The sequence below is a fragment of the Mustela nigripes genome, chromosome 3 (assembly GCF_022355385.1).
Source record: "Mustela nigripes isolate SB6536 chromosome 3, MUSNIG.SB6536, whole genome shotgun sequence".
In the NCBI taxonomy this organism is placed as follows: domain Eukaryota; kingdom Metazoa; phylum Chordata; class Mammalia; order Carnivora; family Mustelidae; genus Mustela; species Mustela nigripes.
In genome coordinates this window covers 156,790,803-156,862,891 of record NC_081559.1, presented here as the reverse complement: position 1 = coordinate 156,862,891, position 72,089 = coordinate 156,790,803, and the positions used below count along the sequence as shown (strand labels likewise).

General features: G+C 42.8%; 1 protein-coding gene, 1 non-coding gene and 1 pseudogene across 2 annotated transcripts; 2 read left to right on the top strand and 1 right to left on the bottom strand.

The window, feature by feature from the left end:
- Window positions 1–21,302: 21,302 nt before the first annotated feature.
- On the top strand, window positions 21,303–21,384 carry TRNAS-AGA (transfer RNA serine (anticodon AGA)). Its single transcript has one exon. It is a non-coding gene; the product is annotated as a tRNA-Ser (tRNA).
- Window positions 21,385–21,498: 114 nt separating this feature from the next.
- Window positions 21,499–42,910, top strand: CFAP418 (cilia and flagella associated protein 418). Its single transcript, XM_059394898.1, has 6 exons — window positions 21,499–22,016; window positions 24,902–24,989; window positions 28,090–28,154; window positions 28,700–28,765; window positions 37,180–37,275; window positions 40,567–42,910. The coding sequence occupies exons 1-6, from the start codon at window positions 21,862–21,864 to the stop codon at window positions 40,718–40,720; spliced, it is 624 nt and encodes a 207-aa protein (XP_059250881.1). The 5' UTR covers window positions 21,499–21,861; the 3' UTR covers window positions 40,721–42,910.
- A 955-nt stretch (window positions 42,911–43,865) lies between these two features.
- Window positions 43,866–45,300, bottom strand: LOC132014179 (RNA-binding protein 25-like; annotated as a pseudogene).
- Between the last annotated feature and the right edge of the window lie 26,789 nt (window positions 45,301–72,089).

Sequence of the window (72,089 nt, the reverse complement as noted above, 5' to 3'; positions counted from 1 at the left end):
TATTTTTATAAATTTCGTAAATTCTGGCAGTCCATTAGAGACAAGAATCTATTAAAATAGCATGCAGTAAAAGGTGTATGATTGAATCAGACCCAAAATCAGGGCCAACCAAGGTGCTGGGACAGAATTATATAGGGTTGAGGGAGGACCTCTTATTAAGAGCATTAGTAGTAAGAATCAAGATAGAAAGAGTTAATGCATTTCAGAAATGTTTACTGGGTGCCTCCCATGGTAAAGAATTATTCACACACAAAAATAAGTGCATGGAAAACTGGTAAAATCTGAAAAAGATCTGTGGATTGTACCACTGTCAACTCCCTGGTTGATACTATACTTTAGTTAGGTAAGACATTACTACTGGGGAGAACTGGGTGAAGGACATCTCTGTACTATTTTTACAAGTTCCTAGGAATCTATAATTATTTCAAAATAAAAAGTTTTTTGAAAAGGGGAACCCTCCTACACTGTTGGTGGGAATGCAAGCTGGTGCAGCCACTCTGGAAAACAGCATGGAGGTTCCTCAAAAAGTTGAAAGTAAAGCTACCCTACAACCCAGCAATCGTACTACTGGGTATTTACCCTAAAGATACAAACGTAGTGATCTGAAGGGGCACACACACCTGAATATTTATAGCAGCAATGTCCACAACAGCCAAACTATGGAAAAAAACTAGATGTCCACCAACAGATGAATGGATAAAGAAGATGTGATATATATGTGTGTATGTGTATATATATGTGTGTGTATGTGTATATATACACATACACACACATATATGCAGCCATCAAAAGAAATGCAATCTTGCTTTTTGCGACGATGTGGATGGAACTAGAGAGTATTATGCTGAGCGAAATAAGTCAGAGAAAGACAATTATCATATGATCTCCCTGATATGAGGAATTTGAGAGGCAACATGGGGGGTTTGGGGGGTAGGGAAGGAAAAAATGAAACAAGATGGGATCGGGAGGGAGACAAACCCTAAGAGATTCTTAATTTCACAAAACAAACTGAGGGTTGCTGGGCAGAGGGCAGTATGGAGAGGGTGGTTGGGTTATGGACACTGGGGATGGTATGTGCTATGGGGAGTGCTGTGAAGTGTGTAAACCTGGCGATTCATAGACCTGTACCCCTGGGGCTAATAATACATTATATGTTAATAAAAAAAATTAAAAAATTAAGACAAAAAAGTTTTTTGAAAAGGGATTTGAGAATAGGAGTGTTATTGAGAGTCCGATCCACCCAATATAGAAAATGATCTGATTCTGGGACCACTGTCAAGAGTTCTAAGCATATCCCTAGGAGGAAGGGTGATCCATGCAGCTTCTTCAGAGTCCTAGAAATCAAGTTTCCTCCCTGGCAGCTCCTTTAACTCTTCCCAGGATGCCCACACCAGCGGCACATGTAAGAAGCCATGGCAAACACTGGACTCTGCCTCAGGAAATTCTTCTTCCAGAATGCCTCCGCACAGCCTGCTTGGAGCCTTCTCACACATCACACATGGTTCTCCGTTCTCTTGGCCTCTCACCTTGGCTCCCTCTCTGCTTGCTTCCCAGGGTGGAGCTGGTAACAGTGCCCCAGACTCTTGGTACTGACCTAAGACTTTGTGGATCAAGACCCAGACAACACCCTGTCTGCTCCAAACACTGATGTGTTTCCGAAAAAGGAGACTAAGGCCATGTGACCTGGAGTCCAGAAGGACTTGTTCCCTATCCATCCAATCCAAATCATTTTTTTAAATGTATTTGTTCTGGTTTTATGCTCATCTAGCAATAGTGATCATGACATGGACTTTTTTTTTAAGATTTTATTTATTTATTTGAGAGAGAGACAATGAGAGAGAGCATGAGAGTGGAGAAAGTCAGAGGGAGAAGCAGACTCTCCAAGGAGCAGGGAGCCCGATGTGGGACTCAATCCCAGGACTCTGGGATCATGACCTGAGCTGAAGGCAGTCGCTTAACCAACTGAGCCACCCAGGCGCCCATGACATGGACTTTCAAGTGGGTTTTCTCACTGGAAGGAAGTGACCAAAGAAAATAACCATTTATTATCACAGTTACTACATATCTCTTGTTGCACGTAACTCAATTTCCATTCTAGTTTCAGCAGGACTTAAGTCAGTCCCTCAGCATAGTACCTATAATTCCAGAGCCAGGCTGCTTGAGTTTAGTACTGGCACTGCCCTCACCAGCTTGGAGACCTTGGATATTACCACATACTTGCTATGAGACCTCAGGCAAGAATCTCATTTCTCTGAAGCATTTTTTGTTCCTCCTCTGTTAAGTGGGCATAATAACAGAATTAACCTCATAGGGCTATTGAAAGCATTTAATAGAGGAACATATCTAAAGTACTTAGAGCTGTGCCCACACACAGGAAGGGTTATGTTGCCGTTATTATTACTGTCTGGAAATTAATGAAATAAATGTTGAGGCCTGTAAAGCTAGAAAGCAGACCCTATAATGGTAAGAACTGAGTTACCCCCAAACACTGACACAACAGCAGCTCCACGCTAAGGAATAAGCCAGACTCAGAGAATTCCCTTGCCCCCAAGTCTGCGTGGTGATAAAGAAAAGACACAAGCCAATGCTAAGTTTTGCCTTTCAAGGTCAAAACCACTTGGCAAGAGATTCAAGGCAGAGAAATGGCCTGTTAGTTCAGACAAATCTGTTATTCTGATAAACTGATCCACACAGGGAATAAGAAGAGTTCTAAAGACAATCCATGTAATATTGTCTGAAAATATCCCCTGTAGCAGTGTTTTGAGAAATACTGCTTGAGAAAGAACTAGAGAGTATCAATACTTGCGTTTACATGGGACTAAGGGAAATGAAACTGTTGCAGGCTCTATCCATATGATAACAAACCAACTATACAAGAAAGTTGTACACACTCTCATACATTAAGTCCTTTATATTTCAGGAGAGTAGTGTAATCAGCTCCACTTTACAGATGAGGAAACCAAGGTATGGACAGATTAAGTAACTTTCCTAAGATCCCCAGTGAATAAGAAGGAGAGCTGGGATATTTTACCTAGGCAGTACAGCATCAGTTTATTGACTTGGATACTGTGTTATGGGGCCAAACAAAAGAACCCCCTTAAATAATGCACTATGGGGGGCACCTGGGTGGCTCAGTGGGTTGGGGCCTCTGCCTTCAGCTCAGGTCATGATCCCGGGGTCCTGGGATCGAGCCCCACATCAGGCTCTCTGCTCAGCGGAGAGCCTGCTTCATCCTCTCTCCCTCTCTGCCTCCTCCTCTCTCTCTCTCTCTGCCTGCCTCTCTGCCTACTTGTGATCTCTGTCTGTCAAATAAATAAATAAATAAATTTTTTTTAAAAATGCACTATGGGGTCAAATGAGAAACTAAGGAATCTATCAAGTCCTTTTTGCCTTTGAAGTGCCTCCAACAAGGAGGCCAGCGTTTGCAAAGGAGCAGTCATCTGGACCAGTGGAGCAAATCCAATGACATCTTTAAAAGACTCGGAAGGGGGAAAGTTAGGAAGAAGTTGGTATTGTGAAAAAATACTCACCAAGCATCACTCTCCCTTTCATAAACCTTGGATCACTCTCCCTTTCATAAACTTGGCACAGCCTCAACAGGCCGACCACATCCACAGGATGCCATGCCTGTGAGGCATGGCAAATACTCTAAAGTAGGTTTCCGGCAGGGTAGAAGAAAGGTCAGACATACAAATCAGCAATAATGAAGGGCAACAGCCTGCCTGAAGCCTTGCCAGGCCCTGAGAACTGTGGGTAGCTCCTAGCACCTGTGGGGCCCTCACGCCAGGGCGAGGCAGGCAAGGTCCCCTCTCCAATTTCAGAGAGATTTGGAAGGAGGTAAAGGGTGATGAAGCCTGTTGTGCACAAAAAAGATCTCATCACAGGGAAAAGCTATACCCACCTGAAAGGGAGAAGTATTTAGCATTAGCGAATAACAGAATACTCTGGGAGCAGAGGAACAACGGAGTACAACCCTCAGAGAACAGTCCAAAAACAACCAAAACGGAGTAAGTGCGGTTATTTAGAAAGAGGGAAAAAAATATCTATTTTAAAAAATAGTCCTATACCCAGCTGCATTTTTAAAACGGCTGAAATCTGAAAGTGTATTCGCAAAAGGAATTGACTGGAAAACCAGAGAGGTGTCCTGTGTCTGCTCAGAGTTCTCATTGGATCCTTCTAAGGAAGAGGGAGGCCTAGTCTGTCCTTTGTCCTCAGAAGCAGAGTGTCCCGAGCTGGGAAGGGCAGCACCACCCAAGCCGCACGGAGCCTATCTGGGTTAGAAAAACTTCCGCAGAACCTTTCCAGTGACAGTACATGCTGAACACACCAAAGAGAAAGGTCCCGTTGCTGTGGGATTGGAGAGTATTCTCTCCTCTTCCTTGTCATGAGGCAAACACTGGGGGATGCCACATGAAAATGAGGAAGCAGGGGGGAGGGACGATCCTGCTGGAGCTTGTGTATGCAACATATGGAATAAGTTACTGAAGAAAGTGACTCGAACAGTGTCTAAAAGTTGAGGAAGGGCGCTCATATGCTTCTTTTGGAGACAGAGAAGATTGAGGGCGTGGTGAAAAAATAGCAAAACGGGATTAAGATAAACCGAAAACAGAGGAGAAATATTGGGCCAGATGAGCTTTCACCTTCCCTACAATGATTTATGTACTTATGAATAGCTAGACTGGACTTGATTTCTGGGGGTGGAAGTTGCTGGTGAACCTGCATGAAGCCAACATTTCTATAGGAATTCTAGGCAGATCTACAGTTCTACAGGCTGACTGAACATCAGACTTTCACGGTGATGAGGTTCAGTATTTACATGGGACTAATTACGACTAAGTCTCAGACGTGAGTGCCTCACTCTCAGGAGAAGAAAAGATGGAGGGGCGGAGGGAGGGAGAAGTCAAAAGAGAATGAGAGAAGCCGATTATACAGAAATCTGAGGAAAGAAGGGGCTCCTTTTTTTTTTTTTTTTTTTTTTTTAATGTTCTGGTCAAGTCTTTTTTCTCTGTTCTAAAAAAGAGCAGTTTCTATCTCATTTATGACTTATAGGTATCAGAAGTCAGGAGAGACCCAACTGGATCTAACTGATGGCTTCCATAATAGTTTGGACCAGAGAGGGCTGGGCAGAATAAAGACAGCACACTGGTGAGCTAAACGTCAGTGTATCTAACTATCGAATTGTCCACAGGGCTAAGTGGGAGCCAGGATGGTAAGGAAATAAAATGTAAGATTGAGAAATCTGATGTCAGGTGTTAAGTGCTGGATGGGGAGATTGAGAGAATATAGACTTACCAAGTTTAAGGCCCAAAGAGTCAAAAGTTTTGACCCTGAAAGATTTACTAAGGGTTGAAATCCATGGAAGGATTCATGAAATCAATGTAGTCCATTTTTCTCCAGAATTAAAAATAAATAAATAAAATAGGATAGAACAGACTAGGCTAAGATAGGATAAGATATAAAATAAACTATAATAGACTGTACTAGAGGAGTATTACATTCTGCACTAAGAATAAATATTGTGTATGAAATTTTTAATTCAGGGGTGTTTGTGTGTATGTGTGTGTGCACACATGCGCTGGGTTGTTATATAAAATACACATCTTGGGGCACATCGGTGGCTCGATGGTTAAGCATCACCTTCGGCTCTGGTCATGATCCCAGCATCCTGGGATCAAGCCCTGTGGGCTCCTGGCTCAGCAGAGAGTCTGTTTCTCCCTCTCCCTCTGCCTTTCCCCGCTGTTCATGCTCTCTATCTCTCTGTCTCAAATAAATAAATAAATCCTTAAAAAATTGTTTAATAAAATAAAATAGACATCTTACCATGTGTGTTTACCAAAAAAGTCTGAAGCCTCTAGTAAGTAAAAGCTTCAAAGGAAATGGGGGAGGAGGGAGGAAAAAAATGTAAAATTCATGAAAACTAGATTTTTCTGCATATAAAACAGTTCTAACGCCCTCCTTGAAGAATGGAAGCCCAAACAAACAAAATAAAGTGCCCAAAGTTCTAGGGTTCATGACAATGCAGAAACTGCAATCTTCATGCCTGTACTGTAAGCGCCTAGCATTAAGTTTTTGATTGCCAAGGGATCTATTTCCTAAGACATCCATCTTTTTTAATATATATATTTTTATTAATTTATTTATTTTCAGCATAACAGTATTCATTATTTTTTCACCACACCCAGTGCTCCATGCAATCTGTGCCCTCTATAATACCCACCACCTGCTACCCCGACCTCCCACCCCCCGCCACTTCAAACCCCTCAGATTGTTTTTCAGAGTCCATAGTCTCTCATGATTCACCTCCCCTTCCAATTTACCCCAACTCCCTTCTCCTCTCTAATACCCCTTGTCCTCCATGCTATTTGTTATGCTCCACAAATAAGTGAAACCATATGATAATTGACTCTCTCTGCTTGACTTATTTCACTCAGCATAATCTCTTCCAGTCCCGTCCATGTTGCTACAGAAGTTGGGTATTCATCCTTTCTGATGGAGTCATAATACTCCATAGTGTATACGGACCACATCTTCCTTATCCATTCGTCCGTTGAAGGACATCTTGGTTCTTTCCATAGTTTGGCGACCGTGGCCATTGCTGCTATAAACATTGGGGTACAGATGGCCCTTCTTTTCACTACATCTGTATCTTTGGGGTAAATACTCAGGAGTGCAATTGCAGGCTAAGACATCCATCTTAAATAAAGGTTTTGTCTGCTGTGTGACACAGCTACCAGCAGAACAGCCAGATAAGGAATAAGGCTTCCCTTCCCCCCACTTCCCCACCTTCACTGGCTTCGGAGACCTCTGGGTAACCCAAATAACTGAGCACTTCAGTGACCCTCCTTCTCCCTTCCAACACCCTAATTCCTGCTCTTAGGCTTTAAATCAGCTAATAAAGAGTGAACTTGCAAACCTTAGACATGCTACACTCAGTCCCTAATGAAAGCAGAATTCCAGGTTCATTCTCTCTCTCTCTCTCTCTCTCCCTTTCTCCCTCTCTCCCTCTATCCACCTCACCCCTTTGATTTGACTTCACTGGGTGACCTTTGGGTGTGCCATAATCCCTTCAGGAATCCTGAGAAATGAACACCAGTCTTCAAAAATCCCTTGCCGGTTTTGCTGAAGTGGGTCCCATGATCAGAGTAAAAACTATAAGGACCAATGTAGCCACAACATTGGCCCAGGCTGGGGACATGTCTGCAGGGACCCCCTACAAATAATACCAGCTGGGTCTGCCTAGTGCCACAGGCATTTTTAGCCGAGAGTTATCACAGTATAAGCTGGGACAACACAATAATGCCAGTAAATGCTTGTTTTCCCCTAAACTGTAAGGGAAACGGGTTGAGAGAGGAGGCATAGGCAGAAAGGGAGGCACCACAAGACAAGCTTCTGCTTTGAGGACTGTCTTGGGCCAGTTCTACCACTAAGCTAGACAACAGACTGGTAATGACAAGTCTCTGTTCTGCCACCCACCTAACTTGGGCACTCAAGTTCCATAACCCCCAGTATTCTTCCTCTGTCAATTGGCACCAAATACTTGAACTAAACCCCACTGAGGGCTACCAGCATCCATTCGCTTCTGTTTGTTTCCTAACAGTAGCCAGACTTTATCTCCTTCCTCCATGTGACCCAAGGGTAATGGACTCCACACCCAGCTCCAAGACTGGATCCTGACTCGTCTACGCCAATCCCAGTAATCCCACCTTTCCTCTCCAGTAATTGGCTCAGGCACCCAAGCCAGTCACTGTAGGCCACCCCTGCATTCCCCCACTCTCTTATGCAACGGACACACTGCCTGTGCTGGCTAATCAGGAGAAGAGAATGACTTCTTTCCCATGGTTGTGTAAGAGATTTTTCTTCTCAGGGTGCCTGGGTGGCTCAGTGGGTTAAAGCCCCCGCCTTCAGCTCAGGTCATGATCCTAGGGTCCTGGGATCGATCCCCGCATGGGGCTCTCTGCTCTACGGGGAACCTGCTTCCCCCACTCTCTGCCTGTCTCTCTGCCTACTTGTGATTTCTGTCAAATAAATAAATAAGTATTTTTAAAAAGAGACACTTTTCTTCTTTTCTTCTTTACATGAATAATGAAATGGGCAACTCCAGTTGCTACTGACAGAGTTCTACTACCACGAGGGAAAGTAGCCTTGGCTAGAGCTGAAGCCCTGGACGGAAGAGTAGAAAGAGAGGACTAACCGAATCCTCACCAACCTGATGGGCTAACAACCATGAGAACACCATACCTCTGGATTTACAGTTGAGACAATTATAATTTTCCTTATTGATTAATGCAGTTTTTGAGTCAGGTTTTCAGTTACTCCCTGCTGACTGAACCATAATGCAGTAAGGCAAGAGTGAAGATTAGATATCTATGTAAAAACACGTTATAAACTGCAGAAAATATATACAAATTTTCTCAAAATTGTAAAGTTTCAACTAACCTAGACAGAGGGTTTTTTAGGAAAAGTCTTAACTACTATGAGCCTCACCTCCTTTCTTTTGGGATATATTTGCCCTCTATCCTGACCTCTGAACAGGGATTGTATTCTGTAACAACACCTAGTGCATTATCAACACTTAATAAATGCAAAATAATGTTGTGTTAACTACAAATTGCCAGCAGATGTTCTTAAGGCTTTGGAACCTTCAGGTGAAACTGACTGTACAAAATAGTAGTTGAATTATTACATCATCCATCTCAGTAATGAAGACTGTCTGTCTCAGCACTGAGATTTCAGGTTAGACTGTTGCTGCAGGGTTTAAGGTTTAAGGTTTATTCATGCTCAATATGCGTCCCCAAAGGCAGGTTTTGGGAAGAGCCAACAATCAGCTTCTCTGTACATCACCATCTTGAATTATTTTGTTCAAAGACAAAGCTCAGCATCCAAAACAAGATGTCAAACAAGAAGACGTCAAAAAAAGAAGTTTCAGGCTAAAATGGAAGACAAGTACTCCCAGCAATGCAGACAAGTAACCAGGAGCATTACCCATAAGTGGTTAATAAGAAGACAGAATGGCAACGTTCTTTAGAAGAGCTAGAAGGAATAATCTCAGGATTCCTGCACCCTCAGAAAATACTCCTCCCACCCAGTGAGTTTTAACCCTGTCTGTTGATTCAAATCACCTGTGGAGGGTTTTTTGGGGAGGGGGGTAATTAGTACCATATGTCCCTGAGCCCCACCCCAGCTAATTAAATCAAAATTCCTGGGGGAGTACCAACATCATTAATAACACCACTAATATCACCTAGGAACCCACTAGAATGCAGAATCTCAAGCTCCACTCAAGCCCCCATCCAAGACCCACTGAATCACAATTTGCATCTCAACAAGATCCTCAAGTGATTCTTCTGCCCATTAAAGCTGAGATACAGCAAGTTCAGAAAACAAAGTTTCTTTTTACTCTCCTTATAGTTCCAGTGCTAACAGTGTGGAGTAGTAGGGAAGCCCGACTCCACAGAGTCATTCAGCGACCCAGGCTCTTTCTTTTATGTTGCTCTGTCTTCCCTAGGACATTGCTGACTACTGCCTGGATTACTGTGGGGTCCAAACAGCAGCAGGGGAAGAGAGCACTGACAAAGAACCTTTGATTGCCCTGACGTCTAACACCAGAACTGCTATGCAATATTGCTGCTCTGAAACTTTTTTACAGGACCACATCTAAGTCAAAGGACGCTGAGCAATCTAGTCTACTTATGTGCCTAGGAAGGAGGAGAGGACAAATTTTGGTGAACAAAGATCAGTCTCCATGTTGGACACATAGTAAGTGCCCAATAAATGACAGCCATTACCAGAGCTATTATCATTAACCAGGACATATGTTTTACTAGCTTAGAATACAAGCAGTGTCGAATTTATTTTATTATTCTAGTGAATTGCTTGAGATCCAAAGACCTTAACAGCAGGGAGTCTGAAACTCCTTCCTTAGGGCCTTTCTCATTCCTCCATGGTCCAACATCCTACAGCCTTTTTCAGTTCTAACAGGTCAATCACGCTCCCAAATGCCAGATGAGAGAAATAACTAGAAAGTTCTATTATCTCACCAGTGCCATTGCTTTTGTGGCTACCTCACAGGCATACCAAACACTGGCAAAATTACTGACTTCTACTCAAGACCACTTCTACATATACTAAGGGCTATGGCCAGGGCGCTTCCTTTGCCAAACCATAAGCAAAAATCCCTTAATAATACTAACCCTGGGTCAAGAGGTGTCTACTGGCCTTACATTTTTACAACTAGGGAGGCACTCATGTGACTTTTCCTATTATAATAAAAATCTGCTCCAAGACTGCTGCTGGATGATAAAGAGGCTGGTACCATTTTGAAAATCTCATTTCACCAGCATCTAACATCTCCTCAAAGCAAGTATCATGATTTCTGTTTATTGCTTCAGAAAGGAGAATCTAAAAGACTCCTTAGTCTCAGTGACCACAAAGCCAGCACTCAAAACCTAGTCTTTCTGGCAAATAATAATAATAATGTCTGATGTGCATTAAGCACTTTTTATTCGCCATGTACTTTTACAAAACTTTTAAAAATAAGATACATACAGAAAAGCACACAAATCACAAATACAGAAGTCGGTGAAGTTACACCAGCTGAGCACACCCACATAGCCAGAACCACAACAGGGAACACAACATTTCCAGCACCCCCAGAAACCCTCCTCATGCTACTTGCTACTCATTCTCCCCAACCAGGACAGTCACTATCCTGTTTCCTAGTTTTGCCTAATGCTGTATACTTTTCTATTACATAAATATGCTGCAATTTATTCTATCTATCTCACTTTTGATGGGTATTCAGGTAGCTTCCAGTTTGGGCCCATTATAAATCCTGTGACTGTGAGCATTCTAGTACATGTCTTTTGGTAAATGTATGTACTCATACATATTGGATATATACTTAGAAATACATATCCTTGCTCCACAGGGAGCCTGCTTCTCCATCCCCCAATTCCACTTCCATTAGAAGTGGAATTGCTGGGACTAAGGGTATGCATAGTGTTCCACTAGTGGATGCTGAACAGATATGGTTTAAGTCCTTCACATGGATTAGCTCACTGAATCCTCATAATAGTCTTAACAATGAAATACTATAATTAGCCCCCATTTTTACCGAAAAGGAAGAGAAGTACTTAAGACTAAATAGGTTAAATAACACAGCCAGTAAACTGATGAATTCCATTTAAATAGGGTTTAAATTCAGGAGGTTTAAGCATGGAGCCTCTACCCATAACCACCACCTTGTGTTCTTAATCCAGGATTCATTCTAGAACTATACCCATATGTCATTTTGCTAACTCATTTCTCCCACCATGCATTGTTATAAGAATTAGAGCACACATACACACATGCACACAAGATAGTTCTGGGAATGACAACCATTAACAGTACTGATATCACTGATATAAAACCAGCCATAAGCTAGTCATTTACATGGGCAATTTGTCTATTTACGAAGAGTTCAGATCAACCAAGGATTATTTTTACTTTATTTCTAATGCAATTAAAAATACAAGGTAGGCAAGGCATTCTCAGTTAGATACAGACATTCTATTTTAACTGGGAAACTTGGAGCCTTACTCATCTCAGCTTCCTACAGCAAGTGGCAATTTTACGTAGTTCATCATTCAACATATTATCTGTGCTGCGAGGTCTGAGGGGATGTACACTGGGAAAGGACACATGGGATGAATTAATCCTCGTGGACCTCACTATGAGGGACATTAGAAATAACTATGACTGACTATAATAACAAAAAGTGCCACCAAGTCGTTATGGGACTAGAGATACTGAAGAGAGAAGAAGTCTCATTGACTAGTCAGGGGAGGCTAAAGTGGTGGTTTTGTTTTAGCTGAATAATAAAGGATGGACAAGATTCCCCTAAAAAGAAAGTACAGTCAGGGAAGAAGTAATGGAATGAGCAAATGAACAGATACAGGAGGACAACAAATGCTTTTGGAAAACAGCCAATAATGGGAGTATGTGAGAAGCTGAAGCTTATCCTTGACTGAAGAACCACACTCCTAATATCTACTGATTATGTACTGTGTGCATTCTCCTCTGACACTCACAACGGCCTGATGAGGCAGGCACCATTACTCCCTTTTACAGGTAAGAGTGCAGGGATATAAAAAATTGTTAACTTGCTCAAGGTCACGGCACTGGTAAGTGCCACCGACCAACGTTCAGCTGTGGTCCATCTGAGTCCAAAACCCCCACTACACTCTAATGCCTCGCGCCAGGGGTAATGGGAAATGGATCTGAGGGGGAACGAGGTGCCTGGACTTTGTTTGGCAGGCAATGTGAGGCCATCAGAGATTTAGTAAACTAAGGCCACAATCAGAGCAATGCCCTACGAATAGAATACTTCAAACTGTGGGTTACTACATTAGTAGGTCATGAAGTCTATTTAAATAGGTTTTAACTAGCACTTTTTAAATAAAAGGATAGATCAGATTGGAATAGAAAATATTAGAATACATCTCACATAGATTACAATAGTTTTATAAAACTTGTGTCTCACTTTACATAGTTAATATACAGGTAAGTAAGTAGATAATTAGATAGATAGATGGAGAGAGATCTATGTTTTTATTGTGCAGTCATCTAAAATGTATTTCGTGGGGCACTTGGGTGGCTCAGTTGGTTAAGCATCTACCTTCGGCTCAGGTCATGATCTCAGGGTCATAGAATTGAGTCCAGCATCAGGCTCCTTGCTCCACAGGGAGCCTGCTTCTCCATCTCCCTCTACCTGCTTCTCCCCCTGCTTGTGCGCACTCTCTCTCTCCTTTTCTGTCAAATAAATAAAATATTTTTTAAAAATAAAAATAAAATGTATTTCTTGGGGCATCTAAGTAGCTCAGTAAGTTAAGCGTCCAACTCTTGATTTTGGCTCAGGTCATGATCTCAGGGTAAGTGGGATCAAGCCCCATCTTGGGCTCCATGCTCAGCACCAAGTCTGCTTTTCCCTCTCCCTCTGCTCTTCCCCCCAACCGCTGCTCGCACACACGCTGTTTCGCAAATAAATGTGTAAGATCTTAAATAATTAAATAAAACGTTTCTTACTGTAAATTGGGATAAAAAAAAATGTGAAGCCTTCAGCTCTAGAAGATTGCCAGGAGCACAAGCATACAGATTTCATTGGAGAAAGGGTGTCTGTGGGCAGGGAAACCAGTTAGAGGATATTTTCATGTTTTAGTAATGGAGAAACTAAATTAGGTGGGAGCAGATGGATTCAAAAGAGTTTGGTGCAATACATATATGTTTTCTCTTATTTAATCTACACTGAAACATCATTCTCCTGTTCCCTGTGCCCTCTACAGGGATCCTCCAAGGACCCTTCTCATTTGCCTGTTTCCTATCAGGAGACTTAACTTCCATGTTGAAGCCCTCCCCAGGGCTCAAGCAAAGTCATCACTGATGTGTAGGTTTGTTTTAAAGTAATAAAAGTAACTCCTCTCTGCTTGGTCCAGTAGCCTGTCTGTTACAAAATACATCCTGACTTCAGGGAGAAAACACTAGACAAGCCAGAGAGGTGCAAGACAGTGAAGATGGTCCTTTTTCCTCTTGGGCTCAACATTAGAGGCCATCCTGGCTCTCTCAGTAGCTCTGAAGTCCTGCGGTCTCCACCTTGGGCTCCCACTCGGCCCTCACAACATCCTTGCCAGATAAGCACTATATTAGTGACCCCGTTTTTTTTTTTTAAGATTTTTTTATTTATTTGACAGACAGATCACAAGTTGGCAGAGAGGCAGGCAGAGAGAGAGAGAGAGAGAGAGAGAGGAGGAGGAGGCAGGCTACCTGCCGAGCAGAGAGCCCGATGTGAGGCTCGATCCCAGAACCCTGGGATCATGACCTGAGCCGAAGGCAGAGGCTTTAACCACTGAGCCACCCAGATGCCCTTTAGTGACCCCATTTTTTAACAGGTGAAGAAACTGACAATCAGAGAAGACAAGCAACACCTTCAGGTACCCAGCACCCTCAGCTAGTAAACAAGGGAAATGAGATTGCACTACATCTCTTTAAATTTTTTAGGACTGCCTTTAGTCTATTATACCAGAGAAAGCTAAGGGATGGAACCATATCAGGTATTTACTGGCCACAACTTAACAGATAAGGAGACTGAATAACAGGAAGTTTCAATGTCTCATCTAAGACATAACCCAGTAACAGAGCTAGATCCAAAACCTAAGCTAGCAAAGCCAAGTGACAAATTGCTACTGGTTCAAAGAATTTTAATCTAATTGTACTCAGGGCATAGATCTTGGTCTGGATTTCTGTCAGAGGCCACTGTGTAAATGCACTGCACAACTTCTTCCTTGGAACAGACTTATAATCTTTTCCTAGCTGATTAAACTTGTTAGCATTTTCCTTCACACTCAAATCTCATCTTCTCTGTGAACATAGGATGGTTGCTAGAGAATGTTAAGGCAGTACAGACAGATTTTACATACACAGAGTAGAGAACTGTAATAACTGTACAATAATGCACACTGGCAAGCATCATATGAACTTATATACACTCAAAGATCCTGAACTGAACAGATCCCCCACAGACAAGATTTAAGAATTAAGTTGCTTGGTTGAGTAAATTTGTCAGCCAAGTCCTTATAAGTAATCAGAAGATCAAATTAAAGCAAACTCCTACCCTTGCCTTGGTTGTTGGGGTTTTTTTTTTTAATGGGGAGGAGAAAAGATAACCTTAAGATAAATAATGAAAACATGTAAACTATAGTATGATATGATAAAATGAACATGAGTTCTGCAGTGAGACCCAATTTCAAAACCCAGGCTGTAGGACTTAGAACAACTTTACCCCTCTGTCCCTAGATCTTCAGCTGTGACAATTAAATAAAATAGGTTATATAAAGAGTTCAGGATATGGTAGGTAAGCAATACATTATATTATAGATGTGAGACTACTATACCCAATATGATCACTGCCCTTAAGCACACTGACCCCTCAATGCCTGGCTCACAAGAGGACGGAAACCATTGCAGTGTAGCTCAGGCTAAGAGAACTGACCTGACCTGGGGCTTATTTATATGAAAGGAGTCCACCATGCAAAACTCACAGTATTCAAAGGCAGGCTTGGAGCTGATCCAGCCTGACACTTATACCCAAGGGGTTGGAAGTGGAGGCCTGGAAAGGCAGTAAGAATGTGTGAGCTGTGGAGATATTCATAGTCAAGTGGGTGACAGAATTTGATTCCAGACAGACTAATTCATGTTGAAGCATAACCTTAGCCATAACCAGAAGAAGCAAGGAGCCAGCATGGGCCAAGAATTTGTCAGGGTTCTTGTGGTAAGCTAAGAAATACCCCTAAAAAAGTTGTCCATGTCAAATCCCTGGAATCTATGAATGTTACCTTATTCAGAAAAGAGTCTTTGCAGATGTAACTAAGTTTTAAGGATCTGGAAAAGAGGAGCTCGTCCTGGATTATCTGGGAGGGCCCTAAAGGCAATTTTAAAGTCTTCTTTAAAATTGACACACAAGGGGGCACCTGTGTCACTCAGTCGGTTGAGCATATGACTCTTAATTTCAGCTCAGGTCATAATCTCAGGTTCCTGAGATCGAGCCCCACATCGGGCTCCTCACCAGTGGTGGAGCCTGCTTAAGATTCTCTCTCTCTCTCTCTCTCTCTCTCTCTCTGTCCCTCCCACACTCCCCTCTCTAAAAAGCAAAAACTGACACACAGAGGAGAAGGCCACGTGAAGACAGAGGCAGAGATTGGAGTGATAAGGCCACAAGCCAAGAGATGCCATGGGAAGTGGGAAGAGGCAAGGAATAGATTGTTCCTTGGAAACTTCAGAGGGAGTATGATCCTACCCACAACTTGGTTTCAGCCTCTGGCCTCCGGAACTGAGAGAATAATTTCTGTTGTTTTAAGCCACCGAGTTTGTGGCAATTTGTTGTTGGCAGCCCTAGCAAACTACTGCAGCCCTGGACAAGGGTTTGGGGTTTGGGCAAAGTTTCAGCTTGAGACTAGAAACAGAGTTCAGTCTAAAGGTGGACGGGAAGTCCATCACATGGAGCTTCACGGGGCAGAGAGCGCTGTGGCCATCCAGAGCAGTTCTAGATGGAAGCCTGATGGAGAAGAGTGAGCAAGTTCTGGGCTGGCTCAGAGGCTGCTGGGGCTCATCTTGCAGGTGAAATATTTCAGTACCTACAGCCAAGCAGGCAAACAGAAACTGCTAGAACGACTGGTACCGTTCAGCCGATAAATGATAAATACCTTACAGAACCTGGCCACATGTACTCTGAGTTGGTTTAGGGCGGGGAGGGAGGGAAGCCAGAAAATATGCTCCTCCTACTATAGAAAGAATCTGTCCTCTCATTCACATGCCTGCACTAGGGGTGCAGAGGTGAAGCCAGGCCTTGCCCTCCCAGAGCTCTAGATCTGCTCCGGCCCTCCACTGTAGCCCCCACAGTCTCAGAGTAAGACCTCCCAGAACACTCAACAAGACACATTCTCCTTTAGCCAAGAGCTTCTATGGCTTGAAAAGACCATTTTGTGCCCATATTAGTAAGAAGGGAGAATCAGGGAAAGAAAGAACTCACCATTTCTACACACTTCTAAGTCACAGGTCAGAGAATCAGCCTTACTGTTAGAATACAGTGGGGCTTCCCTGACCCCCAACAATACTGTTATAACAGGATTTTGGCTTAGATGTTCTCAAAAGCCACACTACTCCATCCCTTCTTAGACACTACAGGAGAAACAGATATATATATATATATATATATATATATATATATATATATATATCAGTTATAGTCCCTGTCCTTCAAAGAGCCTGTGTCCTCAGATATAATAAGAGATCTAACATAAACACTAAACTATAAAGGGGTGAGTACATTAGAGTGCCACAGATGATCAGAGATCAAGAACGTGAAGAGATAAGAGTTGTTCTCATTGATATGTCAATGCAGGCATGAAAGTGTTCCAAAATGTGAGAATTTCATATTAAACTTATATCACCAATGCCATGGCCACTAGAAAGGGTCTTATCTAGAATAACCATGATGATGATGAAATAAGACAAAGTAATGGTGGCAATGAAAATCTCTTAATAATCAAAGAATTTCTAAATTGTTTCAATTCTTGCCTTGATTGCTCCTTTTTAAAAATGTAAGAGTTTTATACAAAAATCACTAAAGTCCTTTCCAGCCTCCAAATATTCGCTGTCAGGGAGATAGCTCTGTTGGCTTTATCCTTAGAGATATCCATGAGTTTTCTGTGGATGTGGAGAGATTTTAGACTTTCAGAAACCTACAGGCATCTTTTTTTAAAGCCGTAGATTGGTTGACATGTGGAAACGTGACTGAGAAAAGAGAGCGGACTGGTCTGCTTAAAACACTGGCTCCTCCCTAAAATGCAATATGGCCAGTTGGAGGACAGAAGACTGATGGGCAGGAAACCTAAGCCCAGGCTGAGAGACACTTCTGATCACCTCTGTCAGTTTGGTTCTCCCTTTGCTTTCATTCTAACATCTAGCCATAATTCCTACTCCCCATCCCACAGAGTTCTCCTATCGATCCTTTTTTCTCTTGAATCAGGATTAATTTTCTGAAGGTTGAAAATCATAAAGTAAAAACTAATATGAAACGAGGAGGAGGAAAGAGGGAAGTGTAGAACTGAAAGGCATATTTTAATGCTCAAGCCTCAAAAGAAAGGCTAGCCTACTGTCTCCTTGGAGGGATGACAGGTTTGAGCCATGGTACCATGCCTCCTCAGGCTGAATTTTTGGTTGGTTGCTATATAGATGGTAATAAAATACCCAGTTGGGTGGGGCCAAAAATTGTATTACACTCTTAGAGCACATCTGTGAATACCAGCCTCTTGAACAAATGACCATAGTTTACTAGGCTTCAGTGCTGTCAGAGGCTGCTTCCCAAATCCCAACTTTGAACCTAGCTCTGCCATATGGACACATGGGGTCAATGAAAAATAGTGTCCAAGGGGGCCCCAAGCATGAGAAGCCCTGGCAAAAAGTGACAGGTTTTATCCAGGCTGCTGAAGAGAAATGTACTGAGAATGGAAACACTAAGAAGGTGCACGCCTTCAGAACGTGTCTGTGGATCGAAACACACCCTAACAGATTCTTGAGAGAGCCCCTGGCGGCCATGTTAACCTTGGCATTCTTATCATTAAAAGGCTATGCTCATTTCTGGCACCTGACATCGGACACATTGACAGCAATGGGGTTGATGGAAGAGGAAAGAATCTGTTTTGCAGTAAAAAAGAGATTTTTTTTTTTTTTAAAGCAGTTCTCAGATTTCTCAGGCCATTTGAAATCACGCCAGAGAAATACTTGATTTCAGCATTCTTAAGCTCTCTGCGATGATGCTGCAAGTGGTGTCCCCCACGTGTGATGATGTATTTCGGGGCCAGAGTTTTCTCAAGACGTTCCAAGCCTGCAGGCTCCTGATCCTTTTTCAAATTACGAAGATGATAGTATCCCAGTGAGGGTTGTGATTAGTCTAAACTCTCCACAGCTGTGAGAGATGAGTGCACAAATTCCAATAAAGATTCCACAAGCTCTGGACTGAATTTACCTACACGACATCGAGGTCTAACTGAGGGGCCACATAAAAGGACCGGAGCTGCCTCAGTGCTATTCTGTTTCTTCCACAGCGTCAGCTGCTGGGGAGCTGGCAATTGTTCTGGGAGGATGCCTTCCCTCACACCATCGTCACTGCCCAGCAGTGGATGTTCATTTTAGAAGGTCTGGGATGTGTGGGAGTAAAGCAGAGCTGGGAAAATTAAACCCAAGTACATGGGAATTTAAAGAGGCCTTGCAATTCATTATGTGAATAGCCAGGAGGATTATAAAACACCTTGTAACTGAAGGGGTTGGCCTGGAGCTGTGTGGGACAACAGAACCAGCTGTATCACCACCCCTAACTCATTTAGAATGGGGCTAGCAAGAAGACAGACTCGGAGCTCTCCGCAGTGACTTGGAAAAGCCGGCAGGGCTTTGTTTTCTTATTCTGGACACCTTTTTCCTAAAATACTTTCTTAGACTACTAAGCAACATAATAATACACAGCATGCTCCTTTCAGCATGTTTAATAATTGTCTCATCTGAAAACACTTGGCTATGCTCCTTTATGAAACATCTGACACTAGGCATGCTTTCCAAAACTGTGCAAGACTTAGCAGGACAAGGAATTTACTTCACTGTCTACACATATTAGAAACTATAGAGATAATAAATAAGCTCCCTCACTTTAGAAATAAAAAGACCAAAAGAGTATATAATAGTATTTTTTTAATCTTCTAATGTGATTTGCAGGAATGCAGAATTTTCTAAAGCTATGGATACAGTCATCAAGTATATCCACCACCATTGTTTACAGTCCACTAAAACACACCTGGCATCACTCCTGACATCTAGAGATTTTTAATACTCCACTATCTATCATTTTACAGCTTATCACATAGCCACACACCTATGTGATATGCGACACTTCTCCTTTTAGACACTGAATTTGTTTTCTTTCTCGAAGGCAAACCCGAAAGACTACACCACTCAAGAGGCCCAATGAAGAGTCAAATGAGCTGTAAGCAAAATTCTCAAAGCACCAACCCCTGGATGATCTATCTGTACATGGTATTTTACTAAAATGAAGATGATGGGAATGGAAGAAGGAAACAAGCTCCAATGTTTTCTTATATTCACACAAACAAAACACAACTACAGGCATTTCCACTTTTAGCTTTTCACAGTCCTTCATGCAAATCCTCTACACGCTAATAGATTTTCTGAACTACTAGCCATAACACCTCAGATTTCACCATTTCTAGAGAAAAATCAAATTAAGCCTGTTAAACTGGATGGCAACTATGCATTACGCCCCCTGAAACCCATGTTGCAAGGGCAACGTCAGTATCAAATGGCTTAGTCCTGTCTTTCTGCTGGAGGCCAGTTCCAAGTACAATCACCCAGCAAGTCAACTTGGAGGGAAGAAAATAATAACTTTAAAAAGTTGAGTAGGAAATCAGACAATATTCAAGATCCTTATGGATAAAACACAGCTGCAGGCTACAACACAGTAGCCCTACAAATAAGAGGAGTGTTGCCTTCCTGAGAATAGTCCAAGTTGGTCTGATAGCAACATTAGTGGTTGCTGGTAGATGACTGACAACCAGCTTATATGGAGAAAAAAACATGTTTTCTAGCATTTGCCATGTCCCTGATGTAAATACACACAGGAAGGCTGATTTCAAACTACCCAAGTGACATCCTTGAATGGGAAGTTAAGGAGAGATTCACAGTAACAACCCATTCTACAGTATTTCAGACACAATAGATATAACTAACCTCAACAGTATAAATAATAATAAAATGTGTGGAAATAACTAGACTGCGGTGAATTCTGAATATTACTTTTGTTTTTAATGTCATTAGTTTAATTGTAAGTTTATATAATTTACTTTTAATGAATGGTTGCATTTAACAACTGGCTTCCAAAATGCATAAAAATATAAAGGTGGGCTCTAGTGAGCAAGCACCTTTGGCTCAGGCACAGTACTGCCTGCACTTTGCTCCTCGGGGGCATTAAAGACATTTTGAACACACATCAAACCAAATAAATGAAGCTACTAAATCACTTGGATCAGACTACTTTCAGGATTCTGCAAAAAGAAGTGTCCACCTCTTTGCTACCCCACTTTAAAAATACTCAAAGCTCAGGTTACACTGTTTGTAGTACTTACAGGAATATCATTCATTAAATAACAGCTTGCATTTGTAACACGCTTTACACTTTTCAAAGTAGAGCTTTAGAGCACGATGGGACAGTCTGATCCTGCGTAGTGAATTTAAATTGGTGGGGAATAATAGCATTTTAATGCCTTATCCAAGAAAAGAGAGTCCCGGGAGCTGTTGGTCTAAGAGAGAGGTGGAGGGATGGAATTGAGTGAGAGCCAAGCAAGGAAGCCCAGAGCTGTCCAGACGCCCCTCGGTTCCAGATTCCGTCCTGGAAATGGCACTGTTGCTGAGAAAGCAAGTGGACGGTAGTACCAGACTTTCCTACCTCCCTCCTGTTTTCTGACTCTAACTAGAAAACTGACTAGATCTCAGTTCTTCCTGATAGAAAAGGGTTGGGTCGCACGGGATATGCTCCAAGAGTATCTCAAAAAGCTAAAATTATTAGAGCCGTAACATTCAAATATGATCTTATCTGACCAAACAGCTTTGTAAATGTTTTTCTCCCCATCAAAACATACCTGTTACAGCGTAGACACTTGTATGCAGAGTCTACATAGATCTTACTGCCAAAATTAACATCAGCAGTAGTCGTGGCCGAGTGGTTAAGGCGATGGACTAGAAATCCATTGGGGTCTCCCCGCGCAGGTTCGAATCCTGCCGACTACGGGAAGGTCAGCTTTTGCTGGTACTTGCTTTCGTTTTGGTAAATTCTCCCCAGCTTTTTCCGCAGATTACTTAAGGGATTTATGAACGGTTGGAATAGAACGGGGACCCTAATTGGGCCGTAAAAGGAACGCACGAGGGAACTACGGTGTCGTGTGACTGTGATTACAACCTGGGCCCAGGAGGGGGAGATAGGCCAAAACACGCCAATCTGGAACGGAAAGCAAACCGTCGCGAGGTCATGCAGCAAGGGACAGCTCTGACCCCTGGCCACGGGGATAGCCCAGCGCCACCAGAAGTCGCGGACCCACGGCGTCCTTTCGCTCGAGCGCGTTAGCCCCCGAAGCCTCGCGACGCCTGGGCCGCCTTGGGAAGACGAGCGCATGCGCGGGCTCGGGCGCGCTCGGCGGGTCCCCGCGTTGCCCTGGAAACCACCCGGCGCTGGCGCGACGGGCACCGGGAAAGACGTAACGTTTCAAGATGGCGAAGGATCTGGACGAGCTCTTGGATGAAGTCGAGTCCAAATTTTGCCGACCAGACCCACCGAGACTGGGCATGGTCGAGCGGCCCAGAGGCTGCGGCGGCGGCATTCTCAGCAATGACCGGAACCGAGCCGAGGCGAAAGAGACTCTCAGGTTAACAGGCGGGAGGGGTGAGCTGTCCTGTTAAAGCCTGCTCCACGCCCTGAAGCCACCCTCTGTCCACGATCTGCAGCTGCCGTCCCTGGTCGGGCCCAAATCCTGAGCTCCCCACCCCCGGGACAGCGCACAGCTCAACTCCCTGTCCAGGAGGATTTGGGCATCTCTTACCAAGGCCCAATTCGGCAACCCGGGCAAGCCCCAGGAGGCTAGCCCCGCCCGTGAGAGCCCTCACCCCGTGTCTTTCACCCAGACGGAGTCCGTGGGAACCTCATGGAGGTGGGGAGAGAGAGGGGCAGCTTGGGGGCCCTCCCCTGAGCCCCGAGAGGGCCTCTCCGACCAGCTCTGACAGCCAGAACCGTTCTTATACCCCGCCCGCCCCGGGAGGGGGTCGTTCCCACCGAGAACCTCAGCCTTTCGCCTCTGACCCAATTTCCCAGGCAGTATAATCCTTGGGCGGGTTGTTGGAGAAAACGATTCCGTACAATTCTGTCATCATTAGCCGTTTGTTTGTTTTTTAACTCAGAGAATTGAATGAGATTACATTTATGATAAATGGCTCATTATTGTAAACACTGTATTAATCCAAACCACCTACCTTCTCCCCATGACCCCCAGGTGAGGTCCCAAGGAATCTCAGGCATCCGAATTGAAATTTGAGGAGATTTTTTTTAAAGTATTCTGGCTTTTGATCCAAAGAACTACCTTTCAAATTTGTTAATCTCTTTGATTCCGTATAATCATAAAATAATAGGACTTTCTTTTTCCTCTCATTTTTCTCCTCAGTCCCAAAAGGTCAAAATTGTTTCATCAGAATGAATATTGTCCTTACAAGTGATGACTTGTGAGCCTCTGCAGTAACTCTGTTGGACATGTTTGTGAAATTACACAAAGGCAGATTTGGAAGAGCCCAAGGAAGTCATTCTTGTCATTTTATGCCTGCCTCTTTGGTTTCACTGGGTTTTGTTTGGTCTTGGTGTTCATGTGCATCATTTTCCAGAAGTATTTACCCAACAACATTGGTACCCAGTTTATCAGACTTAACCTCTAATGGCATTTGTTAATAAAAATTAACCTTTGGAATATAAAATATTGAGAAGATTCTAAAGCTCAGAAACAGGAGTTCTAAAAATTAGTTGAGTAGTGGGCAGCATTCTAAAAATCAGCTAAAGAGCCAACTAAAATGACCACTTTGAAAGGGCTAGGGATTTCTTGACAATGATTATGCAAATATCACTCATTAATTTGTATGTTATTGTCTTGCATGCTGGAGGTCCTTAGGTACTCATTCCCAGGACATCCACTGTCCCTATCCCACATCAGTGTTACTTTGCAATTTCTTTTGTTCTTTTTATTCATTCACTGGGGGATGGAGAGAATGAATCAAAGAGCTGTCCAGAGCCTGTTCATGTTAGGAGAACTAGTGTGCAGAGGGCTAGAATGTCTTGAAGCAGGCTGCTCAAAATGGAAAGGGTTGAAAATGTGGATCCTTTTCAAGAACAGGTCCTTTTATGCCTCTCTCCATAGCCTGTTACTGCACTACTGAAATCCATCCATAATGTTTATCGCATCCCACCTCACCTTACTACGTCAGATTTTTCAGTAATACATTTATAAAAGCTGTAGCAAACCAATACTGTTATTCATGTGTTAAAACTTTTCATTTGGTAATGTAGTTGTAAAGGTAAATTATGCAAAGAACAAACAAACAAAAAAATAAAACAGCAGAAAGGGCCCTAAACCTAATACCCAAATACAATCCCTACCTGGTATATAATGTCAAATATAAAAAATTTTATCATGCGCCAAAATTGATATTTAAAAATTAAGAACCGATTTATAGTATGAATTTATTAACAGGTGACTATCTGCCAATTGTATAGTGATGCCACTGTTATCTCTTTCCCTAATAAGAATTAAAATACTGAAGTTGTCTATTAAAATGATAGGTCTGCAAGTAATAAAATAAATGACCGTGCAACATCTGGATGCCAGAAACAACTGCTAATGTAAGAGATCAAAACATAGACAGGTTGTTAAAGTGTTCAAAATAATAAAGAGAAGTATGTAATTAGTTAAAAAAAAAACTGCTGTGAGTTGAACTTCAATAATAGGACTAAAGTGGTTCAGGATGATGCAGATGGGAATATTTACAAATAATATCATAACCTCCTAGATAATATTTATGATAACATTTATTGAGTCCTTTCTATATCTATGTGCTAAGTGCTTTGTATGTGTTATTTCATTTACTCTCCCCGACCCTCTGACGCAAATATTATCCCCCTTTCACTGACCAAACTAAGACTTGGTAAAAGAGTTAACTTGCCCAAGGTCATATTTCCAAGTCTACCAGGATATTGTAGACCTAGATTTAAGCTTCTATATAGAGAGTAATTGAGATATGCTGTCAAGGGAATATTGTTTGTTTGTTTGTTTTTATTGATCATCTGATTATATAACCTTCAGTTCCTGTAGTAAAAAGATACGGTTATTTGACTTATAGTGGAAACCTTAGGTAAAAAATTAGAAAGACTCATTAAAATTATCTTTGTTTATAATTCTCAGGTTCTCCTTGTAACTGTACATACTTTGTGTTCTTTAAATAAGTCCATAATTTAGAAAAGTGCATGCCTAGCTTTCTCTTGAATATAACTATAGTTTTAAATGACTCATTTCAAGTGTGAAATAGTAATGTACATATGTGAATTTTTACCTGATAAACTACATCTTTGTCTCAACATCTTCAACTATGTCCATAGAGGGAAAAAATTAATTAACGTCACATTTTCCCCTTATCAACTCTAATAATAGACTATTTAAGCAAAATTCTCCTGATACTGACTTTATCTGTACTTAAGCTTCAGCTGTTTTGTTTTCAGATCAGCAGAAACATTTGAGAAAGAAGATGATCTTGACAGTCTTATTAATGAAATATTTGAAGAACCCAACTTTGACAAAAAACCCTTTGTAAGTTAAGTATTATAAATGTAATTTATAAAAAGTAATTTATAAAAGTAATTCTTTCATTATTTCAAAACATGTTTAGAAGAGTCTGAAAATGTATAGAATGCACAAATATCTAGTTCTTTGAATTCTGAAAAATACAGTTGTTTTAAGGGAATTATTCCACTTAGAGTTGTAGAAGAAATAAAATATTAGAAACTCTCATGTGTTTGCTGTTCATTTCTCAGCAAGAATGAAAAATTAGAAAAGCTGTTAGAGCAGAAGTCAGATCACAGATGAAGTAGGTTACTTTATTTGCATATTTAAAGAACACTTTTCTTAGAGACCAAAAATAGCTTTTATTATAGGAATGTGCTCAGATGCAGTGCCTTGCTGATATCCCATGAACCAATGAGTAAATCATTAGTATTTTAATGTTTAAATGCTTTTGTATTTACCAACTTTATAAAAAGCCCATAAAACAGTGTAACAGCCAGCTCTGTAGTTACCACCCATAGTGAACATATCAATGTTTTATGATATTTGTGTCTCTGGATTTTTCTTTTAAAAAAATTAAAATTATAGTTAAAGAACTCTCCAGCTCCTACTTTACTGTCTTCCTTCCCAGAGGTACCTGTCTTTTCCATCCATACTTATATATTTTAATTATACTTGTATAATCATAAACTATTTTAACTGATGTATAGTAATCCATTATGTAATTCTGCCACAGTTTATCCACTTCCCTGGTAATAGACATTTGGAATGCACCCAGTTGTGGCTTTTTTATTTTTATTTTATTTTATTTTATTTTATTTTTTTCACAGAGATAGTGAGAGAGGAAACATAAGCACAAGCAGGGGGAGTAGGAGAGGGAGAAGCAGGTCTCCCACCAAGCAGGGCTCCAAGCAGGGAGCCTGATGCCAGGCTCAATCCCAGGACCCCAGGATCATGACCTGAGCTGAAGGCAAACACTTAAGGACTGAGCCTCCCCAGTACCCGCTAGTTATTGTTTTTAAAAACAGTGTTTCATCGGATATTTTCAAGTGTCTTCTTTTACCTACATACAGGAGTTTCTCTAGAATGTGCAAACCTAGAGGAGGAATTGCTTGGTCATTAGGTGTACTCTTCTTCAACTTTTCTACCTATTGCCCAAGTGTTTTCCAGAGTGACTGTCATTTCTTTTCTTCTCATCAGCAGTAGATGAAAATGTGTATACTTTAATTTTTACCAGTGTGGTGGATATAAAATATATTTGTGAGACCTAAGAGGAGACCAAATGGAAGTCTAAATTACAGAGACCACAAAGAACAAAAATCTAAGAATAAATACAATACCAAAGAGGGTTTTTTTCAAAGGGGGAAGATTAAAGCCAGATAGACTGAAAATCACTAGGCAGTGCTGGTGGTAAGGATATGGATATGAGCCACTTTTATTTTTGTCAGCCAGACTAAAAATCAAATGACTGATAGAGAGCTTATGATCTTTACTTCTCTAAATTTAACATTTTCAGTTCATAAGCAGATGGTAGATTAATAAGCTGATGGTCTAGTTGATTAATTTATCAACATAATAACAATAGTGTTAAATACTCTGCAAACAACAATGCATCATAAATGCCAAATAGCAACACTAGTTTAATTCATAGTGGAGAAGATAACATGATCTTGTTATTCATGGATCATCTGAACAATTTGTTATTAAATATTATAGGTTGTGTATCTATATGTGAGGCACTATCTCTTTACTTCAAGACATTTCAGAAGGAACAGGGATATTTTTCTACTTTGGCTTTAAGATACACTAATTTGAAATAAGAGTAACTCCTACAATCATGAAGAGGTGTTTACCTCTATGTGCTTCTTCTGTATGCTCCCTTTTTTTAGTTACCATATCCAGTTCTCCAGACTGCAAGGGAAAAAACAACCTAAATAAACCCCTGGAGGAGAGCAGATCTGTGTCAAACATGGATTCGGTGAGGAAAAGAGGTGTCTGTGAAGAGGGGTGCATGCCCACCTTTTCCAGACCAGACTATGTTCCTGAGAGTACTGCTTCCTCCCCAACCACTCACCCATTCTGTTCGATTTCTGAACTGCTCTCAGACCCACGCAGGAAAGCCCAAGAATTACAACAAATGACACAGTGTGCTAACTTCAAGCCATAAGTGGATGGTACACAAAACATTTTTCTCAAAAAAAAAAAAAAGACACATACATTATTATTTTTTCAGACGTGCACCAGAAGTTCTTCCAGTTCTGTTTAACATCAAATAAGAAAGTTCAGGGAAATTGTAAAGTGAAATATTTTTGCCTCCATTAAATTTACTCACCTACAAGGTAAAATGAAGGCATGTCTCTGCGTAGTTTAAATTGCGTTTTCTCCAACTTCCTTTCCATTAAATTTACTCACCTACAAGGTAAAATGAAGGCATGTCTCTGCGTAGTTTAAATTGCGTTTTCTCCAACTTCCTTTCCTTGGTGGTGGTCCTAGTATGTGGTTGGTTGATGCTGCTTGGTACCGTATACCAGTTAACACTTAATAAATGCTTACTAATGATGATCATGTTATGTAACCATATAGGAACTACTGTATGGTTGTGACTATGTAGTTCTACAATTTCCTTGCATGTCTATTGGTTGATACTGTTTCGTTTGATCAAAATTAATATTCCTAAAGTTACCCAGGAGTTTGGCTAGTTTTATTTTTAGTTCAGGTGGGTACCATTCACAGCCTTTAAAAATGAGTCTGAGGTTTTTTCTCCTTAATTGAATTTTTCCAGGATGAAGTTTTAAATAGCAGATCCTTCATATTATATCACTGAATGTGCTATTACCTGAAGAGTTATAAAGTGACTCTAAATCTTAGCATGCTAATAATGGCAGTATATCAATTTCCTAGACTAAAAATTAGCTGAGTAATTTACAAATTCCTCAGGGAGGTCTACTTCCCTTTTGCCTTTAAAAGGTTTTGATCGTTGTTTTTATTTCAAAAACTTTAAAATGATAAAAAATTTTTATTTAAGTCATTTTAAAAATATTGTTGTTATAAAATAAAAAGTATTAATTTTTATGCTAGAATTCTCTAAATTACCCTTGGCCTTTTATTGTTTTTGTTTTTTAAACAGAAATTAAAATCTAAATCTTCAGGTAACACATCTGTCAGAGCGTCCATTCAAGGCCTTGGTAAAAGGTAAGTTGAGATGCTTTAGTGAATTACACACACTAGTGAGCAAACACTATGAGCAAAGTCTAGTATATTTTGTTACCATTTAAACAACAGTGACATTGAACAACAAAGCACTGGTTGGCTTTCAGAAGAAAGACCAATAGCAATATCTTCAGTGTTCTCATGGTCTGTGACCTCTTGGTGTAAAACAACATGAATGGAAGATTATTGCTATTGTAAATAATTTTCTGCCACATGAAAAAAAAGTAAGTGTGAACAGTTTCTCAGAATTAATGTTCTGTTACATTCTTCAGTGTTTACTTTGTCCCTTATATTATTTGGCAAACACATTTTTCTGTGACTCATTTTAACTCCTTGAGTGTTCCTGAATGTACGGGTTATATCCAATAATGCAGTTATCCTGGAATAAATGCCTCTTCTTTGAAATAATTGGCCTTCTCAGGAAAATCTACAATTTGATTATAAGAATATCGAGTCAATGAGACCAAATTAACTTCTCATATTTTATTTGTTGTAATTTTTTTCTTCCATCTATTAAACACATCTAGTTGCAGCCCAGTGTACCTTGGTGGAACCGCTGCTCCATGTGGAATTGGAACAAATACTTCACAGAGGTAGGATGTCAGATTTTCTTGGGGTGCCTGGGTGGCTCAATCAGTTCAGGGTCCAACTTGATTTTCGGCTCAGGTCATGATCTCGGGGTTGTGAGATCCAAGTCTCATGTCGGGCTCCTCTCTCAGCAGGGAGTCCGCTTGGGAGTCTCTCTCTCTCTCTCTTCCCTCTCTGTCCCTCCCCTTGCTTGTATGTCAGCATGTACAAATACTCTCTCTCTCTCAAATAAATCTTTTTTAAAAAGAAAGGAAATAGATTATCTTTCTTATTAGGATTTTTGCAGTTGATACCCTGTTGTTAAGATGTAGTTCTTGGCATCCGTCTGTCAAAATCAGAGGTGTATTTTATTAGCCAGTCTGAGAACACTGTACTGAAATGTTTGTTATTCTGGGCAATAGCTTTTAAAAGCTGTGATATTGGGTATGCATTGTTCTTTGTGTTGATGCCCATTTCTAAGCCCCACTTGAAGTGCCGGGTCACTCCAGTGCCAGCCTGCTTTCCACAGGATGCCAGGAGAGTGAGCTTCTGCCTTTCCATGTTTGCCGTCTGGGCAGCAGAAGCCAGTGGGTGAGACTGGTGAAGCGGTGTGGCCATGCAGCCACATGATGTGTTATCCTCCGTCTTGACCAAACACACAGCATGAGAAGGCTAGGTTTTCGGTACCAAAGAGCTCTCAAACATAGTCGCTTGGTTTTACATATTTAAAACGCAGAAATCCTCCATTCTTTGTCTCTTCCCCATCCCTTACACCCACTGTATACTCACTACCTTTCAGGGAAGTCTCGTGGTCATGATACCACCTACCCCATACTGCTAGCATATTCCATCATCATCGTCATAATGTGGAGAAACAAATTGGTTTTAAGCATACCTTTCTGTTGTCCTGATACTGTTGATTCTATTTTTGCAGAGGCCTATTCACCCAGATTATTATATTTTGTCTAGTTATTCCTAAAACACTTCTTTTACTTTCTGTTAATTTTTTAAGAAAGAGAAGAATGAGATACATGATTGCATGTTGACCATGTTTTAGGAGGAATAGCAGTTATATTGAATAATAGAAGTGGGATCTAAAAAGACATTGTTGGAGGATTGTAGTGGTGATGGCCTGGACCCTAGGAAGCCTAGAAAGAAAGGCTGTGGGACCAAAGGAAAGTTGAGGAGTCTGGGGAAGCCTGTATCGCATCACGGCTAACAAGCCCACTGGGGTGCTGCCTGCTGTAAGGGCTATAAATAACAATTAATAGCAGGTAAATCATTGTGTGTTGAGGGCTGTCTATACAAAGGATTAGAGACACAAACTAGCCCTTCGAGAGGAATCTAGCCGGGCTGCTGTCAATCCTGACTTACCCGTGTAGAGTCACTGGGACTTGTCTCTGAATTTCCAGACCACACCCCCTCCAATCGCAGGCTCTTTCCAGTCACCTAGGAACTGCACCAGATTCGCTGTTACCTTCCACCTCCTTCTCTTGCTTCACCCACATACAGCAGAAAGGATAATACCCCTAATACTCTTCTGAGCACATCTCCCCTGTTCAGAGGGAAGATGAGAGTTGCCATTTGCCCCACATTAACTCTAGGGTTACTTGCTTTACCAAATTGTGTTCTTTCTCTTCTTGGTCCCTTCACATCCAGTGAGAGCCCAAGTCAGGTAGTCCACTTCCACCAAAATATTTGTTAACCCTCTACTTTCCACTACATTTTTCTGCTTCTGAATATTTTTGCATTTATTCCCTGTCTGGAATGACCCTCCTTTCTAATGTGTGTCCTCACTATCTTATCTGCTTATCTTCAAACTTATTTTGTCATTCTTTTTGAGATTCTATTTTCTTTTCTTTTTATAGTATTCATTGAATGCCCAGCTTGTCCGGCCCTGTGCTAAACACTAGATACAAAAAATAAATAAATAAATAAATAATCAATCAATCATCAATCAATTAAAAAAAAGAAAAGAAAGAAAGAAACCCTCTCCAGGAAAGGAACTGGTAAAAAGCAAATGATAGTACTTAAAGCACAAAGAGAAAGAGCTCTGATGGCAGAATGCCTGAGTTCAGATCTCACTGTGCCACTTATGAGATGTGAAGCCTTGAGAGGAGGGATGTATCTTCTAAAACTGGTTTCTTCACCCGTTAAAAACTGAACACACTCCACGGAACTCCTGTGAGGATTAGATGGAATCCTATGTTATAGTCTGCCTGTGGTGTGAAAGATGCCGAAGATAGTTTAAGTAGTAGTTTGCAGTCATTCGTGTGTCTTTTTCATCTGTTAGTGCTGCCTTCTCATTGTGTTCTAGTTCTGTGCCAGGAATCCTATATTCTTCCGCTACGTTCCCATTTTATCTCAGGAAATATGTATCAGTGTTTACCTACACGGGTCTTCTAATTTTTTTTTTTAAGATTTTATTTATTTATTTGTCAGAGAGAGAGCGAACACAAGCAGAGTGGCAGGCAGAGTCAGAGGGAGAAGCAGGCTCCCTGCGGAGCAAGGAGCCCGATGTGGGACTCGATCCCAGGACCCTGGGATCATGACCTGAGCCGAAGGCAGCTGCTTAACCAACTGAGCCACCCAGGCGTCCCACAGGTCTTCTAATTTTTAAAATGGCCCTAGGTCGCCTGGGTGGCTCAGCCAGCTAAGCGTCCAACTCTTGATTTCTGCTCAGGTCATGATGTCAGGGTCATGAGATTGAGCCCTGCACTGGGCTCCACGCTGGGCAAGGAGCCTGCTTCAGATCTCTCCCTTTCACACTCTCTGTCTCCAAAAAATGAAAAATAGTAAATAAAAATGGTCTCTAAGATGATCCATACTGGTTTACTTTTAAAGAGTAAATATTTCTTTAAGATTTCCTTTTATATAGTATTTTTTACAGGTACATTGATTTGGTTCTAGCACAGAAGAGTCTTGCTCCAGGTGGAATTTAAGTAGACAAAAGAATGGCCTGTTTTATAGCTTGAGGATCCAGTCACACAGTATTGATCCATGAGCATGATAATATTCGTCAAACTCCTTCCTACTTTCTGCACAGCTACAAGAAGAAAAAAACACATACTGTTTGCATATATATGCACAGGTAAATGTGTACATTCACAGTCTTGTCTTGCTCACTATTACAAAGATACCCTTATGGACAAACCTCTTCATAACACAGATCTGCACCCACAGAAAGATAAGCATATACTTGTTCAATGTGCACCTAAAACATTTTATATGTGAAGTACTTTATCCTGTCCAGAGCACTTTTTTATATATGCTTATTGGTTCAGCTCCACAGGAAAAAAAGCAAGATGCAAATAGAGCAAGACTTTTTAACCCCATTTTATAAATGAGGAAATTGAGACACTGGTGTTAAATTCATTGAACACATACTAATGAACCACCTGCTTGCTAGCTCCTACATAATACATAATGTGAAGGGAAAGTGCAGGGTACAATAAGCTTAAATAATCAGCACACTAGCTAATATGAAGGGTTAGAGAATGTTTTCCCAAGCAAATAACATTTAATCAGACTACAGTATGAGAAATGAGTTGGCAAAGAGAGGAGACCATTAGAGCCAGAGGGCACAGAGTGTTAGATGATCCCTGAGCTGGAGTAGCTGTGAGTGGGGGAAAGAATCGCTCTTGATGGGGCTGGAGAGGTAGTCAAGGGACATTTGGTTTGGGGGTCCTGGATCCTCTGGCAGATTTTAGGAAAAGTGTGTCATATGCAGTAGAAGGCTTTAGTTGTTTTGGGGGGTTTTTTGGTTTTTATTTTCAGCAGATGGGATGACAATCGAATTTGTGTTTCTAAAGAAAGTCATTTGGGCTGCTGAGTGGAAAATGGTTTGGAAGTTGAAGGGGCAAGACAAGAGAAGACAGAAGAGAGGGAGAATAGTCAGCAGGTAGTAGTTACAGTGGTCCAGGAAAGAGACGGGGATAGTAGCTGTGACCTGAGGAGTGAAAGTAGCTGGAGGGAAAAGGTGTCATATTTGTGCTGTTTAGGATCTAGAATTGACAGAACGTGGTGTTTAAATGGCTATGGGAAGTAAAAGAATGTTCTCAAGGATGACTTCCAAGTATTATGTCTTGCCAAGATCAGAAAAGTTATTACAAACCAAGGACTCAAATATGTAACTTGTTCCTGTCCATTACCCTTTCTAGTATACCAATTTACAGAGACCATGTAATGTGTGCAAGAGGGAAGAAACTTAGCTGTTTTTGCTATTGAGGCTACTGTTATTTTCCCACTGTCCAAACAGTAAGGCTTCCTAGACTGCTGTGTAGATCTGGCAGGGTTTAACTGAGAACCAGAGTCTGGGCAGAAGACTATATTGGGCTGTATTTTGGACATTCCCATCATGAACACCTTAAAAATAGTAAAAATTGTATGTATTAGCTGGACAGAAGGACAAAGCTGTTGGTGACACCTTTATATTTACATTCCCTCCACATTTCCTTTTTCTTTTTTTTCTAAGATTGTATTTATTTATTTGACAGAGAGAGATCACAAGTAGGCAGGGGCGAGGGGGAAGCAGGCTCCCTGCTGAGCAGAGAGCCCAATGCGGGGCTCAATCCCAGGACCGTGGGATCATGACCTGAGCTGAAGGCAGAGGCTTTAACCCACTGAGCCACCCCGGCGCCCCATTTCCCTCCACGTTTTAGAAGAAGAATCCTGACAATTTATCTTTCACTAGAATCATGCCCTTTTTTAAAGATACCGTCTTATATGCATATAGTTATGGAAGAGAAATACATTTAAGCTCTGAAAATAAGCACTGATTTACATGCCCAGGGCATAAAGGAAATTTTAGGCTATTCTGCCTACTTTCTATGTATTTTATCTGTTTGATTTCCAGATAAAGCTCTGGTTTGGGAGTACTGCTGAATGATTTTAGAGTATAAAGAAGTGAGTCTTTTACTCATTTGGTGGAAAGGAGAAAGAGTGGTAGCAGGAAGCATGGTGGCATTAATAAGGTATAGATAATACGGTATAGATAAAATCAAGACATTATTTTCAAGCCAAATCAAATTTTACATTCCTATTTTTTAAACTACTTGTAAGGCTGTATTATTCCATAGATGCCTACTAATTATGATCTAATAGAGTGAATCGTAGCAGCAGAATGATTTCTTAGCTGCAAGTTAGTTTTATTTTTCTCACAGGGCAGTGTTTGTAGGAAAATGTAGTAGTGTGAATAGATTCGAATAAACTACTAAATTTTAAATTAAATTAAAAAGCATTATGGTTGAGATTTTATACATATAAAATGTCAGGAAATTCTAAATTATCGTTCCCAAATCAGCAATAATTTAGCCAAATTGCACATATGTATTAAAGCATTAAAGTTAACACTCTGTGCAATCATGTAATAAACTACATATGCATAAGAAAGCAAGTTATGGCAGCTTTGGGAACCATCATTTTGCATTTCCTTACTTGTACATTAAAAATCCAAGTTCAGATGTGTACAAATTTAATTGTGTTGAATTTCCATATGTACAAATATAACTCAGTTTAAAAGAAAATATGGAATTGTTTATGAAACTTCTGTAGATTTTGAGTAGTTATTTTTATGATTAATAATAATTTTTAAAATAAACATTTATTTTCAAAGAAATTTTCAGGCCAAATATACTTGCAATTTTGAAGTTACCATATCTGAATTTTAGAGGGAAATAAGTGAAAAAAAAATCTAATGATGGGGTTTTTAAATTATTTTTTTATTGCAGAAGTATTGATTGTTTATTTAAAAAATAAAGCAGTTTAAAAATGTGTAAAGAAAAAGCTAATAATCTTCTCTCTCTTCCATTCCCACTACCCCTGAGGCAGCTAGTGTTAGCTGTACAGTATATAACCTTCCACATTTTTCTCCATGTTCTTACAAACTTACAAATACCTATACAGGAAAATTTTTTGGTTGTTTTTACAAAAATAGGCTCATGCTACAGTTGCCTTGCTTTGGACATGCCTCTAGGTCAATAGATAAATCTAATTCTCTTTATTGGCTACCTGACAGTCTATATATATTGCATATTACTCAGCCTTTTCCCTTTTTCATAGGTATCCAAGTGGTATCCTGTTTTTTGCCACTTCAGCAATTCAGCAGTGCAGTAAGAATTATTGAGCTAAATAGCTTATAGACTGATGTTTTTATTTGTATGTAATTTTTGGTTCCCAAAAATGGGGTTGCTAGAGCAACAGCTAGGCATAATTTTAATTTTAAAATAGTGCTAAGGTTTTTCCCAGAAGATTATAGAAATTCACATACCCATCAGGAATGTCTGGGAGTCCTAATTTTTGCTAACTTAATTGGCTAAAACGTTTATTTCTTGGTTGCTTTATATTTTAATTACATTATATTTTAACTAACAAACCCTGTGCGGGGCACTGTTATAAGCACTTTACCAGTGTTAAACGATTAGGTCCGTTAACAATTCTGTAAGGTATGTAAGTATTATTATTACCTGCATTTTACAGAAGGGGAAACTGAGTCACAGAGAAGTTACTTGACTATAGTTACACAGCTGGTAAATAGTGGAATACATTTGAACCTAGGCAGTCTGTCTTCACAGTCGGTGCTCTTAACTGCTATTCTGTGATACCCGTATGAGAGAGATTAAATATATTTTTAAGTTTTGAGTTTTGTTGTCATTTGTAAGCACTCTTGGTATAGTGTAAGTATTTGACTGTGTTGAAAACATTTACTTCCACTCTGTCACTGACTGGTATTTTCACTTTGTTTTTGTATCTTAAAATCTTTTATTGGGGTACCCAGGTGGCTTAGTCAGTTAAGCATCTGACTCTGCCTTTTAGCTCAGGTCATGATTTCATGGGTCATGAAATTGAGCCCCACATCAGACTCTGCGCTCAGTGGGGAGTCTGCTTGAAGGTTTTCTGCCCCTACCCCTACATGCGCACATGTGCAGGCACACACTCTCTCTAAAATAAATAAATCTTAAAAAAAAAAAAAGAAAGAAAGAAAAACCTCTTCTTCCTTTTAATTTTTAGATAATCCAATGTATGTCTATATTGATTTCAGTTCTTAAGTACTTCAAATAATGGAAAAAGTTTTTTTTTAAAGTAATCACAGTTATTACATAAATCAAATTGTTAACAAGAGCAGTTCATAAGTATTTCCTTATTTTCAAAGTATTTCTTTGTTATTTTACTCCTAAAGTTACTGTGTAGCTTATGCATTTTTGAGAATTGTGTGGCATTTCATTTTGTCACATTTTCAGTAAGGACCTGTTATGTGCTAAGTGACATTCCAGCACTTCCGCCCCTTTCTCCTATATCATCAGTGTTTTGCTTTTTACTGCAGCTTTGCCATTAACATAAAAATAATCTTTTTTCCTCCCTTCTCTTAACCCCTGTTCTTAACCACCTTCTCACTCCATTTAAAGAACCTGCTCAGATGTACGTACCTTCTCAGTGAGGCCTGTGCAGACTACTCTACTTAAAGTTGAAATCCACTCCTTCTTGATACTCCCAGTTTTATTTACTCTACTTATCATTTCAAAATTTGGAAGCACTTTTCCTTTTTTTTTTTTTAAGATTTTATATATTTGAGAGAAAGAGAGAGCAAGCACAAGCAGAGGGAGCGGCAGGCAGAGGGACAGGGAAGCAAACCCCCTTCTGAGCAAAGAGCCCGATGTGGGACTCAATTCCAGGACCCTGGGATCATGACCTGAGCCCCAGGCAGCTCTTTACCGACTGAGCCACCAAGCACCCCACTTTTCACCTTCTAACAAACTATGTAATTTAGTTATTATGAGTATCATTTCTTCTCTCATTAGAATATAAGCTCCATGAGGACAGAAGCTCACCAGCATACATAATATGCTTTCAGGAAGTATCTTCTAAGTGAGTGAATGAATGTATTAATGCCAAATACTAGGGAAGCAGAAGCAAATAAGATACTGTCCCAGTATTAAGTAACTTATGGGGGGACAGATTCATTTCCTATAATGTGGCAAATTCTATGATAGAGGCACCCCTGAAATTTTCAGTAGGAAGGGAAGGAACTTAAAGAAGTTTATCTTAAGTGAAGATCTCCCTCAGATCCAATTTGAAAACCACTGCACTAAAAGATCTGCACATCCCTTTTGTTTTATATCTATATAGTATGCATATGTGTGTATGCATATATATGTATATATATATATGTGTGTGTGTGTGTGTGTGTAAGAGCTTAGAAAAATAAGGAGCTTTATACAGAAATTTAACATGTAAGTTTGTGCAGAAACTTAACCTGAGAAGTTGTACCTAAAGATATGTAATCCATCCTTTCATACAAAAATGTTTAGTCACATTAATCTTTACTTTTCTGTTATTTACTCAATAATCTGTAGTATGTAGTGTATCCTATGAATAAATCACCAGATTTCCACATTTAAACGTACCAGTAATCTTTAAAGTACTGTTGTTTTTCTCTGAACAGAGCATGTGATCATCTGCGTTGTATAGCGTGTGATTTCTGGGTTGTAAGCTACGATGACTACATGTGGGACAAATCATGCGATTATCTGTTTTTCAGGTATGTTTCCAAAGAACTTCACTCTGTGAAAAATATACCAAGCAATAACTTTATATTTATTTTGCTATAACGTCTTTTGGTGGACTTGGCAAGATCATGTGTCCTCCACCTCTTGCATATTTCTGTCATCTCCTCCTCTCCATCTGTCTGTAGTCAGCCTATGTGAGGATATCTTACTTCCGGACAGGAGTATAGTAGAAGCCTTCTTGCTGATTTCTCCGCCTACAGTCACTTCTTTCAGACCCTTCCCCTTCTGAGAAATAATGCATAACTCTGAGTGTGCCTTGTACATGCCCAAAACTCTTCTGCTTGTGGAATCATGTCCAAGTTCCTTAGTACAGCATTCAAGACCCTTCACCATCCAGCTCCCATCTGTCTGTCACCCGGTGTGTCCGTACACAGTTTGCTTTTCACCTTCACAAGATTACAGCTGCATCAGAGTACTCAGTACTGCTGTTCCTGGAACAGGGCAAGCTCTTCCCTTCAACTACCCCAGCATTTATTTACCTAAACCTGACCTGTCCCTCAGGGTACAATTCATTGCACATCCTTCATGATTCCCGTACCTCTCTGTCAACTTGGAAGTAAATTCATCCTTTCCTGTGTGTCCACAGCACTTTGTGCCTAGTCTAGCACTCACTGGAGTAGAAGATTGAAAATTTTAGGTCTGCCTCCCTCCTTGGGGTGAGGATAGTGTCTTATGTTTTTGCAGTTTATACATTCTTATATACCTTATATACCATACCTAATGTTTTTAAGATTTGTAAGTCATAAAAAGGTATCTGAATTATACATCACATGGGACACACCTGGGTGGCTCAGTTGGTTAAGCATCTGACCCTTGATTTCAGCGCATGTCTTGATCTCAGGGTCATGAGTTCAAGCCCCATGTTGGGCTCTGCTGGACATGGACCCTGCTTAAATAAATAAATAAATAAATAAATAAATAAATAAATAAATTGGGCTGTGAATTATATATCATATTTTCAAATAAAAATTAAGACCTAAAAATTAATGAAGTGCACACACCATGCATTTTTATCCCTAACCCCAAACCTGAGCCTAAACAAGAATTGTGTTTTCTGATGCAAGTAATCAGAATATATTGCATCTCTCTCTAATAGATGAAAAGGTGAGGGTGTTTCTTCCACACCTCTTCTGGCAGCCATTCTCCTGTAAATCCATGGGAGTCTCTTTTACTTGAATTGTTTATTTAAACTCTTTCACATCAAAATTTCACACATTTTGAAATTCAGTCTTATGAAAACTTTGAATCCTTTCTAAGCATACACAAAAATTCAAATATACAAATTCATGGAAAAATTACAGTTTGAGAGGTTTCATATTTCCCAACCCGAGTGAAGCCTAGTACAGTCCCCAAATCCCAGATCAGGTTAGCCCACTTTTAATCCCAGAGTTGGAAAAGTTAACTTTTCCTTCAGGGCTGTTTTGCCATTTCTGACTTTTCTCAGTCCTCTGCTCTGGTTAATGTAATGAGTGGTCACTAATCCCCCTATGTCACCACTGTGAACCACCAATCTTGAGAAAACTAGTAGAGAATGACAGAATGCATGTAATGTCAGTGCTGTGGTGAGCTCTCCGTAACTGGGTAGGAGGTAAACTGGTGATATATTCAGAGGAAAGCTAGGGAATGGAAGATTTTCACATCTGATGGCAGGGCTGTGTGAATGAGGATGTGAGCTGCTGAAAGTAAAGGAACGGGGAGAAGATGAAACACTTGAGGAGGTGGGGAGTAAGAGCCAAAGGAAAGCACAAGTAGGTGGTCACCAAAGAAGGCAAGTTAAAAGGCTTGCAGGGTGCCATTGATTGCCTGAAATTGCCTGGGGAGCCATTTCTTTTTAGTGGTATCAGTCTGCACATTGGCTTACTTTATTGTCCTTATCTTATAAATGAGGGAGGGAAATGTGTATCTTAGCTCTGACAAGTTCTAGAGTTTTCAAAGAGATATAAGCTATACTTGATCATCCTGCCATAGTAGCTACATAAGATGCTTTTATTTTCCTACTAAATCATTTTCTTTATGGGAAATTATTTTTCTAAACTTTTAAGATATGCGCATCCTAAAAACAACTCAAAATGCATTCATTAGTGTCCTGGCTATTCATGAATCCTACTCATAAAATCTCTAAGGATTCAGTCAAGTATCAAACAAATTTGTCACGATATATTGCAGATTGAATAAAGAACATTTAGTTTTCCATTTTGTGGAGGCTTTTTCTTTCTGATAAAACTTAGATGATCCATCTCTTCCTGTAGTTTACTGAAAGCAAACAGTTGGCCTGGAAGATCTAGGTTTTGTTAGGTTCAACCTGAATTATGCCTGTATTTTGTACAATACAGTACTGTGTGATGCCCACTGGCCACCAGAGGGCACTTTGTAGCCTTCTTTCTGTTGCAGTGACAGCACTTTGTCTCTTTTCTTAATATTTACTGTATTTCATCATTTTACTTTGTATTTTATAATTTTACTTTGTATTTTTTCATCACTTCATTTTTGGATTTTTTCCTTCTTTTCCTGTTACAGAGTAGTTATATAAATTTAGTACATGGATTGTCATGAAAATCATAATTGATTTTCAGTTCATTAAATTTAAATTAACTTCTCTAGTCTTTCTATAGTAGCATCAAGTCAGACAGTTATCATTTTTTATTATGGTCCTGCCCATTGATTTAATTATGTTAACATTATTGACATTTAATGCAGGATAGACATTTGTTCTGTCTCTAATAGTTTATCTTGCTGATCAGTATACCATTGAAACAATTGAAAGATATAATATTAGTTCAACAAATAGAAATAACAGGCACTTTATATCTATTTAATGAAAAACGCTATAGTTAACCCATCAGAACCCTATTTATGCCTCTTATATGCCCTCCATTGGCCATATTACAGGCTTTTAGAGTATGGTATAAGTGAGTATCTGAGTAGGAAATGTACCACCATCCTCCCACTCTCTTCTCATATCATGTCATCTCTGATAGGACAAATCAATAATTCTTCACTCAGCCTTTTAGTTCTCATTTTCTATTACGACAGCTTTAATAAACAGACCTAGAGGACTGCCATTCAAAAGCACTGGATACGAAGGAAATACCATCAGAAAGAGCACAGAAGCCTATCTTCTGTTGTTTAGGTGAGAGGGCCACGGTTGTTTAGTGTTCAGATGTGGTAAAAATAGGAAAATAAAGCAATGACAACTTTTTTTTTCTAAGTTATCCAGCTCGAGCAAAACCACTGTGCTAAAATCTTCATTTTTTTATTAATAGAAACAACATGCCAGAATTCCACAAATTAAAAACAAAGTTGGTAAAGAAGAAAGGAACACGAGCATATGCCTGCCAGTGTAGCTGGAGAAGTATTGAAGATCTGACTGACCTTCAGACCGATCAACAGCTTCGTTGGGTTTGTGGTAAACATTAAGAATGCAGACTTTTCATATTCGGACTAATGCCTGCAGTGAGAGCAATCTCCAGTAATCATCAACATTTTTAGCGAAGATACAAAGCAGTATCATGCCCTTTGGAAAAAGACAAGAAATTTCATTCAATGACTATATAGTGTAGATTTTCAAAGACCTAATGGACTTGAGAAGATAATGTGCTTTAACATTTTGGAACTATTTCTTTTTGCTGCATTTCACTTAGGAAGGTAGCAAGTTATCCAAATTCTTTGCTAGCCACTCTCCTGTTAAATGGAAGTTTAATTATGGAGTTTCATACAAATATATAGGCATTCATTAGCAACTGCAAAATTAGTCACTGCTAATACACATAGCTAAATATTCCTCACTTATAGCATTTAAAGAGGATAAAACTAGCCAGTGCAGAGAGGTCCCTGAGAGTTGGTGGGGAGGAGGTGTAGGCATCATCTCCTTTGGTCAGATTTGTTGTTGCCAAAGATCAGAATTTAGATGTGGCAGAAACCATGTGATCAGTGGCTAACTGAAGGATTTGGGGGGAGCACAGGTTCATTGTAAATGAAAAGACTGCCTCTATTGACCTTACCTCAGTAACTCCAAATGATATTACACACAGTAATGATAAGTATATATTCTTATTTTAGCTTATTTCTTCTCCTTTTGTTCATTTAGATAATCAAAGGGTAGTTTGCTATTTTAGTAAATATTTATATATAAAATTTTTTTGATGTACCTATAATCACAAGGAAAAATCCTAATACAGATAAATCATTATTGGATTTTTTCCAAGTACTTCTCTAGCCTCCAGTGCCTAAAATCCCATCAAGTGAACAGCAACTGAGATATTTGCTCAGGCAGCCTGTTGATTTTCTGGTGGGATCAGGCTGACATATTGTTTGTCAGATGAGAGCTTGAAAGAAGAAATAAATCATAGTGGAACCAACAGGTAATCTGTTGTGCTTCTCCTTGACATCTCTGAGACTGGAGGAACCCTATAATAGCAGCACATTCAGGAAATCAGTTACCTCAAAATTACCAGTTCCCAGCACCGTGAAGAAACTCTGGGGGCTTTCCAATCTGCCATAAGCACTTTATTGCGTGTGTCTAAGACACAGTTCAAATGTACGACACAAGGCATGCTGAAAGGGAGTAACTGAAGCAGAGTTGTGATTGCTTAGTCTTATGATGAATCCATTCCAGTCACCTTACTCAAGTAAGAAGAAAGATCGGCCATTAAAATCCTTTTCCTAGCCGTGACACATGTGCTAGTAAGTCTAGCATTGCAGCAAAACCCATAGTGAACTCAACAGCGGCAGATGCTTACATTTTTATATTGACAATGTTTACAGATTTTATCTTTGAATAAACATTTTTTATTCCCTAAAATCTTATCTCTGTGTAATTGTATGAGAAACAAGGGGATTTGATTGAGATATCATTAGTCACAACAATGATGTTTTCTTTTTATTCAAATGAGCAAATGTACTAAATCATTAATTTGATAATATTTTTTTCTCTTTTATTATTTCATTACTGTCCTGTATCTTGGATACATTGCTCATGTTTGGCATTCTGTAACATAATTCCCCAATGTCGGAAATGTACATATGAGTTCATGTTTTTGTTGGCAATTTACTTTATAAGCTTTTTAATATTGCACAATTTTTAATCCAAAATGTAGAAAGAATATTATGTTGAAATACCAGTGGAGGGCGCCAGGGTGGCTCAGTTGGTTGGGCAACTGCCTTCCGCTCGGGTCATGATCCCAGGGTCCTGGGATCAAATCCCATGTTGGGCTCCCTGCTCAGTGGGGAGCCTGCTTCTCCCTTTACCTCTGCCTGGCTGTCTGCCTACTTGTGTACTCTCTCTCTCTCTGTCAAATAAATAAATAAAATATTTTTTTAAAATAATAAAAATACCAATGGATAAATTATAACATTGAAATTTAAGCAAAAACACAACCATTTTAATAACAATACAGAAGAAAAACATAGCTTCTGATGAACTATAATTTTAAAATGCAGTCTATAAAACTTCCTAGATGTTTTGCCTATTTGTTTTTAATGTTTATAATAATTTTCTACATTAGCAATCATCTGTTTTTTGTCAACTCGGTAGCTACTTTCTTTGAACTATATTATACTCTCAGACCCTTATCCTGCCTAGAAATGAATAAACAATAAATAGCTTTATTCTGTATTTAGTTTTTTATCTTTGTAGTAAAATATTCATATGGGGATTAGTTTGAAATAATTTTGGTGATTTCTTTTAAAATGTCAAAGAATTTCAGACCATTCAGTTGAACAGAAAATTTATTTATTTACATTGGAAAGGAGAAACATGCCATAGGTGTAAGTGTGTGTGTACATGCATGTATAAAAGAGCATTGGTATTTTTCTTCCAAGTGTATAAGGAGTTTTATTTCACAGGACCAATTTTCTTCTGTTTCATATGTCAGTAATCTCCACATTTTGACTATAGGAACTTCTGCTTCTTTATCAGTACCATGGCAATATCATCTAAAATAATTTGAAGTGATCTATAAGTGATAACCTTAGAACAAATGAAATCAACTAATATAGCTCCTTTTCACCTGTGTGTTCTGTGATCTTCTTATTAATCCATGGTCTAATCTGTCATTCTAACAGTAGAGAGTCCACAATAGACCAATCCAGGAGATAACCAAAGAACACGGATTTGGCTGAAGAGATAATGATACTCTTAACATGTTTATGCTTCTCTTCAGGGTTTGCAGAACCTTTGGTAGCATTTTTATCATCCTCATAGTGATCCAGGGAACCATTTTCCTTTTTCCTGGTATATCATCCGGTCTTCCTCCTCAGATTAGTTAAAAACACTATCTACAGGAAGTTTCTTTCCCTTCACAGAACAAGGCTCACCAGGACTATTGCAGGCACCTCACTTAAGACTTATTGCTGTTTTTGGTCTGTGCTCTTCAGGCTGTTGTTGGTCTGGAGAATTTTCATGAGGAATAATGATACCACAGGGAGACTCCTCCCCGAGAGTGCTGAGGGCTGCATTGCCACCGGCCAAGGAGACAGATGGGACAGAACTGATGGCCTCAGTTGGTTTGAGAAGGCCTGTGCTCTGGCTCTTCCTCTTTCTTGGGTTCCTCTCATTTTTCTTCTTTTTCTTGCTTTTCTTCTTCCTCATCCTTTGGTTCTGGTTCTTGCTTTACATGTAGTTTTCCATGTCCTCTCAGCCTTTTGTTCCAACCTCTGCATCTGGATCCAGCAGGTGCTACCTGAATCTCTAATTCTTCCTTCTCTCTCCTCGGTCCCATTCATCAGCTTCCATTTCCTTTTCCCTATCATGCACCCTTTTCTGAAGAACACATCCTCTGTGAGATTTGGTATCATCTATATTGTCATAACTTCTAAGAATTATTATAGTCATTTGGCCTCTTTTGCCATTTCTCTTCTCTCTTCTCTTTCAGTCTCTTTCTCCTACTCCTGGGTTTTCTTCTGGTCTCTGCTTTCCCAGTTCTGAAGGCACTCTTGGTAAGAAACTTCTTTCTCTCAGAGTTTTCATTCAGATTTTGTGTGTTCATCTGCATCTTTTTCACCCTCTTCATAGACCTGCTTCTTGTCTTCTCTGCACTCCCCCCATTCACATTCTCTCTCATCCTCATTCCCTTCCGTGATCCCTGCTCTTTCCTCTCAGTCAACTGCCATCCTTACTCCTATCTGAGCTCCTTTCCTAATCACAGTCACGATCCCAGCCCCATTGCCTTCCTGAGCCCATTCCTTCTTTCGCTCACACTCTCTCCCTTCCTCATTCCCATTCTCACCTTTCTTGTTCCCGTTTACATCTGGTCTGTTTTCTCTCTGTCTCAATTTCCTGTCTTTTTCCATTTCCTTGTTGCCTTTTTCCCAGTTTCTTGTGTGTGTTTCTCTGAATATGCTGCTTTCTCAGGATATCAGGTCTCTTTTGTGTTCTTCCATTATTATAGGGATTATATCCCCCTTCCTCCTTAGTGGCAAGTAAATAATCGATCAGTGGAGCACTAGAAGTGTGTGGAAACTGTCCTCCCCTTTTCTTCTTCTTCCTGGGGTCAGTCAAATTTTTGTGAGGGGGCACTGAGTTCACTAAAGTGTATTGAAACTTCAAAATCCCCTTTGATCATCTGATCTCTTTTGTTTCTTCATCTGAGGCTTCTTATCATTAGTGACAGTTCCTAGCCTGGCATTCCCATAAGAAGCTTTCTTCTTTGCCTTCCATTTACCCAGTTGTGCCTTTATCCTTGCATTAACTTTAACAAGTAGCTTCTGCTCTCCAATCTGCAGGTTGTACCATAACCTGAGTGCACAGGGGTAGGGTTCAGGCTCCTTATAAGGCTTGAAGTTCTCCAGATGCACTTTGTATTCTTCCAGCTCAAAACCAAGCCACATTTAGCAAGGGGTTATCTTACCAGGCATGTCTGAAGCTTTCTCAGAAATATTACCAACAAAAGTTGTAGTAGTAGTTTCCTTCATCTTTAAGCCTGGATGATTCTTTCTTATTCCCAATGCTTTCCCACCATAGACACAGTGGATACTAAGCCAGTTGGAGCAGCTGCCATAATGCTCACTGATATAGGAATCACTGTGGTCCCTGGAGGTACAGGTGGAGAGTCAGGAAACCATGGAGGTCAGATCCCTGATGGGACTGCTGGGATTTCCAGAAGAGGGTGATTCAAAGGAGGGAGGAAAAATATTCTTGGGCAGCTGTCTGCCACAGAGGAAATGGCACTGTCTTCATGTTCTTTTGGGCTCCAGGTTATGAGTAATCTCCACCGCTTCCACGTTTCTGCGTGCTGCTTACCAGGGGACTAGTTCCAAAGTACCTCCTCATGTAGGCCACAGACACAAGCACACTGTTCAGGGAGCTTCTGGACCATTGGTATTCAAAGGAGCAGGTCCAAGGGCCCAAAGAACGAGCCATGTGGATACGGTGGTGTATAGCCAGACCCCATATGTTGATGTTAGTAAACTTGGCACCTTTATTCTCTTGGGTCAAAAAAGATGGCATCAGACTCTGATTTTGAAATGTTTTCCCTCCTTTTCTTCATGATCTGATATTTTAAAATATGGAATAAAAAGGTGTTTATATCCAATAAGTACCTCGATGAGCTTAGAAGAACTCTCATATGCTGACTTTTCTCAGCTGTTACTTTTTTATTTTTTTAAGATTTTATTTTTAAGTAATCTCTGCATCCAACATGGGGCTCAAACTGGCAACCCAGAGATCAAGAGTCACATGCTCTACCAGCTGAGCCAGGCAGGCACCCTTCACTTTTTATGTTGAACAAAATTCTGTCAGGCAACACACTACTAGTAATCAGTTTCACATATTGTTTAAAATTTGTCCTTGAAGGGAACAAAAAAATCAAAATATGTGATCTCTTTTTAGAGATTTAATATATTTATTTGGGTTTGTGGCAATCTTTTGTGCCCTGTCTTAAAAGGTTGCTTGGATATATGGTTGGTAATTAAATTTGTTTTCAGACTTTCCCCAAATGCCATGAGAAAGTAGATGGCAATATGAAATGTTACCAAATCAGAGTTCAGTCATGTCCCTTCAAAGTTACTTAACTTTTGGGGCTTCATTTGCCTCATTTCTATGAATGGTAGTATCTCTTTTATAAGCTTGTGTAAAGATTACATTATATGAAAAGTGACTAGCGTAGTGTTTAGTTCACAGTAAATGCTTAATAAATGTTCTCATTCTTCTTCCTTCTGAAAATAATGCTTGTCTAAATCAAATAGTGCATCATGTTCGGTACAACAAAGCATTTGACCACATGTTTATTTTTTCATTCCCTAAACATTACTTACAAGAAAAGCAGCTATGTTCTCACTTCCATTATATAACTAGTAAATGTAAACATGGCCAGCTTTATTTTTATATAACTTGAAAACTAAAGCTTTCAAAAACAAAACAAAACCAAAAAAAAAAAAAAAAAAAAACCACTCACCCTAGTCTCCTCTTCCTGTGTGGTTTAAACCTAATTGATAGTCATGAAGGCATCTGGGCCTTTCCCAGTATTTCAGCCTATCTGCCTCTGCTTCCCTCCTTTTTCAACCAGATGTATATCCTACCCCTCGTTCCTTAGATATGCCTCACATTTTACCGCCTTCTTGATGTTCCTATTCTCCCTCATCTTAGCCAATCAAAATCTGACTCATTTGTCAAAGCCTGTACCTTGTATAATTGTCGAAGTGTTGTCCACTCTCAGGGGAGTCCCCACAAAAGAAGGTCCACATGGTCAAACCTATTTGCGTAACGCTAGAACATCAACTTCCTTTTTCACTGTGTTGACATTTGTGCTACAGTGCAAATGTGGGCCAACCTGCTGGCACCTTTCTGAACATGATTCAAAGTAATGCCATGGGCATGTGGCAGTATGAAAACCAGTTTTACTTAAGAATGTCCTTGAAAAAGACAGTAAAAATTACTAACTTGATTGATCCGGGCTTTTACGAACAGATCTTTTTCGTATGCTGTGTGACTTAATGGGTAGTATGCAAAAAGCACTCGTGCAATTGAGTTGCGAGCCAAACAGACCACTTTTTTTTTTTTTTTAAAGATTTTTATTTATTTATTTGACAGAAAGAGATCACAAGTAGGCAGAGACGCAGGCAGAGAGAGAGGAAGGGAAGCAGGCTTCCCGCGGAGCAGAGAGCCCAATGTGGGGCTCGATCCCAGGACTCTGGGATCACGACCTGAGCTGAAGGCAGAGGCTTTAACCCACTGAGCCACCAGGTGCCCCCAGACCACTTTTTTTAAGGAATTCATTTTTGCGTGAAAGAACAACAAACTACGTATTCAGACTTGAATATTTGGCATCCATTTTTGCAAAAATTAACTGAGTGAGTCATATGCAGGAAAATAACTGACATTGTTTTTGCCAGTGATAAAATTCGAGTTTTCAGGCAAAAACAAGGATTTGGGAAAATGTATCAACCACTCTTGAGTATGACATCCTCCCCAATACTTAAGACATTCCTGTCAAGACTAGTGGTGATATGAACAAGTGATTTTTTTCTGTCCTATTATATAATGCAGTGTGAAAATATTTGGAAGATCTGTATAATTCAGCAAATCAGCATTGCTAAACAACCAATACATGATATTACAAAACTATGCGTTTTAAATGCAAAATAGGGGCGCCTTGATGGCTCAGTGGGTTAAGCTTCTGCCTTTGGCTCAGATCATGATCCCAGGGTCCTGGGATCCCAGCGTCCTGGGATCGAGCCCCCGCATCGGGCTCTCTGCTCAGCAGGGAGCCTGCTTCCTCCTTTCTCTCTGCCTGCCTCTCTGCCTATTTGTGATCTCTATCAAATAAATAAATAAAATATTTTAAAATAAGATAAAATGCAAAATAGACCGATGGATTTTAATGTAACAGAGTACAAAATGTTCATTGATACGATTTCAGTTTCCACAGTGCAATTAACTTTTAAGGAACTAGCACTTTTCAAGTTTTGATGTAGTATTGAAGAAGATCCACAGTTCTCTGAAAACACTATTAAAATACTCTTCCCTTTTCCAACTACATGTCTGCATGAGGCTGAATTTTCTTCTAAGGCTTCACCTAAAACAAGACTCCAAGAGCAAATCAGCAGTAATATGAGAATCCAGGTGTCTTCTATTAAGTCATAGATTAAAAAGATTGACAGAAACATAAAATGTCACTCTTCTCACTACCTTTGTTTTGGAAAATAATCATTTTTATAAAAATGTGACAACATGTAATGTGTTTATTATTTTTAATAGTCTTTAATAATGTTCTCTTTTAATTTCTAATATGGTAAATATCAATAGATAGAACTGCAAAAACCAAGCTCTTTGGGGTTCACATAATTTTTAAGCGTGTAAAACAGTCTTGAGACCAAAAAGGTTGAGAACTGTTATACAAATCCTTTGTACCCTCCCTACACACATGCCACCTGACCTGAAGATGTGATTCTTCCCCCTTTCATCTGCTTTCAAACTTTCTACTTCTCATACAATACCTTGGGCCCAGTATTGTACCATCCATACACTGAGAGGTAAGGTGCTTGTGGGGAAGCACCCAGATTTGGGGGTCAGAGAGACGGGGTTTCAAAAAGACAATACCTGCATCCTCTTAGAGCTTTCAGTCAGTAGGGGAAAGAAGTCAACCATAAACAGGGTCCTTACAGGGAAGAGGCATCTAAATCAGGTTGGGAGATAAGGTTCCTCCTCCTTGTAGAAGATGATTCTTAAACTGTCTTAATATTTTAGAAGAATGACAAGTAAATTGATTTGACTTTTCTGTAATGAATGTGGAAGAATGGAGTAGTAAGATCTGGAGCTGCCCAGGCAAGTAGGATTGAATTAGGAAACCTGTCCCCTGTAGCCCTTAGAATAGAAATTGAGCTAACAGGAAGAAGCAGTTGAGAGAGAAGGCTGACAAACACTTTCTCTGAGTGACAAGAATGTGTGTAGTGCTACTGTTCACAATTACTCTTTCTCCTCCCTCCAGAAGGACCACACATCCTCACCTGTTGAACTCAGGGGGTGAAGAATGGCATCCCACACTCTGAGAATGAAAGGACTTCAAGGAGGCATTCCCAAGAAAGCCATGTTCAGTTAAGGTGGAGGGAGGGCTTGTGGAGTTCACCATAGAACAGGCATGGTGAACCAAGTTGGCCAAGACAGAAGGTCGGAGAACAGGGGATGGCAAGAGATGGGTAAGAAGAATGGAGCAGGATTGAGATAAGAGCCTGGAAGGAACTTACATTTCAATCAAAAAACAATAGGGATCAGAGCTCTGGGGGACTGGATCTGAAAGTCTGGTACCAACTAGAAACAAGCCGGTTTCCATGCATGACATAGTCTCATGGCCCTGAGTGGTGAGACCACTGGACTCTGCTGCATCCAGGTCAGCAGTCTACACACTTTGCTCTCAGTTTTGAATAGAATTGATTCTAATAAAATCCAGATTGTTAGGAAACTTCAAAGCTTATCTCTGGATAGGGAAGTACAAAGTACCCAAGGAAAAAATGTGTTGAAACGTAGTCACTGTCTTCAGAAGGCCATTATAGGCACTCAATACTAGTGAGTAAGGCCTAAGGGCCAAACCTTTTCTATCAAGAATTTGTTCATTAGGGCACCTGGGTGACTCCGTGGGTTGGGTGTCTGCCTTTGACTCAGGTCATGATCCCAGGGTCTTGGGATCAAGCCTCACACGAGGCTCCGTGCTCAGAGGGGAGCCTGCTTCTCCCTCTCCCTCTGCCTGCTGTTCCCTCTACTTGTACACATGCTCACTCTCCCCCCCCCCCTCTCTTGCTCTCTCTCTGTTAAATAAATAAAATCTTTAAAAAAAAATTTGTTCATTAGAACAAGTTGTTATCAGGGAGCCAAGAGGATTCAGACAGATAAGGTTTCAGTTTGCTGGAGGTCAATACCAAAAAAAAGGCAAGAAGAATGAACCCATAAGATAGTTTCATTATTCCTCCTTACAGTTGAGGAAACTGAGGCACAGAGAACTTGCCCAAAGACACATGGGTTGTCAATAGCAGATTAGGATGCAAACCTAGATCAACCCAACTATGTCTGTGTGTAGAGGTAAAGGAGAAGCTGTTCTCCGCAGAATGAGCTAGAGCAGAACCTCGTTGAGTAATCCAGGGCTTTTCACCCCCGGTTTTCCCCAGTAGAGAGCCCTAATGGACTGAGATGAATACCCCAGACTATCAGTTTTACCAGAAAAATACTTTCAGATATTTTCTATAATTTTGTTTAGAAAAAGCAAGATACAGTGAGTAACCAGTTGTAGCTAGGTTTCAAGTTGTCACCCACTGCTGATGGACAGGTGGTAGCTTCCAGGAACAATATGGGGAGGAGGTCAGGTTAGGCACAACAGGAAAGCATTCCATAATCCACTAGTCAAGTCTGCCATGGTCCCAGGGATGAGGAATGAGAGACTACGATGGATGTGATGACCCCAGGTTCTTGTCTTGCTCAGTGGTTCTCAACTCTGGCTTCAGAGTGAGTCACATGGCAGCTTTAAAAAGTGCTAGTAACCAGGCCCAAGGCCCCGAAATTCTAATTAGTCCATCTGCCGTGTGGCCCAAGCATCAGCATTTAAAAAAAAACAGTTAGTTATTCCAGTGTGCAGTCAGGACCAATATCTTCTAGTAGCAGTAGATCTTGGGCACATCACATTCCTCTTTGGGCTTACTGTCCTTGTCTGTTTAAAAAAAGAAAAGAAAAGAAAAGTTATTTGTTAAAAGCTCTTACTGCAGGTATAAAAATACGAGCTTATAGTAGGTAATTATTAATGTCCCTTCTAGGATTAAACACTTTTATGAGTCTTTTTCATGATGTAATCATTCTAAAATAATTATTTCATTTAGGATTCAGAATATATTATCATTAGTGTTTTTCTTGGTCCCTGGAAACAACCTGGTGTCAAGGCTGGTATTAAGGTTTGAGTCCCATCATAAGCTACTTGCCTTCCATGGGAAAGAATTGCAACCTCCAGATGGAAATGATGCAAATCCTTCCCACTAGGAGAAGCATCTCAAAGCATGTGGCTCTCCCCAAAGTCAGTCATGGGCGTCACCTTCCACTGCAAAGAGCAGCACTTAACTAATAATACCAAGTAGAAATCAGGACTCTAGAAAGTTGACTGAAAACAATTTTAAGTCAATAGAGAAATTATACATAACTTAGGAGCCATTTTAGTTCTTATATTAAAGATTCTTTTTTAAGATTTATTTATTTAAGAGGGGGCAGCAGAGAGAGAAAATCTTCAAGCAGATGCCCCTGTAAGCGGGAAGCCTGACATCCCGCTGGATCTCACAACCCATGAGATCATGACCTGACCCGAAACCGAGAGTCAGACACTTAACCCACACTCCAAAGATTGTTTTTAATTGACATCCACAAGACATGTAGGGAAAATTATAAAAGACTTGCTCTCAAAGAATGTAATGCACTTTTGTTTTTGACATTTTTTTATTGAGGGATGGAGGTTAAACAAGATTTTTCCCAGTAGATTGAGGCATAGCATATTACGATCATCTTCCACCTCAACATCTAATGCTAAGAAAGACCCAGCAAATTCCTTCCAAGTCCCTTCTCTCTGGCCTTGATTTCCTTCCACTGTTTATTGTATACTCGAGACTACCAGGGCTTCTCTGCACTCAGCTTTTATGGAAGAACACTGGATATTTAATCTAATTACCAGCACAAATTTATTCTGAAATATCCCAGGTCTAGTGAAAAAACCCAGGGACTAACAAGGCAGGGATTTGCGTGACCCCACCTGGAAAGGCATGGGTATGTGTGCTAGGGAAGCTCCTCACTGTGTCCCCAGTGAAGGAGCCCCATGCCCCTCACGGCCTTTGCGCCTGATGGTCAGCAGGGCTGAGCACAGACCTGGAGTCAGACTGCCTGGATCTGAGTCCTGACCTACAACTTCAGGGCACATGATGTTCTGCAAGTCACTTACCCTCCCTGTGCCTCTTCCCCACCACTGGAAAAGAGATTGTAAGAACACCGACCTCACAGAACTGGCGGGAGGAAACCAGTGACATAATCCATGGAAAGCATTTAGCATGATACCTGGCACATAGTAAGTGCTCAGTAAGTGTGAATTCTCTGCTAAGTTCTGTCAATATAAAAGTGCATACCTTCAAGAGAACTTCCTGCCACAAAACCAGATCGGTTTTCTCCTTTGGCATTCTGTTTTGCCTTAAATGTGTTTCACCACCACCAAGTTTCATGTCATACACAGACCCAAAATGACCCGTTTCAAGGGAGGGTCAAATCGCAAGAGTATTTTCGCAAAATGAAAGCGCCCACCCGCACTGTGTTCCCTGCGTGGCCAGCAGGCCCAGAGGTCCTAGTCATCACACAGGAGCAGAGTTGGTAAAACATGGATTATTTCTTAAGGAACTATAATAATCAGTCCTTTACATGAAGTGTCTGACTCTGGTGAATCCTAAACATCTAAATACAGACATCTACAGGCAGAATCTGTACATCAGGCTCTTCACAGCCTACTCAAATTCAACACGGGACACCCCGCATTGGCTTATCTTGGGTTATAACATGACCAAAATGGAAACTGCTCATCTGTGTGTCGGTACTTGTGCTGGAAACATACACTTCTCCCAGACAGAGAGTAAGGAAAGTACTTTGCTTAAACTTCCCCTTCTACAGTTTAAAAATTCTTATTGTACTTTCGGGTCAGCTGTTGAGTCATCCGGTCACATTCTGAGCCCAACTCTTCCGTCCCTGAGGCCTGAAGGACCCAGCAGAGGAAAGAGGTCCTGAAGAACTCTTTACAGAGCTACAGCTAGTTAGAGTGGAGAAGAAAGACACAAATTTTGCTGAGGGATTAGGGATTTTAAAAGACCCGTGGTCAAAAATAAGTAAAGGGACACCTGGGTGGCTCAGTCCATTCAGCAGCTGCCTGGGGCTCAGGTCATGATCCCAGAGTCCTGGAATGGAGTCCCAAGTCAGGCTTCCTGCTCAGTGGGAAGCCTGCTTCTCCCTCTCCCTCTGTTGCTCCCCTTGCTTGTACGCTTTCTCTCTCTCTCTCTCTCTCTCTCTCTCTGACAAATAAATAAAATCTTTTAAAAATAATAAAATAATTTTAAAAATAAAAAAAAAAATTTAAAGACGCATCTTCTGAGCCCTACCAGACTTGATGAAACTAATAAATCGAGAATCTGGCCCATAGGGGGCAGACCTGCACTGAGGACCGGATAAAATGTCCCTGCTGGGCTGTGGTCTGGGAACAACACCCATAACACTGTTTTAAAATATGATCCATTTCCATTTTCCCTCAGTCGGCCTGCTGTTAAGGATGTCCCGCAGTGGTGGAGTTCTGTGTTTCTTTTCCCGCCAAAAATAGAAACCCTCCGTTGTCTGAACCATCTGTCTGTTTTTAGGAGAAAAGGAGAGGCACCAAACTCCAGATCCCTTTCGCCCTGGACTCGGAACAACCCTCTCCTCACGGAAGCACTTGTCATCTGGAGCTTAGGGTCCGCCTCTGGGGAAAAATCGGCACAATTTCAATAACTCCCTTCCAAAAAAGGACTCCTTAAGTACTTCAGGGCACCTAAGTGGATCTAGAGTTTAAGAGGAACCATGAAAGGACTCCTCACCTCCAACAGAAGATGGGCAATCAGGGTCCCGGGCTTGGCAGAGGCAATAGAGGAAGCCACAGGGGTCAGTGCGTTTGTGCTGACAGGCTTTCTGAGACGGGAAAGCCCTATCTCCGTGACCTTAGAACATGACTACTCAGCACAAATATTCTCAGAATGCAGTGACTGGGCTTTATTTTTAATTTTATTTATTTAAAGGTACAGAAAAACACAAAAGGAAAAAAACATAACTCTCACTTTTTTGGTGCACTGAAACACACAATATATAAAAATGAAGAAATCCTTCCACTCTCCCAAGAGGTAAACACTGTTCATTTGGTGCCCATCTTTCTGGATGGGCAGATGAGACATTTACTGATTTTTTTTTTTTTTCTTAACAACAACAACAAAAAAATATGGCATCGTGTTGGCAGCCTGGGCAACCTCAAGCCCACCATCTGCAGAGGACGGCTCAGAGAGACCAGCCATCTCCCCACAGGGCCTGCTGGCAAAGAAGGCCTCCAGGGGCTGCGCCTCACAGCCAGTCAGAAAAGGAATGTTCCAGACACTGATCACAAAACTTCTGACGTCATCTAAATCATTACATTGAGCAAATTACTATATGAACACAAAAGTACAAGCCACGTAAGAGTACAGAATTTAATGGCATATATATTGTATGTAATATGTAATATATATATTGTATGGGTGTATTGCATATTTTTTCCAGTGTATTAGAAGCACTGTAGGTTCTATAAATTTTAACCCCACACTATTCTCTTACTTGTGAGCAGCGGCTGTGCTTGACCCATCATAAGAGCTGAAAGCCAGGAGCTACCAATTTTAAGGGACAGGAAGCCTTTAAGTCCTGTCCCTGTATCTCCGTGCCCATATTTATTGCTATCATATCAAATCTAAACCTGAGCCCTTGGTGAATGTTCCCCTGGGCTTCCTGCATCCCATCCCTTGACAGACCCTGTGCCCAAGGGTCCATGTCCAGCATCCAGCCCCACACAATAGCCCGGATGCTCCACCATCACCCCACCTCAGGTCTGTGTTCTTCCGGTCATCCCCAAATGCTACCTGTGCCTCCTTCACTACCCTTTGGCCACTGAGACAACCAGAGCTACTACCATGACTGTGCTTCTAAGGTGAGAGCCTTCCCTATTCTCTCAGGGGGAAGAGACAGCAGCCTCCCTAGGGTCAGGTTTTCAGCTCTGCAGGTGTCCACCGGCCATGAAGTAGTCCACTGCATCAGGAGGGCATGAAGGGGTCCACCAGGGAGCCTCAGAAGTGCAGGGTGAGCGTGGCAGGAAGCACATCACAGCACAGTTAGCTAAATTGTCACATGCTGGCTTGTCTGCTTAACCTGCATGAGCAACAGCGACATACAGGAAGGCACTGTATGTGACTGTCCTTGCCAGATACTCCAAATCCTAAGCTCTCTTCAGTGGTTAAGCTTGGCATGTCCTGAAGGTACATGTATTGTTCCCTGATTATTGTAACCTGTGCCTTTTCTGGACAGGTTGCAAGGAGAGAAGACAGCATCTTAGAATGAGAACATTTGAACCAGAAATAACATCAGACTAGACCATGAGTCCAGCCCCTTCATTTTAAGGTAAGTCAACAGGCTCAGAAAGTTGAGAGGACATGGCTACAGACACATAAATAATGGTGTCAGGAACTTATTTAGGCGAAAGGAGTCAGAAATTATCAAGTCCCACCAGAGGCAGGTGGGCCCCTAGGAAAGAGTATCTTCAATGCCCTACCCCTCCTTTTGGCCTAATTCTCTTTACTCTCATCTTGTCAGATGTGTGACCTGCCCAGGCCAGGCCTCTCCCAATGTTCCCCTCTTTCTACCGCCCCCTCCCTCAACCAAGACAAACCACTCCTGCCCATACCATCATGGCCTCCCCCACTAAACCAGCTTCCCAAGTTGAAAAACAAGCTGATAAATAAATGCCCCCCAGCCCAGCTGTTAAAAGCTGATAATGGCTCCTAGGGGTGCTGCATTTATGTATATTCTTTTTTTTTTTAACTTAATTTTTGAAAAGGCTTAATTCATAGGCCTCAAAATACAAACAATACAAAAATCCTCATTCCTCTACCTGCTTTATATTGAACCAATCCCCATCCCAATTCCACAGGTAATCATTTTTATTAGTTTCTTGTATAACTTTTCAGAGTTTCTTTATATTCATATAAGTAAATACAGATATATATATATGTATATATGTATATGTATATGTGTAATATATGTATATATGTGTATATATATACATATATGTGTGTGTGTGTGTATATATATATATATATATATTCACAGAGAATTCTTAAGTGTTCCCAGAAGTGTAAGCCAAAGAAATCTTGACAGTAGAACTTCAGGCACTCTAAAAATCTCATTGGGCAACAGCTGTTTCCCAGAGCCACTCTTGGCAATGACTTGCAAGGGGCTGCTTTCCTATAGTCTGAGATCCATGCTCTAATGAAAATTAGTTCCGGTGGGACTCTGTCACAGGATCATCACCCAGAAAGAACCACAACCCACTGCCTCCTTTTCAAGTCTGAAAGGACAAAGGGGTGGTGTTGGAGAAGCTCTGAGACCCCTTTCTTTATATCTTGATTCATTTATTTTAAACATTCCTATGGACCAGGCCCTGAACTAGGCCCTGGGGACACAGATGTAGTCCCTGCACTCATGGAAAAAGGAAGACAACACAGATCAAGGTTATCATTTATATGATTCTAACTGCAACTGACAGCAAATCCAACCCAAACAGGTCTGTGTTTAAAAAAAAGAACGGAGGGCACCTGGGTGGTTCAGTGGGTTGAGCATCTGCCTTCGGCTCTCATGATCCCAGGCTCCTGGAATCAAGCCCCACATCGGGCTCCTGGCTTCTCCCCCTGCCTACCGCTCCCCCTGCTTATGCATGTACTCATGCTCTCTCCGACCCTGTCAATAAAATCTTTAAATAAATAAAAAATAAAAAGAGAATCGACTGGTTCCTATAAATGCAGCCTGCAAGGGTAGAGCTGGCTTTAGGAACAGCTTGATTCAAAGCTTAAACGCGGTCATGAGGAGCCGTCTCTTGCCTTTGCTCCCTCTTGGTTAGTTCAATTCTCAGGCAAGTCACGGTGACCCAGGCAACCTGCGGCTCAATCATTACCAACTTGGGCCATTAGAAGTTGATGAGTTAATGATCCCCAAAACTCAAACGAGTATTCAGGGATCGAGTGCCCTTAGCCCTGATTGGCTCATTTAGATCGCCTGCCCATTCCTGGGCCCATCACTGAAGCCAAGGGGGATGAACTATTGCTTAGTGTAGGCTAGGTCACTGCTCCCCCAGGGGAGGGGGCACCTTTACCCACAGCACAGAGGTAGAGAGCGAGGTTTTGGCTGTACCACAAAATAAAGATACAGTAGCTATACATACAAAATAGGCTGCTGGGCCACAAAAATAGGGACTATCCACCCCATCCATGTAATTACAAGTGAGGAGAATATTTCGAAGGGGAACTACAAGGGGCCATGGGTCACCTGCCCCAGGGTGAGGCAGCTGGCCCGTGTTCCTTAGGCAAGGAGCAGGCATCCACCAAGTGGAGGTTGTGGGTTCTTAATCATAAAAAGGCAAACTCACGGGAAAGCCCAGAGACAGGAGAGAGCAAGACCTTTGGAGGAACTTAAAGATCGAAAGTATGACTAGAGCTCAGAGAGCGGGCCTAAGGAATGGCAGAGATGAAAGGAGTGTTGAATGTCACCTGTCACAGTAGCTGGGGACCCAGTGCTATGTGGGCATGAGGATCTAATCTGACTAGGCCTTTTCCATGCTTAAAACACAGTCTCCAGTTCAACATGGTCTTCAGTGCCCTATCCACTCTCCAGCCTCTTGCCTCTCCCACCCTTGGCCTCTCCCTGCACTTCTGGCCACACAGCCCCAACTCAGATGAACATTGAGATGGGAAGGGGTCCATGTGCAGACACCAGCCGAAGACCTGTCCTCAGCATCTCCTGGCAGTAGATAGTGGCAGGCAGGGGGAGAAGCCAGGCACTCCAGGCAGCACCTGGTCTCCTTATACTTGCCACGGCTGCCTCACCCCTGGACACTCACCATGTGAGCTGAGGCCAGGACAGGGGCTTTCACTGGGTCTGGGGTCAAGAACAAACATGGCAGGTGAGCAGTGACTTTTCAGGGCAAGGAGAGGGCAGCGCAGCAGGGGGCCACAGGCTCAGAAAGGTGGATTCCTGAGCTCCACCGGTGGTCTCTGAAAGCTGCTGAGAGCGGATCCAGTCTCCAGCTTTGAACTCCTTGAGAAATTTTCCGTAGCTTCTTTCAGGAGGGAGCCGTGGGAACAGCAACTTCTTCAGAGTCACAAATATGGGAAGGTGGAGAAAACAAGACAAGTGAGGGTCAGGATTGCATTTAGTGCCTAATAACTCTTACCTTGGGTTCTGCGCAGAATTTTCTCCCTGCTTCCTCTCTGGCTTTTGACCTTTCTGACTTATGTCTAAGCTACCCAGTTTAGATGCATGTTTTTAATTAAAAATTGCCTCCATCACTTTCTGGAAGTAGATTAATAAATAAGTGAAAGAAAGATATTGGGAAAGTGGATTTGGGGTTTTTTGGGTTTTGTTTTGTTTTTTTTTTTTTTTTTTTAAGTCCACAGAGCCACCATAGGTGTAAAGTAATTTGCTAGATTAACTCCAGGGCTTCCCCTGTTTTAAAGCGTTTCCCTATCTTACATCCAGGCCATCAAGGCAGAATCAGGGGCGCCATGGGCCGGTGGCCGGCTTCGCCTGCTCTGTCCGTTGCTCACCCCTGCACAGCACACAATTTCTTCCTGCCGCCGGACAAGTCCAGCTGCAGCTGCAAGCACACATCTGTGTTTAGCTAACAGACCCGCCAGGCTCACGCCAATCATCTCTTTTGTGCAAAGAGACCAAAAACTTGCAAAAAGCCTCGCGAGGGCCCCCATGTCCCGAATGCGGTTTCTGTGCAGTAATCGCCATCTGCGTTTTCTCATTCGTCAGCTAGAAAATTGCGTGCCTCCGGATCCGCTCTTAGAATCTGACCTTCTAGAGCAGCCCCTCCAACCCCCCGGTGGCAGACTCTTTGGCTACAACTCCAGGCTCCTCCAGGTGCACAGCGACTCCTTCAGATTTGTCCAATTTCCTAAATCTTAATTTTCTATTTCTTGACATTAGAACCACGTGAAGGCAGCGCAGGGATTCTCGTTGGCTGACACCGCAGCTGTCAGAAAACTAGGGAAGTCCTCTCGGCTGCAGGGAAGGTTCCTGTGGGGTCCAGCCCCTGGCGACGCTGGGAGCCACCAACTGGGACACCTACCCTCTTCCCCAGCACCCGCCTGCCCATTTTTCCCTTTTCTCCAGAGTATCTCCAAGCACATTATGGAGATGACCACCAGCTCTTTCAAGAAGGACTTGATCCTATACGAATGCCTATGCACATGTTCCTAAAAGGCTGAGGGACTGACCCAGGCCTTCTCTTTTTCCCCCCCAGACACTGGAGCAGAGCAGAGAGGGGATGGAAAGGATGGGCTCTAGACCTTTCATCTGATCCTTCCCAGAGCAGGTGCTCCTCCCTGCCGACTGGCCCGCGATTACCAGCACCTGCTAAGCCTTTTCCCAACAGAGAAAATGAGTCCCAGCAAAGAGCCCAACATCATCACCCCTCACATGGAGGAAGGTCAGGACTTGAAATAGCCCCCTTTCATGCTCTACCTCACACCACTTAAGGTCTCCTTGTAAACTAGCCCTGGGTCATTCACCTCCCACACCCAGGCAGCGTCCGAGGTGTTTTGCTGGATAAAAGCCCATCCACTCCTGAGACAAAGATGCGCTCCTTCCCCCTCTCTGAAGAAAGCAGCAGCTCCTGCCGTCATCATGGCTGAACATCAAACATCTTCTCCTGCACTTCGGTAAGACTTGTCCGGTGACAGTTAGTGGCCTGTGTGGAGTTGGGGAAGGCTGGAGGCAGCCAGGCTGGTTAGGAGAATAAGGCAGGGAACCCTGAGGGACGTGAAGAGGAGGAGCCCTGAGCTGCCCATGTGCGGTGGTGACAGGACATCAGGAGTCAGCTCAGCTGGGGGTGGGGGTGGGGGGACTGTTAGGAACGTGGACCAGCAGCCCCCATCCCAGAACTGCTGGATCAGAATCCATCCTGCAGATCCCTGGGCCATGTGAACGTTCGAGAAGCCCTGATTTCCAGGCAACTCCAAGATTGATCAAATCAGAAGTGAGTCTCTAGTTCATTTCTTTGACAGAGGAAGGAGCTATTAAGGAACCCAGACCACTTGCTCAAGGCTACAGTCTCCAAGAGCTGGGATCTCATAACTGGCTGAAACCTGCCTCTTGAAGCGGGAATTCTTTGCTTTGGGGGCTGCATCTAGAACAAAGCCCCAAGCCAAAAACACTCCCTCTGTAAATCCAGGCTGGAACTCCCTTTAGGAATCTGGGCTGAGGCTCCCCGGGGCCAGACTGCAGGGGTGGGGGCATGGGAGGGGCCCCAGCAGGGCAGAGCTTTGAGCTGCTCCCATGAAATAACTGGGCACAAAGTCCCAGCAGCCAGGCCCTTTCGGGCCTGTCCTTTGGCCACAAGCTCCTTCGGAACAAAGCAAAGCCCTTTGGGCCTGGGCCTGACTCAGCAGCTTCAGAGGCAGGCTGGGGACACATTGCCCCAGATCTTCTTGCTGCTCCCTTGAGCTCACTTCTTTGGACACTGCCATGCCTGAGGGTCACAGGGTTACACCACCCCCCACCCCGCCCCACCCCGCTAAAGACTTCTCTCCAGAAATGCAATGTAGAGCCCCTGTCTCTGAACTCCGGACCAGTGTCCCTCCTCTGTGTAATCTGTGTAATCTGTCCTACTAATCCAGGCTCCTACACGAGGCAGCACAAACAATTCTGCAAACTTGTGCCCAGTAACCACGCCGGATACTTTCGCTTACTTCATCTCCTTTTACCCTTCACCTGTGGAGACGGGTACTGTTCCTCCGCTTCCACAGCTGTGACAATGAAGCTAGTGGGCTGTGGAGCTAGGATTTAAGTCTGGGTCCTAACTCCAGACCCAGTATTTAACCACCTAAAAGCCGCATCTCACGTACATTTAGTTGTGGAATTTAGCACATTATTTGATAATTATTTAATTGCATGTGTGTGTGCCTTTTCCACTAGACCATGCACCTACCTCCAGGGGTCCCCATCTTAGTCACAGCTTGTATCCCAGTGCTTAGCGTGCCCAGAACATCATCTATGCTAAACACACTAGGCTGAACTAAATTATTCAGTAAACTTTTACCAAGCAAAATCCTACGTGCCAGACCTGGTGCCAAGAACAAGAGGTACAAAGATGAAAAAGAGAGAACAAAGAAACAAACAAAAAAACCCTGCTTTGGGGCGCCTGAGTGGCTCAGTGGGTTAAGCCGCTGCCTTCGGCTCAGGTCACCATCTCAGGGTCCTGGAATCAAGTCCTGCATTGGGCTTTCTGCTCAGCGGGGGGCCTGCTTCCCTTCCTTTCTCTCTGCCTGCCTCTCTGCCTACTTGTGATCTCTCTCTGTCAAATAAATAAATAAAATCTTAAAAAAAAAAAAAAACCCTGCATTAAACATACAGACCTTGCAGTATAATTAGGGACCTGTAACGATAGACGGATTAACAAAGTGTGGTGGAGACACAAGGAGGGTGTCCAGGAGTCAGCCTGGAGAAAGGGGTTAGGGGTGACCACCGCAGCTCATGCAGAACCTGAGTGAGATTGGACACCAGAAAGAAATTCACTACACTGGCTGGATCTCTCAGGGAAGAAAGAGCAAAAGCTAAAGCATGAGGGTTTGAAAGAGCCCATTTCACAAGATCTTAGGGGAATAAGAAAGAGCCCTTGGAGGGAGTGGGTTTTCGAAGGGTGCCCCATAAATTGAATTCCTCCCTCCCAAAACACAGACCTCCCCCTTCCCAGACAAAGTCCACCCCAGTCAACAAACTTTGGGAAACAGGACCACACGCATCTTTCCTCAGGACAGGAAGAGCAAGATATCCGGCTGAAAGCGCTGTGCTGTGCCTTTTCTCCCAGGTCAACTAATAGCCCATCCCCTGCCCCAGGAGGGCAGAGGGAGGAGCTTTTTCTTCTATAATCTTCCCTCTGGGGAGTCTGATATTCCTTCCAGTCCACAGAAAGAGAAAACTTTGGGAATAACAGCCCCTCCCCCCAGCCCCCCCCCCAACCCCAGTGTTCAGAGCTGTCACGGGACATGCTACCGAGGGCGGTGCCCAAGATTGAACAGGTGGACAGGTAGCCTGGGGCCACACACAGGCACACACAAGGTCCTGGTGCTGTGCCTTGGGGAGAGCTGTACTCCTGAAGGTGATGGCGAGCCACAAAGAATGGTGAGCAGGGTGGTGACAGGACCAGGAAGGTCACCAGGAAGAGCTGTGGGGGTGAAGAGGGTGGGAGGGTAACCTGCAAGGGTCACCCCAGAACTCTGCCTGGGGCAGCAAAGATGGAAAAAAAGAGGGAATCAAGAGGTGTTTGGGAGGTGACACACTGGACCAGAGGATTAAGTGGGTGTGACAGAAAAAAAGGAAAGAGGGAGTCAAGTTTCCCTCCAGGGTTCTGGCCAACAGCTGGTTGGGTGATGGTATTGTTCTGGAGGCTGAGCGGAGGGAGAGGGATTGGCAGGGGAAGAAGAGCTCACTGTGGGACATGTTGGGCTTGGGGTCTTGAATATCAGAAGATGCCTAGGAGGTACAGATATCAAGAGGGAAAGCTAAGCTTGGAGGGAGAGACCGGGAGTCAGCCAAGGAGGAGAAGGCACATTTCCCAGACAACAGGAGGCTGGTGTGGAAAATAGCATGACAGTGAATCACCCAGGATGGTCTTTCTCTGCCTGGATCTCCTCCTGCTCCTAGGAAACTCCAGGGCCTCTCACACACATCCCAGGGAAATCTGGGGACCCTGGGTTTGTGTGTGTGTGTGGGGGGGGTAACCTTACATGAACTTACTTCATGAACTAGACCTCTGCTGCCACATGTACCCGTGGTTCCCCCCCCCCCGTTCTGCTTACTGTGGGCCCCCTGGGCTCAGACATGCCTAGGGCCCTCCAATAGCGATGACACTAGCCCTGACCCACAGGGCCAGTTCCTGCCATCAAGGGCACTCATGTCTGCATTGAGAAGAATAAATGTGCAACAAGTAAATGAAGTCTGACCACGATGAGAAGTAGTTTCTCTGAAAACCAACAGGAACCAGCTATATCCTAGTCCCTTAGCAGGCCAAGCCCCGCACAGGTCAGGACTAACCCACTCAGCCCACACTGTTGCCCAAACCAAAACCACCACCTCCATGACCAGGAAGGTTCCTAGCATCCCCACACCCTGACCCCAGTCCAAGCTTGCCTTCCTTCCTACACCAGGATTAGCATCTTTCCACAATGACTGATGTTGGAACCATCAGTTTGCTTTGGAAGGGGGAACCTAACCCCATCCGCGTGGTACAGTCTGAAGGCATAGCCAATATAGGCAGTAATCAGTACCCAGGGTCTGGGTCGTTCTTTCTTAAATAATATCATCTCTGGGTCCACCATTGGCAAATTCTGTTGGCACTACTCTCAAAATCCAGGCAAATTCTAACCACTTACCACCTCCATTGTTCCCAGCCCAGACTCAGCCACCATCGTATCTTGCCTGAATTAGTGCAACAGCCTCCTACCTGGTCTTCCTGTTTCTGCCGTTTAGCCTGTTCTTAACAAGGCAGCCTGAGCGAACCTTTACGATCTACCAGACCATGTCACTACTCTGCTCAAAACCCTCCCCTGTCCAAAACCCAAGTCTTTACCAAGCCCTGAGCTATCAGCCTTAACACACACACCCATGCACACACATACACACACACTCACACACCCTCAGGATGCTCTGACCTTATCTCTAGGCTGCAGTTCCTTAATCACTGGGCTCCCTTCAATCCTCAAGTGAAGGACTTTTTCTGTCCTCTCAGGACCTTTGCACTTGCTGTTCCCTCCACCTGGAGCACTCTCCCTTGCACACGGCCATGCATCTCCCCCTTCGATCTCACTACACCATCCTAGTGATCATGCCTCCTCAAATGTCAATAGCCACGCGCACACACACACACACACACTTCCTATCCCTTCACCCGTGTTATTTTTCTCCTTTGCATTTCTCACACACATCTTCCTTATTCTGCTGTTTCTGCCTGTCTCCATGAAGACAGGATTTTGTCTTTTTCCTTCCCTGCTGACCCCACCTCCCAGCGCTAGAAGAGTGCTTGTAGATGGGTGTTGGATTAACTCCGTGATCCCTCGGTTGATCTGCGATGGAGGGAACTGAAACAATAGCCGTGTTCTTCCCCAGGAGACATCTAGACCACTGATAAACACACCCGAGCCGATCCCATTCAGTGGGCCCCCAGACATGTCCAAACATGCCTGAGAACTGGGGGACTTTGTTCGGTTCAAACCAGAGTCCTGCTGGAATGTAGGAAGCAGTCGAAACCTGGGTATGAAAGAGATCCCTGGGTGTTACAGGATTTTTTTTTTCCTTTCAGTGCCCTCAGTTCTTGGTCATGGCGCTTGGAAGAATGAAGAGGTAGACCTCTTTGCAGTGAGCAAAGAGACCTCTTTGCAGTGAGACCTCACTTTGCAGTGAGCAGCAAAGTAAAGTTTATTGACCCATAGTACAAAGCCCCCAGAAGAGGGAGGGGACCCAAGGAAGTGGACCTGAGAGGGTTGCCAGGGGAGTTTATCTAGGGGTTTGTATGGGCTCCCTGGTGGGCTGTTTTAATCTGATTAACCCTCCACATGCCTGTCACCCAATGAGGTTTTTGTCATCTACCTATCAGGCAGGAAAATGTAGAGGTCTCCTTCCAGGGTGGTATAAAAATCCGTTCAGGGTGGTTTCTCAGAGTGGGGACCCCTCATCCCTGCCTGCCTTTCTTCCAACTCTCTTTCCCCACAGGGATACGGCCCCTGAGCAGAGCAGTGGGGCTGAGGAGCGCTGGGAAAATCCAACGTTCTCAAGATGATGTCAAGTGACAAAAATAAAAACAATCAGTAAGGAGCGTGATGTGCTTTGTTCAAGGGAAAACAACCCCTGGCTTGGGGAACACGGTGCCTCTCAGGCACTGGAGAACTCTCCCGAGGGAGCTTGTGTTCCTAGAGCAACAACTGGGGAACAGGGCGGGACTGGCTGGAAGGTCAGAGCCTTCCTTACAAGGCCAGCAGGTCCTGTTTTCTAGGAAAAGGTAAATGAAAGCTGACTTTGCATGTCACATTTCCTTGACAGGGAGGCGCTTCTGTCAGTTCAGCAGATATAGACTTGTGAGGTGGCCAAGGCCATGGGGGCAGCCTCCATTTCCTGGGATGGATGAATTACCGGTATCAAGGCCCCAAGAAAATGTAGCTGGCACAGATGACCATGGTGGGGGGGGGGGGGCGCGGTGACAAGAGAAAGGGTGGCCAGAGGACAGAGAATTTCCGAGGAGGGAGGGAGTGGCTGACAGTGAGTCCTACCCCAAGGCAGCCACCAAGGAGAGGCCCAAAAAAGCCTTATCAGTGGGCACCTTGGCCTAGTTTCCAGGAAAAATAGTAAGAGCAGGAGCCAGACAGGAAAGGGCAGAAGTCCAAAAGGGAGGAAGTGGAGAAAGGGAAGGTGGGCAACTTTTCCACAAACCGGGCTGTGGAAGGGTCTCTGTAGAGATCAGTAGAGTGAGATACACGAGGGCTTTTTCAGTTTGGAAGAGAGCCTCATATTTCTGTACAGGGAGGAAGAAGCCAAGGAAGACAAAGAAACTGAAGGTACAGGAAATGGAGCGGCTACTCAAAGGAAGATGAGAGGTGGAGCTATCTGTAGCTGGTTGGGCCTTGGCTCGGTGAGGAGATCCCTCCCCCTTGGTGATGGGGGCAGAAGGAAAAGGTTGGATTGAAGAAGCTTGCAGGTGTGAGGAGAGGGAAGGAGATGGAGGAGACTATACCTGAGGACCCCTTTTCTGAAAGATCAGAAGCATTCAACTCTTGATTTCGGCACAGGTCATGATCTCAGGGTTGTGAGATCAAACCCCGCGTTGGGCTCCACACTCAGCTGCAAGTCTGCTTCAGATTCTCTCTCTCCCTCTCTCTCTTTGCCCCTACCAACCCTCCAAACTCTCAAATAAATAAAATCTTTAAAAAAATAATAATAAAAGAGAAGAAGCAGAGTCATTACTGGGGGGCAGGGTGGGCTTAAGGGAGTCATCAGGGTTTGAAATCTCTGCAAAGGAAATTCAAAGCCCATGGAAGAGGCTTTGAAAGCAGTGTGTGGAGGCAGCTGCCATTGGACACCACGAGTCTGGACTGTGTGGTGTCCATAGGGGCAGGCTCTGCAGACAGGGCTGGGTTCGTCAGGGAGGAAGGGAACTGGGACTTTGGGCAGAAGAAAGGCAGGACACCATGTGGCCCTGGGAGGTAAACTGACGATGTTAAAAATGCAGAGTCAGAGAACTCAAGATCCTGACGAGGTCCCAGAATAGAATCGGTGGGAGGGAGGAGGGAGCTGGAAGGATAAGGGGTTATGGACAGAGGACACTGCACCCTTCACCCAGGTAGACCGACGAGCCCCATGCTGTGGCCGCCAGGATGGGAGCTGGAGGGAGGTCACGACTATTGGCCTGGGAAGGTCACAGAGTGGGTCAGGGGTGCTGAGGACTCCCCAAATGATGCAAGCATTAAAGCCCTCAGAGCTTGTGAAGAAGAACCAAGCGGTAGATGGAGGGCACAACAAGGCTGGCAGGGAAGGGCCTGGAAGGGACAGAAAATTGCTGTCAAACCCACACCCACCCCTTCTTCCTCAACAATAAGGAGTTTGATTTTTTAGCTGGAATCACTGTCACCCAGACTGTTTAAACACATTGCCCAGCCTAACTGGCAGCTCAGGGTGGCCATGGGCCTGCTCTCTGGTACTTCTGGAAGCCTTCTCGTCTCCTTCGCGCTACGGCCAACCTGGAAATCTCGTGGAATGACAGAAGCTTGAGCTGCATCTTGGGCCGTGAGGATGAGGGTCCCAACCTAGCAATGGCAGACCAGTGAGCAGAGGGAAGCCTGGGTCCCTGAGGACCTCATAAAGCCAACTCATTTGCCCTGGACTGTCTACCTCGGAGACTTCTTTGACTTAAAAAATAAAAATCTTGTTTGGCTGAGACATGGTTACTTTAGGTTTTCTGTCAGTAGAGGAGCTAAGCCTCCACATTATAGATGGCGTAGGAGGATGGCACAGATTTCAAAGGAAGGTGAGCACATATTTGCCTGTCAACAGCAAGAAGCTACAAGAACATCAACAGTGACTTCTAGGCCTAAGGTAAATTGGAGGTGTAAGAACAAAGCGCCTCCACTCACATGGGCTCTAGGCAGTTGTGCTCCTCAGCTGAAGGGTGGAGGAGGAGGAGGAGGAGGAGGGAGGTTCTGCAAAGAGCTTGAAGCCATGAGGGAGGGTGTCAGTACCGGAAGTGTTTCTAAAAGTCAGACCTGAAAGCCTTGAGAAGGGGGAGCTCAGCCGTGAGAAGCTGGGAGTCTGCAGGTCAGAGCATCCTGTGCTAGACCACAGGAGGGGTCCGTACTCAGGACAGAGGTCAACGATGAGAGTCAGGGGTCTCACATTGTTCAATCGAGTTTAGCCAATGTCCTGCTGAACTTGTGAGGTTTGGGGAGACAAAGGTTCCCTGCAGCAGCTGCCTCCTGATGGCAGGGGTGGGCAGAAAGGCAGCCCGGGTTTGGGAGGGCGGGGCAGGGCCAGTCCAGCCTTGAGAACAGGGTGGGAAGAGGAGGACCCCCTCCCCCACCGCCTGGCCGCAGCAGAGAGGTCCTAAGGGTGGGCCATCATTTTCTCGGGCTCATTTCCCGCTTTGTCTTCTTGAGTATTTCAACTGCGTGTTTCCAACCAAATCTCCATATTAAATTCAGAGGACTCTAATCTCTATTTTTGAAGGGCAGACCCATAAACCATGGAAAGTATAAGTCCTGGGCAAGTGTGGGGTCTTTAAGAGGACCGTTTAATAGGCAGCAGACTGCCAGGACTCGAAAGGAAGCCAGCACAAAATTAGATGGAGGGAGAGCCACTCAGGAATGGTGGCAGGATAGGGATTTGGGGCCGTTACTACAAAGGGGCAGCTCTGGGTCCAAGACCCTTGCTAAGTGAAACAAGGGCAGCACATGCAAACAGGAGCAGTGTTCCTGATGGGAACTTTGCAAGAAGCTGGCAGAAGCAGTGTCACCTTAGCCAGATTTACAAGGGCTGACGCAGGACTGAGTCCAGAAGCCAGTTACTGAAACTTGGCACTGGGTTAGGTGGGTTAACAATCAAGAATTCTTGCTATGGACACACGCTCTGGAGCTGAAGAGCTGCCCGGCCCCCACCCCGCCCCACCCAGGGTGAGACGTGGGCAGAGAGGGCTTGGGGTGGAGTGGGACTGGACTTGATCCTGGTCTCCTGCTGTGGGGAGGGGAGGCTAACAAAGGTCAAGGATCAGCCACGGCCTAAGGAATCCTGCGGGGTTCTGCAGCCACGGCCACTGGTCTGAAACTTATATTCTTCTTCCCTGAATTAACCCCAGATGGAGGAATTGAGCCACGCTGTGTCAGTAACAGCTACTCAAGTTGTGGGTGCGGCGCCTGCAAGGGGTGAACAGCCTTGATCTTGTAGTCCTCCGACTCTGGAGATAGGTTCTCATTAGAATCACCTGGTGTGCTCTAACCAAAACCAAAAAAAAAAAAAAAAAAAAAAAAAAAGCCTGATGCTCAGGCCACACCCCAAATCAATAAAATTAGAAGCTGTGGGGGCAGGAACCAGGCACCAGTGGGTTATAAAGCTCTCCAGATGTTTCCCATGTGCAACCAAAGTTAGAACCTGAGGTTGAGCTGTGGCCAGCCACTTAGCGGCTGAGTGACTCCGGGCAATTTCCGGAACCCGTGCTTCAGTCTTCTCCGGCGTGAAATGCAGCTCCTGCTGCCTTATAGGGTTCAACGCCTGGCCTGTAGTCACTCTTCACGGAGTGCTACTAGTAGCAGGAAGAGTCAGGATTCAGCTTGTAAACCCAAACCTGAAACACCATGGTTAGCCTCTCTAGCTGTTTCGGGATTTTTCAAATCTCACTCTCTTTAATAGTGGCATGGTTTGTGGGGGTGGGCATGGGTCCAGTTCTGGGATGCTGGTGGATAACACAGGCTGATTTCTAAACAGGATAGGATTCGGGATAGAAAAACCAAGCCTCACATAGGCTGGTCAGTAGGTCTTCAAATGAGAAACTACCTTTCCAGGAAATCATCTACTTTTCAGTGTTTAATTATTGTTGGGGTGGGGGGTGGTGAGAGGGCAGCAGTTTTATGCCACATAATCCACCCATTTACAGAGGACAACTGGGTGTTTTTTGGTACACTCAGAGTCGCATATTCTCGTGTTTGTTGTTTTGTTCTCATAAACCATTTTCCAGGCCTTGTTCAATCCCTGCCATGTCCGGTGGTTCCTGGTCTGGTCTATTAATCCAGCACTGGTTCATCCCAAACTTCAACATGTCTGCTGGGGATAGTCCCTCAAAATGGGACTAGTTGAGCATGATACGTTCAAAATACTATTTCCAAGCTCCTGTTAGAAAAGTCACATAGAAAAGCTACCATACCAGCCGCATGGGGTTCAGCAAGCAAAGCCATCCTCTTGGCAGCCCGCCTCGGGGAGGAAACAAACAGGAGAGTCTAGACTGAGGAGAGTGTCCCTTAGAAAAAGGTGGGTGTGGGTTGCTCTGATGGGTTGGGGGCCAGTAGCGCAGTTTGTGGAAGAATTTACCCAAGGCAGAACAAAAGAGCCAGAAGTTTTCTGAAAACAGCGGGCAGAACAGCAGAGGAGAGATTGTTGGCCATGAGGCAGTGCTGAGGGTCCATACTGAGGGAGTATGGGGACCTATGGAATTTTCCCTTTTTTGGTAATCTTAGGATTACCAGTTACAGGTGGCCCATCGCTTAGTTAGGGCCTATGGCTATTTTGAAGTCGGCCGCTCAGTGAGACTGTTTGCATTCAGCTCAGTGGTCACTGTGGTCCCTTTTGTCCTACTCTGGTTTCTATTGCTCAAGCCTGTTGCCTAAAAGTGCCTTGTACAATGGGGAGGCAGGGAGCCAGAGCCTTTGCCTATCCTGACTCCTGGCTCACTGAGGTTGGCTAAGAGCCCCTTTCCCTCTTGCACCATTAGTAGGTCAGGTTCTAGCATTTTCTAGGCATAAAGCACACAGGTGTTAGCCCTCCTGGAATTCCCAGGAGGAAACGGTCGGTGAAGCTGTAACCATCCTGGAAAGTGACAGAGGCGGAGACTGTTGGGTTTCAGGACAGGACCCTCCATTCAGGGCTGAGACCCAAATTCTCCCCAGCTATCCATGGGAATATCCCTTCTTCATCCTTCTGTTTTGAAAATTAGAGGTAATATTTCTCTGAGCACAGTCTCTGTGCCCAAATTCAATGATTTAACCAATTCTTTTTTCTACCATCGTCTTAGGTAGTTTCCTCAAGTGTGTTTGAGTGTGCACGGGTTTGCACAAACACATACGTGCACTGACTAAGGTTTTCTGCTTTGTAACCTCCAGACAACTCTTCCCTCTCCCTGTCCTGAGCACTTTCCGGAGTCCTGGTTGCAGGGAAAGACCATTACAAAGAAGTGTGGTTAGTCAAGGAGGAGGCTTCTGACCAGTCAGATAACACCAAAAGTTCTCTCTGCTACAGAAGGTCAAACTTGCTTTCGACCAGAGCTTCCCTAACTTCTCTAAAGAAGCCCCTGTTAAAAAATGCAAATTCCAGAACCCATCCCCAATGCCTTGAAGCAAGATTTCCTGGAACAGTCAAGCAATCATGAAAGATCAGGAAAGATTTTCAACAAGTGCCTTCACTTGACACTTATGGTAGGAAAGCTTGCCTGCTCTATCTACTTATCTATCATCTATCTATCTATTTTTTAAGTTGGGCTCCACGCCCAGCGAGGAGCCCAACTCAGGGCTAACTCTAACTCACAACCCTGAGATCAAGACCTGAGCTCAGATCAAGAGTCAGACCATTAACCAACAGGCTGAGCCACCCAGGTGCCCCTCTTTTCTTTTCTTTTCTTTTTTTTTTTTTTAAATGCAGATGCCTCCTCACTAGAGATTACAGTTCCACAGAGTGGGCATGGCAGGGTCAAGGTTAGACTGTTCTTGAACACAGCACATCTGATGTGCTGTCTGTTGAGAATCATTGCTTACCTTCAGGCATCACTGACACTATTTTCAGCAATTTGATCAGTAGTAGCTCCTAAACAGCTAAGTTTCACCTGGGGTCTGTAATGATGATTTCAATCAAGTTTTCTCTCCTAGATATGAGTTACTTTTCTTCATCACCACTATTTAAAAACAAACACAAACAAAGACTCTGCTTTATTAAACTCTACAGTGTTACCAGGGTGAGGCACGTTACGTACACACCCTCATTAGTCCTCTCAACAGCCCTTTGAGGTTTGTTCTATTGGTAGCCCCACTTTACAGGATGTGCAAACTGAGATAGAAGTGAACCCACTTGCTTAAGACCACCCAGGTAATAAGTAGCAAAAAGCCTTTCTCCCTGGATCACAGGCTAGCCGCTAAGTGCTACACCCCTGTACAGGGCCTGCCCAGACTGGTCCACAGTTCAGGGCTGTTCTGAACCAAGGAGCCTCCATATCCCACGACCAGTTTCCGGAGGAGAGAATGGAACTCCAGACAAAGGCCCACACGCCTGCTTTGTATCAGTCCATCGACTGTGGGCTGCACTGGAGGTACCTTTAGGTCAAGAATTTCCAGGTGATGGTGCAGCAGAGTAATCTGGGAAGAGGGTTAAAAAAGCAGATACCTAAGGGGCACGTGGGTGTCTCAGTCAGTTAAGCATCTGCCTTTGGCTCAGGTCATGATCCCCATCCTGTGCTGGGGATCCCTGCTCAGTGGGGAGCCTGCTTCTCCCTCTGCCACTCCCCCTGCTCATGCTATCTCTCTCTCAAATAAATAAATAAAATGTTTTAAAAATGCAGATACCGAAGATCTTTAAGTCTATCCTTAGAGATTCCAACCCTTAATGTCTGGGCTACAGCTCAGGAAATCTGCATTTTTGTAACTATAGTCAGTGATTCTGAGGAAAGTAATGCTTCATCGGTATGCTGGAAAAAGGGAGGAGGAAGAAGAGAAAGGAAAGAAGGAGGGAGAGAAGGAA

Coding starts and splice junctions, on each gene's coding strand:
- CFAP418 (XM_059394898.1), top strand. CDS start 21,862: ATGGCGAAGGATCTGGACGAGCTCTTGGATGAAGTCGAGTCCAAATTT. Junction 22,017..24,901: donor GAGGCGAAAGAGACTCTCAG/GTTAACAGGCGG, acceptor TTTTGTTTTCAG/ATCAGCAGAAACATTTGAGA. Junction 28,155..28,699: donor ATTCAAGGCCTTGGTAAAAG/GTAAGTTGAGAT, acceptor AAACACATCTAG/TTGCAGCCCAGTGTACCTTG.